The sequence below is a fragment of the Aegilops tauschii genome, chromosome 1 (assembly GCF_002575655.3).
Source record: "Aegilops tauschii subsp. strangulata cultivar AL8/78 chromosome 1, Aet v6.0, whole genome shotgun sequence".
NCBI lineage: Eukaryota > Viridiplantae > Streptophyta > Magnoliopsida > Poales > Poaceae > Aegilops > Aegilops tauschii.
Genome location: NC_053035.3, coordinates 123386971 through 123459059, shown reverse-complemented (window position 1 = coordinate 123459059; position 72089 = coordinate 123386971). Strand labels below are relative to the sequence as shown.

The following is a 72089-nucleotide window of genomic DNA, read 5'->3' as shown; positions in this document are numbered from 1 at the left end:
GTCCAAGTGGAAGCTTCCACCTCACGACAAGGTGAACCAAGAGTTGACATGGAAGCATCCAGGAGTGGGACACACCAAGACGAAGAAAACGAGGACGTACACCAAGATGAACCTCATCAACCTCCTTCCCCACCATGACAAGAGAACGACACCGTCAACAATGAAGAAGGCCAAGAAGAAGAACAAGATGAAGAAGATGTTCCTCCCCGAGCCAAGCAAAAGCTCCCACGAGTTCGAGAAAGAGTCGCCAAAGACCATCCCGTCGAGCAAATCTACAATGATATCCAAACCGGGAGAATCACGCGCTCTAAAACTCGTTTGGCTAACTTTTGTGAACATTATTCATTCATCTCTAGCATTGAACCTATGAAGGTTGAAGAAGCATTGGAAGATCCGATTGGATAAATGCCATGCATGAAGAGCTACACAACTTTGAAAGAAATCAAGTGTGGACATTGGTCGAGAAGCCCGACAACAACCACAACATCATCGGTACCAAATGGGTGTTTCGCAACAAGCAAGATGAAGATGGTCAAGTCGTCCGCAACAAAGCTCGTCTAGTCGCCCAAGCCTACACTCAAGTCGAAGGTATGGACTACGGTGAGACATATGCCCCCGTTGCTAGACTTGAGTCCATTCGCATCTTACTTGCTTATGCTAATCACCATGATATCACCTTATACCAAATGGACATTAAAAGTGCTTTTATAAATGGTGAAATTGAGGAGGAAGTTTATGTTAAACAACCTCCCGGCTTTTTCAATCCTAAGAAACCCAATCATGTTTACAAACTTCACAAAGCTCTTTATGGTCTTAAGCAAGCTCCTAGAGCGTGGTATAAATGCTTGACCAAGTTCCTTATTGAAAAAGGCTTTGAGATTGGAAAGATAGATTCTACTCTTTTCACTAAAAGGGTTAATGGTGAACTATTTGTATGCCAAATTTATGTTGGTGATATCATATTTGGTTCGACTAACCCTCATTTTAGTGAAAAGTTTGGAAAGCTAATGTCGGAGAAGTTTGAGATGTCTATGATGAGTGAACTCAAATTCTTTCTTGGTTTGCAAATCAAGCAAACTAAGGAAGGTACCTTTGTTTCTCAAACAAAGTACACCAAGGACTTATTCCAGAAGTTCAATATGCAAGAATTCAAAGGTATGAATACACCCATGCCTACTAGTGGACATCTTGACTTGACTAAGGACGGTGAACCGGTTGATCAAAAAGTTTACCGCTCTATGATTGGTTCATTGTTATATCTATGTGCCTCTCGTCCCGATATTATGCTAAGTGTGTGCATATGTGCACGATATCAAGCGGCCCCTAAAGAGTGTCATCTTAAGGCTGTGAAAAGGATAGTGAGATACTTAATACATACACCAAATTTTGGCATTTGGTATCCTAAGAGGTCTTCTTTCGATCTTGTCGGCTACTCCGATTCGGACTATGCCGGAGACAAGGTTGATAGAAAGTCCACTTCGGGTACTTGTCAATTTCTTGGTAGATCTCTTGTGTCTTGGTCCCCCAAGAAAGAAAACTCGGTATCCTTACCCACCGCCGAAGCGAAATACATTGCCGCTGGTTCATGTTGTGCTCAATTACTTTGGATGACCCAAACTCTTAAGGATTATGGGATATATGTGAAACATGTTCCATTGCTTTGTGACAATGAAAGTGCTATTAAGATTGCTCATAATCCTGTGCAACATTCTCGAACTAAGCATATTGAAGTTCGTCATCATTTCATTCGAGATCATGTTGCTAAAGGGGACATTGATCTTAAGCATGTTCGCACCGATAAGCAATTGGCGGATATATTACCAAACCGCTTGATGAGAAAGTCTTTTGTCGGTAGAGAGGAGAATTGAACATCATTGATGCTTCAAACTTGGAGTAGGAACTCCATTTGGATACATGCAAGGCATGAGCCTTTGACCAATCCTTGATATTTCTTTCATGATGCTATTTATATGTCTTGGATATACTTGCATCCTTGCATGCTATCTAACCCTTGTAGGTACTTGGATGAATCTAAATCTATGAGATTGCAACTCACTCACATCTTGAGAAATCTCTACATCACCAAGTCTCTACACAATGGTGGTTGAAAACAAGGAAGCATGAAACTCTTCAAACATATCCTTTGACAAATTCTATCTTAAGTTTTATGATTGTCTTTTTGGATACACAAGTGCTCTTCCTTGCAAAACTAACCCATGTAGGTAGATGAACTCAAATTCCAAGTGGTGCTCCCAACTCTTGATGAGCTACATCAACCTTGAGCAACCCACACAAGTTCAACTACATGATCAAGATCAACACCACCACCCAAGGTATGTTATTCCATCTTAGAGAAGCTTTACTCCAAGTCATGGGTCAAAGCAACTCAACAAGATGTGAATACATCAAGATGCTTAAACGAAAATGGTAATCCCATTTTGAGCTTAAACGATGAGTATGACCTATGATCAAGTGCCCTCACTTGACTCCTAAGTCAATATACTCTAACATAGGTCACTTTGTCACCGACCAATTCTAGATGAAGTTCTTTTGTGTTTCTCCGTGCTCTTGCATTTGTCTCATGTATAAAAAAACTTCATCTAGATTTATTTTCTGTTTATTTTTGTTCGGCATTCCCTGCATCCAATTCATTGCAAATCTTTCAGTTAATTCATTGCAAATCTTTCAGTTAATTCCTTGCAAATCTTTGTGAGATCTTACTTGCCTAGTGAGCTGAGGTGACAAGTGTTTTCTCTGTAATGAACTCGATCACACCGGTTTGTTGCCTTTGGTCCAACCGAATTCTTTCGGTGCAACCGAAACACACAACTCGGTGCCACCGATTTCACTGCAGAAAAGACAACTTGCCACTTGATCCTGCATTTTTGCTCCAACTCCACTCAATGGTTCTTATCCTCTACCAGCATCACATTCAACATGCTGCTTTGCTCTGTGACTCAAGGACCAAACGATTTGTAACAAAAATCCAGAAGAGCCCTTCTTGTAAATTGATGTCAAAGGGGGAGAGAGAGATCACATCAAAGTTTAATCATTTCTATAGGGGGAGAGAATACTCAGGGGGAGAGAGTTCTTCAACAGGGAGAATCACAGGCCCCAGATGCTTGGTGTTCAATAGGAGAGAAGTTACATGTCTTAAAGAGGGGAAAGACATGTTTATATTTGGTTGTTTGCATTTTCTCTGATTTTCTTTGCTCTGATTTTCTGTTCCCTATCTTCTCCCAATATCCCATGCAAGATTCAGGGGGAGCAAGTCATCTAAGGGAAGGAAATCTTTGAATTCATTGCATATCTTTACCTTTGGGGACATGTCTATATCCAATAGAGTACTCAGTACTCACTCTCTACATGTCATCCCAGTCTTGGTACTCTTGTGGCTTCTTTTGTTTGCTCTGGCTAGTAGATGTATTTGTGTTATCTAACCTTGTTTACTCAGGTTCATTACTTCCTAAGCCAACTCAAGACCACAAGGTAAGTATATGCATCACAGTCATGTGCATGAGGATTTCTTGCTGATGTACATACTGTTTGCAAGAAGGACTCATGAGCATGAAGGTACATTTCCTATACTCACATCATTTGCTCTGATGCATATAGCCAAGATACATGTAACATATTACTTACTCTGTCATGCTTATGCATTCACATGCTCCTAAATTCCATATTTACATGATTGCATACATGTAGGGGGAGCCTATGCATGTCACATGTCTTTCCAAAGCTTTACTTGTTATTCTCTATATATTTATCTAAAGCTTTGATGTATGTTGTCATCAATTACCAAAAAGGGGGAGATTGAAAGCACAAGTGCTCCCTGGGTGATTTTGGTAATTAATGTCAACATATCTCTTGTTGGACTAATACTTCTACCTAGTATGTTTCAGATAAGTTCAACAATGGAGTGACGTGGACAAGAAGATGTGGAACTCCTTCGAGATGATAAGGACAACGGATTGGCTCAAGCCCAAAGCTCAGGACTCTACATTTTTCTTTTTAGTGATCCAAGATCACATTGAGTCCATAGGAAAGCCAATACTATTAAGAGGGGATGAGGTGTTACTTAATGGCTTGCTTGCTCAAAGTGCTTAGTGATATGCTACAAAGCCCTCAACCACTTTCTCTCATCCACATATGTCCCAAACCAAAAGTCAAACTCGGCCCCACCAAAACTTTCTATCTGGCACCACCGGGATCACTTGACATAGCCACTGCCAGAAACCCTAATCAATTCGGTCTCACCGATGGGATCTCGGTCTCACCGAGATGGGCTTGCAAACTCTCTGTTGCCTATTGCAATAATTTCGGTCTCATCGAGATATGCAATCCGTCCCACCGAGTTTTCTTGGCCAACTCTCTGTTTCGCTTATTACCCAAATGGTCCCACCGAGTTTGTGTAATTAGTCAAACCGAGATGAGGCTTTACCCTAACCCTAGCACATCGGTCCCACCGAGTTGATCATATCGGTCCCACCGAAATGCCCAACGGTCACATTATGAACTGGATCGGTCTGACTGAGTTCTCTGATTCGGTCCCACCGAGTTTGGTAAATTGTGTGTAACGGTTAGATTTTTTGTGGAGGCTATATATACCCATCCACCCACTCTTCATTCATGGAGAGAGCTATCAGAACATGCTTACACTTCCAACATACATTTTCTGAGAGAGAACCACCTACACTTGTGTTGAGGTCAAGATATTCCATTCCAACCACATAAATCTTGATCTCTAGCCTTCCCCAAGTTGCTTTCCACTCAAATCATCTTTCCACCAAATCCAATCCTATGAGAGAGAGTTGAGTGTTGGGGAGACTATCATTTGAAGCACAAGAGCAAGGAGTTCATCATCAACACACCATTTGTTACCACTTGGAGAGTGGTGTCTCCTAGATTGGTTAGGTGTCACTTGGGAGCCTCCGTCAAGATTGTGGAGTTGAACCAAGGAGTTTGTAAGGGCAAGGAGATCGCCTACTTCATGAAGATCTACCCGAGTGAGGCAAGTCCTTCGTGGGCGACAGCCATGGTGGGAAAGACAAGGTTGCTTCTTCGTGGACCCTTCATGGGTGGAGCCCTCCGTGGACTCGCACAACCGTTACCCTTCATGGGTTGAAGTCTCCATCAACGTGGATGTACGATAGCACCACCTATCGGAACCACGGATAAAAAATCTCCGTGTCTCCAAATTGCGTTTGCACACTCCAATCCCATCCCTTTACATTCTTGCAATTTGCATGCTTTACTTTCCGCTGCTCATATACTCTTGTCATGCTTGCTTGATATGTATTGTGAATGTTTAAACTTGTGCCAAAACTCCACTTCAACTTAAAGAAATTAAAAACTGCAACTTTTCTTACTTAGAGTCTATTCACCCCCCCCTCTAGACACCTCTTCTCGATCCTTTCACAAGGGGCCCACAAGCCTGCAGGGCGCGCCCCCATGGCTTGTGGCCTCTAGGTGGCCCCCCTCTGGTAACTTCATGCGCCAGTATTTCTTATATATTCCACAAAAATTCTTTGTAAATTTTTAGGTCAATTCAAGAACTTTGATTTGTGCACAAAAATAACACCATGGCAATTCTGCTGAAAACAGCGTCAGTCCGGGTTAGTTCCATTCAAATCGTGCAAATTAGAGTCCAAAACAAGGGGAAAAGAGTTTCGAAAAGTAGATACGATGGAGATGTATCAACTCCCCCAAGCTTAACCCATTGCTTCTCCTCAAGCAATTCAGTTGACAAACTGAATGTGACAAACAAAAACTTTTACAAACTCTGTTTGATCTTGTTGTTACAAATATGCCTAGCCAGTGTTTAGGTTTTCAGCAAAGATTATGAACTAACCATATTCACAATAACATTTAGGTCTCACATTTACCCATATCAATGGCATAACAAACTAGCGAGTAATAATAATAGATCTCAGATGAGAACACTTTTCAAAACAATCATGATATAATATGACATAATGGTATCTCGCTAGCCCTTTCTGAGACCGCAAAACATAAATGCAGAGCACCCCTGAAGATCAAGGACTGACTAGACATTATAATTCATGGCAAAAGAGATCCAGTCACTCTCATACTCAACGTCAATTAAAAACAAAGCATTTAAATGACAATAGTGCTCTCCAGCTGGTGCTTTTAATAAGAGGATGATGACTCAACAATACAAGTAAATAGATAGGCCCTCCGCAGAGGGAAGCAGGGATTTAAAGAGGTGCCAGAGCTCGAAGCTTTTAAAACAGAGATGAAAATAATTTTGAGCGGCATACTTTCATTGTCAACATAACAACCAAGAGATCTCACTATATTCCATGCTAGACACATTATAGGTGGTTCCCAAACAGAATGGTAAAGTTTTTACTCCCCCTCCACCAACAATCACACTCCACGGCTAGTCGAATCCACGGGTACCGTCCATACCAACAACAGTCCTGGGGGAGTTTTTGTTTCATTATTATATTTTGATTTTGATTTTGAGCATGGAACTGGGCATCCGATTACCAGCCACTCTCTCGTGAATGACAAGTGAATAAACACTCATCGTGAGAATAACCCACCTATCATGGAAGATACTGACAGCCCCCAGTCGCTAAATGAGCGATTCAGGCAAAACAGATTATTATTTGAAGGTTTAGAGTTTGGCACATGCAAATTTAGTTGGAACGACAGGTAAATACCGCATATAGGTAGGTATGGTGGACTCATATGGAATAACTTTGGGTTTAAGGAAGTGGATGCACAAGTAGTATTCCCGCTTAGTACAAGTGAAGGCTAGCAGAAAGATTGAGGAGCGACAAACTAGAGAGCAATAACGGTCATAAACATGCATCGAGGTTAACCAACATTGAGTGCAAGCATGAGTTGGATATAAATCACCATGAACATAAATACCGTGGAGGCTATGTTGTTTTTGTTTCAACTACATGTGTGAACATGTGCCAAGTCAAGCCACTTGAATCATTCAAAAGGAGGATACCATCCTATCACACTACATCATAGCCATTTTAAATGCATGTTGGCACACAAGATAAATCATTATCCACTCCTAGCTAATTAAGCATGGCATGAGTAACTATAATCTCTAATTGTCATTGCAAACATGTTTCATTCATAATGGGCTCAATCAAGAATGATGAGCTAATCATATTTACAAAAACAAAATAGGTCGAGTTCGTACCAGCTTTTCCTCATCTCAATCATTTCATCAAATATCGTCATTATTGCCATTCACTTGGATGACCGAACGGTGTGGATAATAATAAGAGTGCACGTGCATTGGACTAAGTTGGAATCTGCAAACATTTATTCAAAGGAGAAGAAAATGTAGTATGGGCTCTTTGTTAGATCAACAATAATGCATATGAGAGCCACTCAACATTTTCATCGTGGTCTTCTCCTTATGACCCAAAAGAAAAGAAAAGAATTTCAAAGAAACATACTGAAATATTTTTGGAGTTTTTTTTCTGAAGAAAGCAAATCAAAGCAAGAGAAAATAAAAACGAGAAAAACTATTTACACGGGAAAGCTCCCAACAAGCAAAAGAAGAACGAGAAATCGTTTTGGGCTTTCTTTTAATATTACAACTAATTAAACTAGAAAGAAAAACTAAAAAGAAGCGAGAAATATTTTTGGATTTTATCAAAGTTTTTCAAACACACAGAAAAGCAAGAAAAATAAACTAACATGGATTATACAATGAAAAAGTATGAACATCGACAATTGGAATTAAAGTGTGAACATGAATGTAATGTCGGTGAGAGATAGGTACTCCCCCAAGCTTAGGCTTTTGGCCTAAGTTGGTCTATGGCCACGGCTGGCCTGGATAATATCCAAGGTTGTAGTAGGGGTTGTACTCAATTGCAGCTGCCACTGCCTGGCGAGCTGCCTCATGGAGGCGAGCTGTCTCCCTCACTCTCATACTCATCTGCATCCTCCCTAGTTATAAAATATCTTCGTTTTGTTTGAAAATCAAAGAAGGTAGGAGCTGGAAGGGTAACATAGACGACTCGGCGTCTATAAAAAATTAGTCTGTATTGGAGAGGCAACTCGCTCCTCTCAAGAAACTGGTAACGATCCATAACATCATGATCAAGAAAAGCATGTGGTAACTGAGGATCATTTTTTCTTATGGGAACACCAAGATAGTTAGCTAAATGAGTGGCATAAATTCCACCAAAGAAATCTCCATCTTTAGCATTATTATGTAATCGGCGTGCAATGATAGCCCCCAAATTAAATTGTTTATCGCTCATGGCTGCACTCTTAAGAATGCTAAGATCAGGGGCGCAAATGTGGCTATGGTCATGTTTACCATTGATGCATCTACCAATCAAGAGAGCAAAATAGTGTAATGCAGGAAAATGAATGCTCCCTATAGTTGCTTGTGTGATGGTTCCGGTTTCACCCACAGTAACGTTAGCAAGGAGATCAACACAATCAGACCTACGAGGTTCAGTGCATATGCCCCATTGCGGAATCTTGCATGCATCATTAAATTCTTCAAGGTCCATGCTAAACAATTTATCATAAAGATCAAATAAAACAGAGTGTGTATTGCGATGGACCGAATACTCAAATCTCCGCACAAAGGAATCAATAAGGTTGTAGTACTGCAAACACTTATCTAACACGAAGTCCATCAGGTCAGCGTTGCGCACATACATATCAAATTCTTCCTTGAAACCTGCACGAGTCATGAAGTGATCCGACGGCCATTTGCAAGGTTGCACTTGAGCCTCCCACGGTGGTTCAAGGTCTAGCTCCCGTATAGTGAGCCTTGCCGATCTCTTCTTCGAGGAACCACCTTGGAACATTTTCCTTAACATTTTCTTCCGCTGAAAAATTTCTGAAATTTTTAGTGACTCAAAACAAAAGTGAACAAAACTCAACAAGATTGGTAGCTGCTACTTCTTGAGCTTGTGTTGCTTTCTCCCTTGAAGAGGAATGGGTGATGCAACAAAATAGAGTAAGTATTTCCCTCAATTTTGAGAACCAAGGTATCAATCCAGTAGGAGACAACGCACAAGTCACTGAATACCTACACAAACAATCAAACAACTTGCACCCAACGCGATAAAGGGGTTGTCAATCCCTTCACGACTACTTGCAAAAGTGAGATCTGATAGAGATAGATAAACGGTAAAGTAAACATTTTTGGTTTATAGATCGGAAAGTAAAAGATTGCAAAGGAAGTAAATCAGAAACTAAAATTGTAGATCGGAAACTTATATGATGGAAAATAGACGATTATATGATGGAAAATAGACCCGGGGGCCATAGGTTTCACTAGAGGCTTCTCTCAAGATAGAAAATATTACGGTAGGTGAACAAATTACTGTTCAGCAATTGATAGAAAAGCGCAAAGTTATGATGATATCTAAGGCAATGATCATGAATATAGGCGCCACCTCCGTGTCAAGTAGACCGAAACGATTCTGCATCTACTACTATTACTCCACACATGGACCGCTATCCAGCATGCATCTACAGTATTAAGTTCATAAAGAACGGAGTAACGCATTAAGCAAGATGACATGATGTAGAGGAATTAACTCAAGCAATATGATGAAAACCCCATCTTTTTATCCTCGATGGCAACAATACAATACGTGCCTTGCCGCCCCTACTGTCACTGGGAAAGGACACCGCAATATTGAACCCAAAGCTAAGCACTTCTCCCATTGCAAGAAAAACCAATCTAGTTGGCCAAACCAAACCGATAGTTCGAAGAGAATTACAAAGATATCAAATCATGCATATATGAATTCAAAGAAGATTCAAATAATATTCATAGATAAGCTGATCATAAATCCACAATTCATCGGATCTCGGCAAACACACTGCAAAAAGTATTACATCGATTAGATCTCCAAGAACATCGAGGAGAACATCGTATTGAGAATCAAAGAGAGAGAAGAAGCCATCTAGCTACTAGCTATGGACCCGAAGGTCAGTGGTAAACTACTCATGCTTCATCGGAAGGGCAATGGTGTTGATGTAGAAGCCCTTCATGATCGAATCCCCCTCCGGCAGGACACCAGAAAAGGCCCCTAGATGGGATCTCATGGGTACAAAAGGTTGCGACGGTGGAAAAGTGTTTTCGTGGCTCTCCTGGTTGGTTTTGGGATATATGGGAATATATAGGCAAAAGAAATAGGTCGGTGGAGTCACGAGGGGCCCACAAGGGTGGCGGCGCGCCCTACCCCATGGGCGCACCCTCCGTCCTTGTGGCCGCCTCGTGGCTTCTCTGACTTGCACTCCAAGTCCTGTGGATGTCTTCTGGTCCAAGAAAAATCATCGCGAAAGTTTTATTCCGTTTGGTATTCCTTTTCCGCGAAACTCTAAAACAAGAGAAAAAACAAAAACTGGCACTGGGCTCTAGGTTAATAGGTTAGTCCCAAAAATAATATAAAATAGCATATTAATGCATATAAAACATCCAAAACAGATAATATAATAGCTTGGAACAATCAAAAATTATAGATACGTTGGAGACGTATCAAGCATCCCCAAGCTTAATTCCTGCTCGTCCTCGAGTAGGTAAATGATAAAAACAGAATTTTTGATGTGGAATGCTACCTAACATATTTATCCATGTAATTTCTTTATGTTGGATGAATGTTCAGATCTGTATGATTCAAAACAAATGTTTAATATTATCATAAAAACAATAATACTTCAAGCATACAAACAACGTAATTATGTCTTCTCAACATAACATGGCCAAAGAAAGTTTATCCCTACAAAATCATATAGTCTGGCTCTGCTCCATCTTCATCACACAAAATATTCAAATCATGCACAACCCCGATGACAAGCCAAGCAATTGTTACATACTATTGGTGTTCTCAAACGTTTTCAACTTTCACGCAATACATGAGTGTGAGCCATGGACATAACACTATAGGTGGAATAGACGGTGGTTGTGGAGAAGACAAAATGAAGGAGATAGTCTCACATCAACTAGGCGTATCAATGGGCTATGGAGATGCCCATCAATACATGTCAATGTGAGTGAGTAGGGATTGCTATGCAACAGATGCACTAGAGCTATAAGTTTATGAAAGCTCAAAAAGAAAACTAAGTGGGTGTGCATCCAACTTGCTTGCTCATGAAGACCTAGGGCAATTTGAGGAAGCCCATCGTTGGAATATACAAGCCAAGTTCTATAATGAAAAATTCCCACTAGCATATGAAAGTGAAAAAATAGGAGACTCTCTATCATGAAGATCATGGTGCTACTTTGAAGCACAAGTGTGGCAAAAGGATAGTAACATTGCCCCTTCTCTCTTTTTCTCTCATTTTTTTGGGCCTGCTCTTTTTTTGTTAGGCCTTCTCTCTTTTATTTTTATTTCCTCACATGGGACAATGCTCTAATAATGAAGATCATCACACTTTTATTTACTTACAACTCAAAAATTACAACTCGATACTAGAACAAAATATGACTCTATGTAAATGCCTCCGGCGGTATACCGGGATGTGCAATGAATCAAGAGTGACATGTATGAAAGAAAATGATGAAGGGTGGCTTTGCCACAAATACGATGTCAACTACATGATCATGCAAAGAAATATGACAATGATGGAACGTGTCGTAATAAACGGAACGGTGGAAAGTTGCATGGCAATATATCTCGGAATGGCTATGGAAATGCCATAATAGGTAGGTATGGTGGCTGTTTTGAGGAATGTATATGGTGGGTTTATGGTACCGGCGAAGGTTGCGCGGTACTAGACAGGCTAGCAATGGTGGAAGGGTCAGAGTGCGTATAATCCATGGACTCAACATTAGTCATAAAGAACTCACATACTTATTGTAAAAATATGTTAGTTATCGAAAAAAGTACTATGCGCATGCTCCTAGGGGGATAGATTGGTAGGAAAAGACCATCGCTCGTCCCCGACTGCCACTCATAAGGAAGACAATCAAAAAATATCTCATGCTCCAACTTCATTACATAACGGTTCACCATACGTGCATGCTACGGGACTCACCAACCTTAACACAAGTATTTCTCAAATTCACAACTACTCACTAGCATGACTCTAATATCACCATCTTCATATCTCAAAACCATCATAAGGAATCAAACTTCTCATAGTATTCAATGCACTTTATATGAAAGTTTTTATTATATCCCTTTTGGATGCCTATCATATTAGGACTAAATTTATAACCAAATCAAATTACCATGTTGTTTAAAGAGTCTCAAAATAATATAAGTGAAGCATGAGAGTTCATCAATTTCTATAAAATAAAACCACCGTCGTGCTCTAAAAAGATATAAGTGAAGCACTAGAGCAAAATTGCCTAACTCAAAAGATATAAGTGAAGCACATACAATATTCTAATAAATCACGATTCATGCGTGTCTCTCTCAAAAGCTGTGTACAGCAAGGATGATTGTGGAAAACTAAAAATCAAAGACTCAAATCATACAAGACGCTTCAAGCAAAACACATATCATGTGGTGAATAAAAATATAGCCTCAAGTGAAGTTACCGATAGACGAAGACGAAAGAGGGGATGCCTTCCGGGGCATCCCCAAGCTTAGGCTCTTGGTTGTCCTTGAATATTACCTTGGGGTGCCTTGGGCATCCCCAAGCTTAGGCTCTTGCCACTCCTTATTCCATAGTCCATCAAATCCTTACCCAAAACTTGAAAACTTCACAACACAAAAATCAACAGAAAATCTCATAAGCTCTATTAGTATAAGGAAATAAATCACCACTTTTGGTACTGTTGTGAACTCATTATTTATTTATATTGGTGTAATATCTACTGTATTTCAACTTTTCCATGGTTCATACCCCCCGATACTATCCATAGATTCATCAAAATAAGCAAACAACACATAGAAAACAGAATCTGTCAAAAACAGAACAATATGTAGCAATCTGGATATTTAGAATACTTGTGTAACTCTGAAAATTCTAAAAAATTAGGACAACCTAACCAATTTGTTTATTAATCTTATGAAAAAAGAATTAGTATTTTACCGTGCTTCTGTTGAAAATGAAAATTGTTTCCTGGGCACAAAAGTTTCTGTTTTTCAGCAAGATCAAATCAACTATCACCGTAAGCTATCCCAAAGGTCTTACTTGGCACAAACACTAATTAAAACACAAAACCACATCTAACCAAAGGCTAGATGAATTATTTAATGCAAAACAGAACCTAAAAAGCAAAACCAAAAATAAAATTGGGTTGGCTCCCAACAAGTGCTATTGTTTAACGCCCTTAGCTAGGCATACAACACGAATAGATCTAGGTATTCTCATCTTTGGTTTTTGTCCTTTTAATGGAATTATGCTCTAATCCGGGAGGTTCTTTGCGTTTCCCTTCATATTCGGAAATCTTTAGATCTAGAGCATCCAACCGCTTATTGCAAAGAGTGATCAACATATTCATGCGGTGAAGGTTTCCACTAACATTTTTGAGGGGTTCAAGAGATTTTTGCAAAATTTTCGTTACTTCACATAGTTTCTCAAAAACTTGTGTTCCTTCTTGAGTGTGATGTAATCCCTTTTGTGGGGGTAGTATTCCTACCACTCCCTCTATAATCTCATAAGCAATGTTGGGATCAATTTCAACAAAATCCCCCTTAGCCGCGAAATCCAAGAGTTGCCTATGGGACATGTTTAGCCCAACATAAAAATTACGAAGTAAAATCTTAAAATCCCCCTCTATAGTGCAATTACGGTAGGATTCTATCATCCTATACCAAGGATCTTTTAAATTTTATCCTTGTCTCTGTTTGAAGTGAAGAACCTCAAAGTCAGGAGACAAAGGAGGGGAAAAAGGGCTAGCCATGGAGGCAAGAAAAACGGTCCAACACACGAGCACACAAAAAAAAGTGAAGAAGACGAACGGAAGAGGGGCGAAGAAAAGGCTTATCTTTTCGAAAATCGTTTTAAAAGTGGGGGAGAGGAAAACGAGAGGCGAATAATGTAATGCAAGAGATGAGAGTTTATGATGGGTACTTGGTATGGCTTGACTTGGCGTAGATGTCCCCGGCAACGGCGCGAGAAATTCTTCCTGCTACTTCTTGAGCTTGCGTTGGTTTTTCCCTTGAAGAGGAAAGGGTGATGCAGCAAAGTAGAGTAAGTATTTCCCTCAGTTTTGAGAACCAAGGTATCAATCCAGTAGAAGACAACGCACAAGTCACCGAATACCTGCACAAACAATCAAACAACTTGCACCCAACGCGATAAAGGGGTTGTCAATCCCTTCACGGTTACTTGCAAAAGTGAGATCTGATAGAGATAGATAAACGGTAAAGTAAATATTTTTTGGTATTTTTGGTTTATAGATCAGAAAGTAAAAGATTTCAAAGGAAGTAAATCGAAAACTAAAATTGTAGATCGGAAACTTATATGATGGAAAATAGACCCGGGGGCCATAGGTTTCACTAGAGGCTTCTCTCAAGATAAAATATTACAGTGGGTGAACACATTAGTGCCGAGCAATTGATAGAAAAACGCAAAGTTATGACGATATCTAAGGCAATGATCATGAATATAGGCATCACATCCATGTCAAGTAGACCGAAACGATTCTGCATCTACTACTATTAGTCCACACATCGACCGCTATCCAGCATGCATCTAGAGCATTAAGTTCATAAAGAAGAGAGTAACGCATTAAGCAATATGACATGATGTAGAGGAATTAACTCAAGCAATATGATGAAAACCCCACCATTTTATCTTCGATGGCAACAATACAATACGTGCCTTGCTGCCCCTACTGTCACTGGGAAAGGACACCATAAGATTAAACCCAAAGCTAAGAACTTCTCCCATTGCAAGAAAAACCAATCTAGTTGGCCAAACCAAACTGATAGTTCAAAGAGAATTACAAAGATATCAAATCATGCATATAAGAATCGAGAGAAGATTCAAATAATATCATAGATAAGTTGATCATAACTCCACAATTCATTGGATCTCGGCAAACACACCGCAAGAAAGTAGTACATTGAATAGATCTTCAAGAACATTGAGGAGGACATGGTATTGAGAATCAAAGAGAGAGAAGAAGCCATCTAGCTACTAGCTATGGACCCGAAGGTCTGTGGTAAACTACTCACGCTTCATTGGAAGGGCAATGGTGTTGATGTAGAAGCACTCCCTGATCGAATCCCCCTCCGGCAGGACACCGGAAAAGGCCCCTAGATGGGATCTCACGGGCATAGAAGGGTTGTGGCGGTGGAAAAGTGTTTTCGTGGCTCTCCTGGTTGGTTTTGGGATATATAGGAATATATAGGTGGAATAAATAGGTCGGTGGAGTCACGAGGGGCCCACAAGGGTGGGGGGTGCGCCCTACCCCCATTGGCGCACCCTCCGTCCTTGTGGCCGCCTCGTGGCTTCTCTAACTTGCACTCCAAGTCCTGTGGATGTCTTCGGTTCCAAGAAAAATCACCGGGAAAGTTTTATTCCGTCTGGACTCTGTTTGGTATTCCTTTTCTGCGAAACTCTAAAACAAGGGAAAAAACACAAACTAGCACTGGGCTCTAGGTTAATAGGTTATTCCCAAAAATAATATAAAATAGCATAGTAATGCATATAAAACATCCAAAACAGATAATATAATAGCATGGAACAATCAAAAATTATAGATACGTTGGAGACGTATCAGTAGCAACTACTCCCACAAGTGTCTAGAGGCTATATCATGCAACAAAACCACTTTGGACCATATAAATTTGACATGCAAGCTCAAGAACATGGTCACCACAGCAGCAAAAATTTGCAATATCTAAAGCACAAGAACAAAAACTAATTGGACCATTGGAGGAGTCACATATCGAAGAACAATCAACCAAAACAGTTTTGGAAATGAAGTTCCGAGCAAGGAGATAAAAATGGTAGCAAGATGAGCAAGAACATGGGTTTGAGCAATGGTGTGATTTTTTCTGGAGGAAGACGAAGTGGATGGGTGCTGGAATAAGTGAGGGGGACCCACGTGGGACCCACAAGTCCTTTAGGCGTGCACGGGGGGTGGGCGCGCCCTATGGGCTTGTGGCCCAATGGTGCACCCCCCTGAGGTGTGTTCAGTGCCAAAAATTCTTAAATATTATAGAAAAAATCATACTAAATTTTCAGGGCATTTGGAGAACTTTTATTTTTTGGTCATTTTTTATTGCATGGATTATTCAGAAAACAGTAAAATAATAGCATTTCTACTTTATTAATTCTAAATAATAGAAAGTGAAAAGTGGGTACAAAAAGTTGTGTTTACTAAATCCATCCGTCTCATGCCCATCAAAAGGAATCCATTAACAAGGTTGATGAAGTCTTATTAACAAACTTCTTTCGAATGACATGGAATCGGAGAATCTTCGTATAACACTAAGTTACCTCAATAGGGGATATGTATGTTCCCAACAATAAGAATATCATATTTCTTTTTGACAATAGGAATAGGGAATTCAAAACCTCCAATAGTAATTGTTGAATTTTTTTCAATAGAGTTGATGCTATTGACTTGAGGTTGTTTCTTCGGAAAGTGTACCGTGTGCTCATTATCATTAACATGAAAAGTGACATTGCCTTTATTGCAATCAATAACAGCCCCTATAGTATTCAAAAAGGGTCTACCAAGGATGATCGACATATTGTCACCCTCGGGTATATTAAGAATAACAAAGTCCGTTAAGATAATAACATTTGCAACTACGAAAGGCACATCCTCGCAAATACCGATGGGTATAGCAGTTGATTTATCAGCCATTTGCAAAGAGGTTTCAATAGGTGTCAACTTATTCAAATAAAGTCTACGATACGAAGAGATAGGCATAACACTAACACCAGCTCCGAAATCACTTAAAAGCAGTTTTAACATAGTTTCTCTTAATGGAGCATGGTATAGTTAGTATTCCTGGATCACCTAGTTTCTTTGGTAATCCACCTTTAAATGTATAGTTAGCAAGCATGGTGAAAATTTCAGCTTTCAGTATCTTTCTTTTATTTTTAACAATTTCTTTCATATACTTAGCATAAGGAGACATTTTCAAAATATCAGTCCAACACAAGTGCAAAAAGACAGGTCTAAGCATTTCAACAAAGCGCTCAAATTCTTCTTCATCCTTTTTCTTGGATGGTTTAGGAGGACAGGGCATGGGTTTATGAACCCATGGTTCCCTTTCTTTACCATGTTTCCTAGCAACAAAGTCTCTCTTATCATATCTTTTATTCTTAGGTTGTGGGTTATCAAGATCAACAACAGGTTCTATCTCCACATCATTATCATTACTAGGTTGAGCCTCAACATGAGCATCATCATTATCATTATTACTAGGTTCATGTTCATCACCAGATTGTGTTTCAGCATCAGAAATAGAAATATAATTTGGATTCTCAAGTGTGTCTACAATAGGTTCACTAGAAGCATGCAAAGTCCTATCATTTTTATTTTTCTTCTTAGATGGACTAGGTGCGTCAGTATTAACTCTCTGAGAATCTTGCTCAACTCTCTTAGGATGGCCCTTGGGATACAAAGGTTCCTGAGTCATTCTACCACCTCTAGTCACAACTCTATGATGACCCACAAGTATAGGGGATCAATTGTAGCTCTTTTCGATAAGTAAGAGTGTCGAACCCAACGAGGAGCAGAAGGAAATGAAAAGTGGTTTTCAGCAAGGTAATGCCTGCAAGTGCTGAAATTATAAGTAACAGAGTAGTTTGATAGCAAGATGATTTGTAACGAGCAAGAAACGATAATAGTAAAAAAAGTGCAACAAGGTAGCCCAATCCTTTTGAGGCAAAGGACAGGCCAAAACGGTCTCCTATAATAGGCAAAGCGTTCTTGAGGGTACACGGGAATTTCATCTAGTCACTTTCATCATGTTGGTTCAATTCGTGTTCGCTACTTTGATAATTTGATATGTGGGTGGAACGGTGCTTAGGTGTCGTTCTTACTTGAACAACCCTCCTACTTATGATTAACCCTCACGCAAGCATCCGCAACTACAAGAAAAGTATTAAGAATAAATTCTAACCACATCATTAAACTTTTGGATCCAATCGGTCCCTTACGGAATAGCGCATAAACTAGGGTTTAAGCTTCTGTCACTCTTGCAACCCATCATCTAATAACTACTCCACAATGCATTCCCTTCGGCCCAAATATGGTGAAGTGTCATGTAGTCTATGTTCACATGACACCACTAAGGGAATCACAACATACATACTATCAAAATATCGAACACACATCAAGTTCACATGATTACTTGCAACATGATTTCTTCTGTGACCTCAAGAACAAAAGTAACTACTCACAAATGATAATCATGCTCAAGATTAGAGGGGTATTAAATAGCATATTGGATCTGAACATATAATCTTCCACCAAATAAACCATATAGTAATCAACTACAAGATGTAATCAACACTACTAGTCACCCACAAGCACCAATCTATAGTTTCGGTAACAAGATTGAACACAAGAGATGAACTAGGGTTTGAGATGAGATGGTTCTGTTGAAGATGTTGATGGAGATTGCCCTCCCCAAGATGGGAGAGTTGTTGGTGATGATGATGACGATGATTTCCCCCTCTGGGAAGGAAGTTCCCCCGGCGGAATCGCTCCGCCGGAGGGCAAAAGTGCTCCTGCCCAAGTTCCGCCTTGAGATGGCGGCGCTCCGTCCCAAAAGTCCTCCTCTTTTTCTAGGTCAAAATGACTTATATACCAGAACATGGGCACCGGAGGTGGGCCTCGGTGAGCACAACCCACCAGGGCGCGCCTGGGCTCCCTGGCGTGCCCAGGTGGGTTGTGCCCACCTGGTGGGCCCCTCTGGTACTTATTTGCTCCAATATTCTTCATATATTCCATAATAATTCTCTTTGAAGTTTCAGCTTGTTTGGAGTTGTGCAGAATAGGTAGCCTGACATGGCTTTTCCAGGTCCAGATTTCCAGCTACCGGAATTCTCGCCCTTTGTGTGTACCTTACAAGTTTTGAGAGAAAAGGCATTAGAATTACTCCAAAAAGCATTATTATGCATAAAAACATCATAAATAATAGTAGGAAAACATGATGCAAAATGGACGTATCACTCTAACAGCATGATCATTTATCTTATTATTCATCTTATTGGGCAAATCATTTTGTGCCTTAAGAACTTGTTCTACTTGAGTTTTTACCATAGAAGCATGTTTACTAACAATCTTCAGAACATTAACAGTTCTAAACATATAATCATGCAAGCGTTCAAGCATATAAGCATTTCGTTTCAATTGTTTGCTAACATCAGCATTGAAGTTTTCTTCTTTAAGAATAAAGTTATCAAATTCATCCAAGCATTGACTAGCAGATTTATTATGAGGAATATCACCTTCATCAAATCTATAGAGAGAATTTACCTCAACTACATGTGTCGGGGTATTAAGACCATGTATTTCTTTAATAGGTGGTAAATTCTGAACATCTTTAGCTTTAATACCTTTTTATTTCATAGATTTCTTTGCCTCTTGCATATCTTCAGGACTGAGAAGTAGAATACCCCTCTTCTTCGAAGTTGTCTTAGGAGGTGGTTCGGGAAGAGTCCAATCATTATCATTACTCAATATATTATTCAATAGTACTACAACTTGTTCAACAGTTCGTTCCCTGAAAATACAACCAGCACAACTATCTAGGTGGTCCCTAGAAGCCTCGGTTAGTCCATTATAAAAGATATCAATTATTTCATTTTTTTAGAGGATGATCAGGCAAATAATTAAGTAATTGGAGAAGCCTCCCCCAAGCTTGTGGGAGACTCTCTTCTTCAATTTGCACAAAGTTAAATATTTCCTGTAAAGCAGCTTGTTTATTATGAGAAGGAAAATGTTTTTCAGAGAAGTTGTAAATCATATCCTGGGGACTACGCACACAACCAGGAGCAAGAGAATTAAACCATATTTTGGCATCACCCTTTAATGAGAAAGGAAACAACTTAAGAATAGAATAATAGTGAATTTTTTTCCTCATGAGCAAATAGGGTGGCTATATCATTTAGTTTAGTAAGATGTGCCACAACAGTTTCAGATTCATAACCATGGAAAGCATCAGATTCAACCAAAGTAATTAACTCAGGATCGACAAAGAATTCATAATCCTTATTATTAGTAACAAAGATAGGTGAAGTAGCAAACTTAGGATCATATTGTTGGGAAACGTAGCATGCAATTTCAAAAAATCATACGCTCACGCAAGATCTATCTAGGAGATGCATAGCAACGGGAGGGGGAGAGTGTGTCTATGTACCCTCGTAGACCGAAAGCGGAAGCGTTTGACAACGCGGTTGATGTAGTCGAACTTCTTCTCGTTTCGACCGATCAAGCACCAAATGCACGGCACCTCTGAGTTCTGCACACGTTCAGCTCGATGACGTCCCTCGAACTCTTGATCCAGCAGAGTGTCGAGGAAGTAGATGAGTTCCATCAGCACGACGGCGTGGTGACGGTGATGGTGACGTGATCCACGCAGGGCTTCGCCTAAGCACTACGAAGATATGACTGGAGGCGTAAACTGTGGAGGGGGCCGCCGCACATGGCTAACAATTGTGGGTGTGTGTTCTAGGCGACCCCTCCCCACGTATATATATGTGGGAGGGGGAGGGGGATTGCCTTGGGGTGCCCCAAGTATGAGGAATCCTACTTGGGGCCCTAGTCCAATTCGCCCCCTTACCATGTTTTCCGGAGGGGAAAGGAAGGAGGAGGGAGGAGGGAAGGAAGGGGGAGGCCGAATCCCTCCCCTTCCTTCTCTCTTCCCCTGTTTCCTTCCCCTTAGGTGCGGCCCATATGGGGGGCACGGCAGCCCCTGCTGGCTGCTGCGTTTCCCCTCTTGGCGCATGATGTCTACTACGCAACTTTATTCTTGTAGACACGTGTTGGGCCTCCAAGCGCAGAGTTTTGTAGGACAGTAGAAATTTTCCCTCAAGTGGATGGCCTAAGGTTTATCAATCTGTGGGAGGTGTAGGATGAAGATGGTCTCTCTCAAACAACCCTGCAACCAAATAATAAAATGTCTCTTGTGTCCCCAACACACCAAATACAATGGTAATTTGTATAGGTGCACTAGTTCGGCGAAGAGATGGTGGTAAAACTGTAATATTGATGGTAGAAATATATTTTTATAATCTGAATAAATAAAAACAGCAAGGTGGCAAATAGTAAACGGGCACAAAAACGGTATTGCAATGCTTGAAAATGAGGCCTAGGGTCCGTACTTTCGCTAGTGCAATCTCTCAACAGTGCTAATATAATTGGATCATATAACCACCCCTCAAAGTGCGATGAAGAATCACTCCAAAGTTCCTATATAGCGGAGAACATAAGAAGAAATCGTTTGTAGGGTACGAAACCACCTCGAAGCTTTTCTTTCTGATCGATCTATCCAAGAGTTTGTACTAAAATAACACCAAATAATTTCAGATTCATAATACTCAATCCAACACAAAGAACTTCAAATAGTGCCCCAATAATTTTACCGGAGAAACAAAGACAAGAACGTGCATCAACCCCTATGCGTAGATTACCCCAATGTCACCTCGGGAATCCGCGAGTTGAGTGCCGACACATATATCAAGTGAATCAAAATAATACCCCATTGTCACCACGAGTATTCATTTGCAAAACATATATCAAGTGCTCTCAAATCCATAAAAGTATTCAATCTGATAAAACGAAATCTCAAAGCGAAAACTCAATTCATCACAAGATAGATAGGGGAAAACACCATATGATCCGACTATATTAACAAAGCCCGCGATACATCAAGATCGTGACATCTCAAGAACACGAGAGAGGGAGAGAGAGATTAAACACATAGCTACTGGTACAAACCCTCAGCCCCGAGGGTGGACTACTCCCTCCTCATCGTGGTGGCTGTCGGGATGATGAAGATGGCCACCGGAGATGATTCCCCCCTCCGGCAGGGTGCCGGAACAGGGTCTAGATTGGTTTTCGGTGGCTATTGAGGCCTGCGGCGACGGAACTTCTGATCTAGGGTTATTTCTGATGGTTTCTCTATTTATAGGATTTTTGGCGTCGGTTTCACGTGAAGATGGGCCTCGAGGTGAGCACAACCCACCGGGGCGAGCCTGGCCCACCAGGCGCGCCCTGGTGGGTTGTGCCCTCCTCGTGGCTTTTCTGGCCCTCCCACGATGCTTCGGGGGTCTCTTTTGTTCCAAAAAAATCATTAAAAAGTTTCAGCTCATTTGGAGAACTTTCATTTCTACACAAAAAACAACACCATGGTAGTTTTGCTGAAACATCGTCAGTCCGGGTTAGTTCCATGCAAATCATACCAAAACCATATAAAATTGTTGCAAACATGGCAGGAATACTTCATAAATTATAGATACGTTGGAGACGTATCAACATCCCCAAGCCTAATTCCTACTCGTCCTCGAGTAGGTAAATGATAAAAGAAATAGTTTATGAAGTGTGAATGCTAGCAAAGTGCATAAGTTTGATCAATGATTAGTTCAATCACTTTTCCTAGCATCATAACAACAACTCTTTCTTATAAAACAACTCATGTTAAAGTAGCAACCAATTCACATGTTAAGGTTCAAACAATGAATTCTCTTGAAACTCAACAACCTATGTTCTCAGTCACCAAACAATTGCAATTCAACTTATTCAACAGAGACTAAGTAAGAGCTCCACATACTCAACCATCATATAGTCTTCTATGATTGCTAACACGCACCACATACACATGAGCAAAACATTTCAACCGGACACATAGAAAGATGGAGGCTTATAATTTCGCCTCCCAACGTATTCACCTCAAGGGTGATGTCAACAATAATAACTCATGCCACCCATATCCAACTTGACATATGTGCCTAGATCTTTCCTCACCACATGATCCTTGCCAAAGGAGAAAATTAAAAAGGATAGAGAGAAAAACTTTGACTCTTGCATAAAAGAAAATACATAAAAGTAAAAGATAGGCCCTTCGCAGAGGGAAGCAGAGGTTGCCATGCGCTTATTTGTTTGTATGCTCAACCCCTTAGTGCAAAAGAACGTCACGTTATATTGCCCCTTGTGATGGCAACCTATATTATGCAGTCTGTCGCTTTCATTTCTTTACCATCACAAGTTCGTACAATGCTCAATTTTCTCTTACACTAAATGATCTTACACTTTTAGAAGCAATTTTTATTGCCTTATTGCATCGATGACAACTTACTTGAAGAATATTACTCAATCCTTAGGTAGGTATGGTGGACTCTTGAAAATAAGATTTGGGTTTAAGGGTTTTTGGATGCACAAGTAGTATCTCTACTTGGTGCGGAAATTTTGGCTAGCAAAGATGGGGGGCAAGCACCACATGTTGAAGGATCTATGACAATATAACTTCTGTGTGAATATGAACAAACATAAATCATTACGTTGTCTTCCTTGTCCAACGTCAACAATTTTGGCATATAATATTTTGATGGGGGCTCACAATCACAAAAGATTTCCAACATAGTGTATTTGCATGTGAAAATTATCTTCCTTCTACTAATCATTCATGAATTGCTTGTATGACCAATATTGTGATTGTCAAGCCTCAAAAGATTTCACTTTATAAACCCAATGTGAAGCTACCACTAAGCATGATATGAACATATAATTTCAACTTCATGATATTCAATTCATTCAACAATTTACTCATAGGATATAGGTGAAGCACAAGAGTAAATGACAAACTACTCCAAAAAAGATATAAGTGAAGATCAAGCGAGTAGTTATGTAAATGGGTAGCTATTTGAGGACTCTCTTTTATTTAGAACTTTCAGATCTAAGTAATTTATTAAAACAACAAGGACAAAAAAAATGACATTTCAAGGATAGCACACATCATGTGAAGAAGCAAAAACTTACGCTCAACCGATACTAACCAATAATTGTTGAAGAAGAAAGGTGGGATGCCTACCGGGGCATCCCCAAGCTTAGATGCTTGAGACTTCTTGGAATATTAATTTGGGATACCTTGGGCATCCCCAAGCTTGAGCTTTGTGTCTACTTAATTCCTCTCATATCACGGTTTCCCTAAATCTTAAAAACTTCATCCACACAAAACTCAACAAGAACTCGTGAGATAAGTTAGTATAAATCAATGCAAAAACCTTATCATTCTCTACTGTAGAAAATCACTAAAATTATCATTCAAAATTGCATACTAAATGCCTCTTCATATTTAATACTCCTATCCTCAAATAGAATCATTAAACAAGCAAACATATGCAAACAATGCAAACATAACATCAATCCACCAAAACAGTACAGTCTGTAAAGAATGCAAGAGTATCAATACTTCTTTAACTCCAAAATTATGAAAATTTACCACACTGTAGAAAGTTTATCACAGCTTATTGTGCAAAAACTTTCAGGATTTTATCACATTCTGACTTTTCTAGGGAATTTTTGCAACATCGATAACTTTCTGTTTTGAAATAGCAACATGTATACTTGCAAAATAAGCATGGTGAAGGCTATCCTTGACATTTTTATTGAATTAAAAGATGCAAAACATTATTATAGATAGCAGCAAGCAAATCCTAACAAAATAAAATGACACTCCAAGTAAAACTCATATCATGTGACGAATGAAAACATAGCTCCAAGTGAGGTTACCGATAATGTTGAAGACGAAAGAGGGGATGCCTTCCGGGGCATCCCCAAGCTTAGTTGCTTGGATATTTATTGAATATTACCTTGGGAGTGACTTGGGCATCCCCAAGCTTAGGTTCTTGTTACTCCTTATTCTCCTCATATCGACATCTCACTTGAAAACTTAAATCACACAAAACTTAACTGAACTTTCGTGAGATGGGTTAGTATGATAACGAGAAAACCATTTCACTTTGGTACTGTCAAAGACAAGATTCATAATTGGTTCCACACAATGCCTATTGTATCATATCATTTCCTCAATTTATATTGAGCAATATAAGCCATAGAAACTAGAAAAGAAGCAAACTATGCATCGAAAACAGAATCTGTCAAAAACAGAACAGTCTGTAATGATCTGCAGAATAACTATACTTCTGCTACTCCAAAAATTCTGGAAAATTAGGAAAACATAGATAATTTGCATATAAATCATCTGTAAAAATTTCAGAATTTTATCACGTTCCGGTAAATTTAAACAATTCTGTTTCTGGAAGCAAAAGTTTCTGTTTTTGCACAGATTCAAGTCAACTATCATCCACACTATCCCAAAGGCTTTACTTGTCACTTTATTGAAACAAAAGCACTAAAACATGATTACTACAGTAGCATAATCCTGTGAACACATAAAAACAGTAGGTAAAATTGTTGGGTTGTCTCCCAACAAGCGCTTTTCTTTAATGCCATTTAGCTAGGCATGATGATTTCAATGATGCTCACATAAAAGATAAGAATTGAAACATAAATAGAGGATCATGAAACATATGGTAAGCACATTTAAGCCTAACCCAGTTCCTATGCATAGGGATTTTTTGAGCAAACAACTTATGGGAACAAGAATCAACTAGCATAGGAAGGCAAAACATGCATAACTTCAAAACATTCAACATAAAGAGAGGAAACGTGATATTATTGCAATATGTAAAAGCATATGTTCCTCTCTCATAGTAATTTTCAGTAGCATCATGAATGAATTCAACAATATAACCATAACATAAAGCATCATTTTCATGATCCACAAGCATAGAAATTTTCTTACTCTCCACATATGCAAATTTATTCTCATGAATAGTGGTGGGAGCAAACTCAACAAAATAACTATCATGTGATTGAAAATTAAAATCATGATGACAAGTTTCATGGTTATCATTATTAAATATAGCATACATGTCATCACCATAATCATCATAGATAGCAACCTTGTTCTCATAGTCAATTGAAGCCTCATCCAAAACGGTGGATTCATCAGTAAATAAAGTCATGACCTCTCCGAATCTACTTTCATCATTATAATCATCATAAATAGGAGGCATGCAATCATTATAACAAAATTGCACATCAAATCTTGGGGGACTAAAAGTATCATCATCAAATATAGCATCTCCAAGCTTATGGCTTTGCATGTCATTAGCATCATGGATATTCAAAGAATTCATACTAACAACATTGCAATCATGCTCATCATTTATACCAAACATTCTATTGAGTTCTTCTTCTAACAATTGAGCACAATTTTACGATCCATCATTTTCAAGAAAGATATTATAAAGATGATCAATAATATGATGCAACCTCAATTCCATTCTTTCGGAGTTTTCTTTTTGTAAACCAAACTAGTGATAAAACAAGAAACTAAAAGATTCAATTACAAGATCTAAAGATATACCTTCATGCACTCACCTCCCCGGCAACGGCACCAGAAAAGAGCTTCATTGATGGAGAGTGAGTGCCACGTACCTAACCTCCCCGGCAACGTTTCCATAAAAGAGATTGACGTCTACTACGCAACTTTATTCTTGTAGACACATGTTGGGCCTCCAAGCGCAGAGTTTTGTAGGACAGTAGCAATTTTCCCTCAAGTGGATGACCTAAGGTTTATCAATCTGTGGGAGGTGTAGGATGAAGATGGTCTCTCTCAAACAACCCTGCAACCAAATAATAAAAAGTCTCTTGTGTCCCCAACACACCAAATACAATGGTAATTTGTATAGGTGCACTAGTTCGGCGAAGAGATGGTGGTAAAAGTGTAATATTGATGGTAGAAATATATTTTTATAATCTGAATAGATAAAAACAGCAAGGTGGCAAATAGTAAACGGGCACAAAAACGGTATTGCAATGCTTGTAAATGAGGCCTAGGGTCCGTACTTTCGCAAGTGCAATCTCTCAATAGTGCTAATATAATTGGATCATATAACCACCCCTCAAAGTGTGACGAAGAATCACTCCAAAGTTCCTATCTAGCGGAGAACATAAGAAGAAATCGTTTGTAGGGTACGAAACCACCTCGAAGCTATTCTTTTCGATCGATCTATCCAAGAGTTCGTACTAAAATAACACCAAATAATTTCATATTCATAATACTCAATCCAACACAAAGAACTTCAAAGAGTGCCCCAATATTTCTACCGGAGAAACAAAGACAAGAATGTGCATCAACCCCTATGCGTAGATTACCCCAATGTCACCTCGGGAATCCGCGAGTTGAGTGCCCAAACATATATCAAGTGAATCAAAATAATACCCCATTTTCACCATGAGTATTCATTTGCAAGACATATATCAAGTGCTCCCAAATCTATAAAAGTATTCAATCCGATAAAAGGAAATCTGAAAGGGAAACTCAATTCAGCACAAGATAGAGAGGGGAAAACACCATATGATCCGACTATATTAACAAAGCCCGCGATACATCAAGATCGTGACATCTCAAGAACACGAGAGAGAGAGAGAGAGAGAGATTAAACACATAGCTACTGGTACAAACCTCAGCCCCGAGGGTGGACTACTCCCTCCTCATCGTGGTGGCAGTCGGGATGATGAAGATGGCCACCGGAGATGATTCCCCCCTCTGGTAGGTTGTCGGAACAGGGTCTAGATTGGTTTTTGGTGGCTATAGAGGCCTGGGGCGGCAGAACTTCTGATCTAGGGTTATTTCTGAGGGTTTTTCTATTTATAGGATTTTTTGGCGTCGGTTTCACGCAAAGATGGGCCTCAAGGTGAGCACAACCCACCGGGGCGAGCCTGGCCCACCAGGCACGCCCTGGTGGGTTGTGCCCTCCTCGTGGCTCTTCTGGACCTCCCAGGAAGCTCCGGGGGTCTCTTTTGTTCCAAAAAAAAATCGTTAAAAAGTTTCAGCTCATTTGGAGAACTTTCATTTCTGCACAAAAAACAACACCACGGTAGTTCTGCTGAAAACAGCGTCATTCCGGGTTAGTTCCATGCAAATCATACCAAAACCATATAAATTTGTTGCAAACATGGCATGAATACTTCATAAATTATAGATACGTTGGAGACGTATCAGCTCATTAGGCCCATATCTTTGCCGGGGGGTGCCTGGAACCCCTTCCGGTGACCCGATATGTACCCGATACCCTCTGAAACACTTCCGGTGTCCGAATACTATCGTCCTATATATCAATCTTTACCTCTTGACCATTTCGAGACTCCTCGTCATGTCCGTGATCTCATCCGAACTCCGAACAACATTCAGTCACCAAATCACATAACTCATATAATACAAAATCGTCATCGAACGTTAAGCGTGCGGACCCTACGGGTTCGAGAACTATGTAGACATGACCGAGACACCTCTCCGGTCAATAACCAATAGCGGAACCTGGATGCTCATATTGTCTCCTACATATTCTATGAAGATCTTTATCGGTCGAACTATTTTTTTGACCTGGAAGACTGCAGGGCTTACACCCCACAGCATTTTATTAATAAAGAACAAAGAATAAGTACAAAGTTCCTCGAGAGGGGGAACAAAAAGAAAGAAAGTCTATACAAGAAAAGCTATAGTACTCTAAGAAATTAAAGAATGCACTAAAAACTACAACTAGGAAAGAAAGAAGTTACAAAATAGATGGTCTTCAAGGAGGCAGGAAATCAATCCATTTGAGCAGAGCCTCCTTGTATCTGGTCTTGATCTGATGTGAAAGAAGAGTAATATCATGAATAAACCCATTTCTCCACTGCATAAAAGTTGGGTTGACATGCCTAAAAGCCCTGTCATTCCTAACTTTCCAAATATTCCACCATGCAAGAAAAACCACCTCTGAGAAAAAAGGCTTATTAAACTCCTTCCTGGCATGTAAGGCAATTTGCACCATATCATTGCTATCTAACCAGGAAACTTGCAGGTAGTTCCAGATTCTCATACTGAAGTTACATTGGAAGAATAGATGATTCCTATCCTCAATTACTCCAGTCGGGCATAGGACACAACTAGGTCCATCATTAATTCTCCAATGGCGTCGATGAATCATATCCTTGGTGTTAACTCTGTCCATAATTACCAGCCAAGCAAACATTTTAATTGTCATGGTACAGCAGCTTTTCCAGACCCAACTTAGTATAGGATTGGCAATAACAGGCTGGTGGACAAAATCATAGTACTTCTTTGCCGAGTACTCCGCCTTTTTCCCATGTCTCCAAGCCCAGATATCATTACAACCATTGTCTAAGGAAGTCCCAGATAACAAGCTTGAAAGCTGATTGAACTCCCTAAAAGCCAGTTCAGACAGTGGCAATGAAAACATTTGCTGCAAATTTCCTGCCTATATCACTTCCATGGCAGAAAGATTCTTCTGCAGGCAAAAAGAGAAAAGCCTTGGAAACCTTTCTTGTAGAGGAATGCAAGACTGGTCAATCTCCCAATGATCAGACCAAAATAGAACAGAATCTCCTTTGCCAACAGTGACAGAGGTAACAGCCCGATACTTGTCCATTAATTTACAAATGTCCCTCCACCATAATGAGCCACAAAGAATAGTGTCATGAGGAATTCTCTTAAAGTAATATGAGTCCCACACCAAACGGACCCATGGCACATCTGCTTTATTATAGAATTTATTCATGTACTTAAGGAGCAGAGCATCATTCTGTAGTCCCAAATTCAGAATTCCAAGCCCACCCTTCATCTTGGGCCTGCAGACAAGGGGCCAAGCAGCCAAAGAGTGTCCCTTCTCCTGACCATATTTCCTTTAGAGGCACTCTCTTTGAATCCTTTCTAACTGCTTTAGAATACCTTGTCGCAAAGATAGACTGCAAAGGAAGAATATGGGCAGTGAAGATATCACTGAATTTACCCACTGCAACCTATTGCCTTGTGGTAAAAACCAGGAACTAGTAGTTAGCCTTCTTTCCATGCAGTCCACCAAAGGTAGCAAATCAACAATTTTGGGCCGAGTGGTTCCAACAGGAAGTCCCAAATAAGTGAAAGGCATAGAACCAAGCTGACAGCCAAATAGGGCAGCAAGTGCAGAAGCAACAGAGGCTTCCACATTGATGGGGTACATTGAAGACTTATGGAAGTTGATTTGCAGTCCAGTTGCCAAGGAAAAGGAGTTGAGCACTGATTTGAGGGCCTCCAACTGAGCTGGGTCAGCATTCACAAACAGCAAAGTATCATCTGCATACTGAACTACTGGATAATCAGGATCATGTGTTGGCAATGGCAAGGCAAGCAGGCCCCTATACAAAAGATCATTGATCATGGTTTGCAGAAGGTCAGCAGCTATCACAAAAAGCAAAGGAGAGATAGGATCTCCTTGCTTAACACCACATTTGCACTTGAAATGATTTCCAGGCACACCATTTAATAAGATAGAGGAGGTTGCAGAAGATAATAGCTGTTGAACCCATTTGATCCATTTGCTATCAAAACCTTTTGCCACAAGAATTTTCAAGATTGCCTCATGCTGAATAGAGTCAAAAGCTTTTTCAAAGTCAAGCTTGAGCAATATAATTGGCTTGTTGGAATGGTTGCATTGATGAATATACTCAAAAGTCCAAGCAATACAATCCTGAATTATTCTTGATTTAATGAAGCCATATTGATTCTTATGAACACAATTGGTGATTTCCTCCTGAAACCTATTAGCTGCCAGTTTAGTCAGAAACTTCAGTCCCACACTTGTCAAAGAGATTGGCCTAAAATCTCCTACACCCTCAGGTGATTGCTTTTTTGGGATTAAAGTGATGAAAGCTTTATTGAGGTTTTCCAAAAGAGCAGTTCCTGCATGAAACTCATGAACCAACCGAATAAAATCACTGGAAATAATTGACCAGCATCTCTTCATAAAAAGGCCATTAAAACCATCTGGCCCTGGTGCCTTATCAATGGGCATTTCTCTTATGACCTTTTCAATCTCTTGCAGCTCAAAAGGTTTTGTGAGCACCTCAAGGCCTTGCACTTTTGGGATTAATGAGAGGATTTCATTACCTAATAAAATTGGTTTAAGAGTTCCCATTCTGCCCTTGAAGGCAACCAAAAATTCCTTAGCTATTTCCCCATGATCTGAAGAAACTGTTCCATCAGACAGTTGCAGACTAGCAATAGAAATCTTTCTATACCTCTCTGTTGCCATGGCCTGGAAGAATTTTGAATTTTCTTCTCCCACCTTGATATATCTGATAGTACACCTTTTCCTCTAGTATAAAAACTGCAAATGTAAAAGGTGTTCATGATGCATCTTACATATCTTCCTGAAATTGTGCTCAGGTATGGAAAGAGGCCTCCAATCCTCCAAATCATCCAGCCACAGAATTACCCAATTGCACTTTTCAATCAAAGATTTAATGTGTGAGAGCCCCTTCTGCCATTTCTTGAGTGCATACCTCAAGGATTTCAATTTGTCCATAATAACTGCAGTTATATGAGCCTTATGTGACGGTTTGTTCCAAACCTCCCTCACACAGTCCATGAAACCAGGTTGATGCACCCAATAGTTTTCAAATCTAAAGATATGAGCTTTAGGAATTGTGGTGCAGATAGAAATTACACAAGGAACATGATCAGACGTAGTTCTAGCAAGAGGTGCAACTTGTGTCATGGGATATTAATTTATCCAACTAGCAGAAGTAAAAAACCAGTCCAATTGCTCAAGAAGTGGAACATCCTGCATGTTTGACCATGTAAACCTTCTACCTTTTAAAGGAAGTTCCAGCAGTCCTAAATGACCAATGATCTCACTAAAGATAAAAATATCATTAACATCCCCTCCCGGAAGATTACGATTGTCCATGGACCTGATGAAATTAAAATCTCCCACTAACAACCATTTTTGTTCGTGTTCCACCTGAAGATTATATAGCCAGCTAACAAACTCATCCCTCATAACACCCTGACAAGGCCGATAAACATTTACTAAAAACCATTGGTCATTATTATGCACCGAGGTGAAACTGATGAAAATTCCAAAAGGCTTTACTTCAATTAAGACACTCTTAAAAACATTTGAACGCCACACTGTCAGAATACCACCCGAGGCTCCTCTCGAGGGTGATTCAATAAACTGATCAAAGCCCATAGGACAAATTCTCTTAATTAACGAACGAGGACAATCTGATAACTTAGTTTCTTGCAAACAAGCAACCGCACATTGGCTTTCAGAAATTTTCTCTCTAACAGAACGCTGTCGTGGTTCAGAATTTAGACCACGAACATTCCAACAAAGCACCTTCCAATTACGCATAGATCTTTGATTCATGAGAGAACCAAAAATCGAGGTATCAACCACTGCATGACATACAATGCCATACACCCCACGCCATAAGAAACAAAAGGCATCCGGTTCTGACCGCATAGCATAAAGTTTAGAACCACATAAACGACAGCGAATTTAACAGGCTCGCTACACCTAGCTAAAGTTTTAAACTGCAACATTTAAACACCACTGGAGGAGGAATCATCCTTGGGATTAGCCATAAGCTTCTCCTTGGACAGCAGGTTGGGGTCGATCTCCAGCTCCGCTCCAATTGCTTGTAGCACATTGAGAGGCGTGGGTGGAGGAGCATCTTCAGACTTGCCATTATCGCCAGCGTCGTCAGGATTGGGTTGGGCCTTCACTTGAATGGGCTTGGACCGCGGACGCCTCTTGGTGGGCAGGAGGGAAAGCTGCTCAAAACTCATAGGTTTAAACCCATCTAGTTTTGCCGCGCTTCTTGTACATCTCCGTACAGAAGTATCCACTAAAGGAGCCACGGTTTTCCTTCTTCTTGTCTGCTTCTTGTCATTGACCTGCGCAGAAGAAAAGACCACATAAGAGGAGGAGTTGTCCTCCAGGCTGCCAGACACAACCTCTTGAGGGTGCATCTCTCCAGACCCATCAAAATCAGACATTACATTATCATTAGCACTGAGAACCTCTTCAGATGAACTTCCAAAAAGAGCTATGGCAACTGGGCGTTTAGCCAAAATTGGCTTCCTTATAACAAGGCTGCTGGGAAAGCTTGGCACCAAAGAAGACATCCTCTGTGAATCATCAAAGGCAATGGTCCATGTGCGCTTGGAGTATGTCACTGTCCCAAGTGGCTTGAAGAAGATAGGTCTAGGCACCTCCTTGACAACAAATTCAGGCAGCAGATTTTCAAAAGATCTCTTCCAGATCATCTCTGGAGGAAGTGGTGGCCCAGCCACAATCCTTGTCATGCCAATGAATATCTGATGCTGCTGAATGACAGGAGGTTGGTATGGAACAATTGCCAAAGGATTTTCCTCAACAGCCGGCTGCACATTGTCCTGTAACTGCTGATCCTGCTGCAACTCATTTTGCTCCTCAAACTGAATCTCCACATGCTGTTCCACAGATCCAGAGCCCTCCGGCTGATCAATGACAATAGAGACCTGGTCCTGCTCTGGCACCACAGGTTGAGGCAGCTGTTGATGCTCATCCTCATTATCCCCCCAGTTTGCATTTCCCCATCCAGCATCACCATTGTTATTGTCCTGAGGCACTGGAGGTGCTATGGGCGCATCGTTCCACCCCAGCATCGGGTACGGCGGAAGAACAAACATCAAATTATCTTGCAGTAGATTTCCAGGCAATGGGTGCGGATTTCCATCCAGCGGCATTGGATCCTCATCATTTGGCATCTGATCAGCGAAGTCAACGCCCAACACATAGCAAGCAGCAGTCCACGAAACCTGAGCTCCTCCCCATTCTGCATAATCTCCAAAGACCACATCACGTGGCACCAATGGCGTGTCAGGGAAACTTGCCTCCACTAGAGTCCGAACCAAATATGGATCTTCACTATCCCATGACTGAAATTTCCCAAAAGTGCCAACCGCCTGTGATATGAACTCCGTATTGCGATAATCAAGAGGAATCCCAATGAACATAAGCCAACCCTTGCGGAACCCATGACTCCCCTTAAAATTCTCTCCCTCATCATGTTTCATAAATCTAACAAAACGATCATTACCCAGAGGAAAAGGGGCATGCTGAATCAACGTATATCTGACAGATGGATCCCTGACTTGGAATAACCCTACCCCATGAAACCAAGGCTGAGCGGAGCGAACCAGAATACCTCTGTTTTGAAGGAACTAAACTATCTCTTCCCTGACCGGTCCAAGCGGTCCCTCCGGAGCAGGCATGACCTCAGCGACCATGTAATCCACATGGCGGCGAGGAGGACGAGCCGCAGGCGTGATGAAGGTGCGAGGAAGCCGCCTATCTCCACCATCAATGATGTGATGGCCTGCTGGAACGAAACGCTGTGGATCAAGCTCATAGTTCGCCATAGCCGGCCGCTTCGAGGAGGGGATGGGGTTTTCGTCGGAAGGAGGAGTGGGGGATTGGTGCAATGTGGGCGGCGACGATGTGACTGGGCAAGCTATCCCAATAACTCCGGCACCGTTCCCCTGACCGGCAGGGTTTTCCGAAATACTCGTGCTTTGTTGCAGAGAAATTGGTCTCCAAGCCAATCCATTGGTGCATGCGAAATCATTACAATCCCTGCTAAAGTGACCCGTGCGCGAGCAAGCCGAGCAGACCGCTCGCATTCCACAAGAGGCTGCAAGGTGGCCCCTGAGAGAACAGACGGTACAAGTTAAAACCCGGTCCACCATGTCATTGACCATGGCATCAAACTGTTGTGCTGCTTCTTGCATGGTTGGTATTTCCTGTAGAGGGATTGGTGGGCTTGGGGTAGTAGATGCATCCAACATCTCAGAAAGTGGGGTATTCTGCGACGGGGCAGGCCCATTAACCACAGGACCAGAGATTGGCCCAGGAGATACTTCTGGGGACACTGGGCCAGAAAGGTGTGCTTCCAAAGATGATGGGCTAATTCGAAGCTACCATTTTGAACTGGAGAAATTCCCGCTTCCGCAAATTGTGCAGAAAGATTACCAGAAACCACGGGCCGCGGATCCATAGTTACCAGATCAAGTGTGGGCGACGTGGTCGACCGGTGCAACTCCGGCAATGGTTGAACAGTACCAAACATGATAGGTGGCCGAGCCACCGTCCAATGCAAGTCAAGGGGGGCGCTTGTCTAATAACAACACGCTCATGAGCAGATAGATCATAACCCCCATCCATAATAGTATCAATGCAATTTTGAGAAGCAGGATATCTATAACCTTTGCAGGCAGAATACTGTTCAAACGTGGCAAAAGACAATTTCTTCCGAACATCGGTAGCTGACTTAAGAGAAGATCTAACCGGAGGCTTATGCATCGCCAAAAGACCCAAAGAAGATCTACGTTTAGTAGGACTAATTAGAATCCACTCAGCATCACATTCCTTACGCCAGATCTTAAGTTCCCGAACCCAATTAGGCCCTCCATTGCCCCAAAGATTGAAATAACATTTGAACAGATTGCAAGCAAATGAACGCAGATCCATAATAATAAAACCAACTTGCTTGCATGATACTTGGAAAGAGAAAACCTTGTCTTTGACGTGAAGAACCCGTAGATCGATTGCCGATCCACTAATTGCAGCCTCCAAAGCTGTCGCCACCGAATCCTCCGACAACCGGAACGCATGGCGGCTAAAGGACACAATCAATGTGAAAGCCCTCCTTCATCCCATTGGATGGATCGTTTGACCAGTGGATCGGTCGAACTGTTATGACAACATACGTTATTCCCTTTGTCATCGGTATGTTACTTGCCCGAGATTCGATCGTTGGTATCTTCATACCTACTTCAATCTCGTTACCGACAAGTCTCTTTACTCGTTTCATAATACATCATGCCGCAACTAACTCATTAGTCACTTTGCTTGCAAGGCTTCTTATGATGTGCATTACCGAGAGGGCTCCGAGATACCTCTCCGATACTCGGAGTGACAAATCCTAATCTCGATCTATGCCAACCCAACAAACACCTTCGGAGATACCTGTAGAGCATCTTTATAATCACCCATTTACGTTGTGACGTTTGATAGCACACAAGGTATTCCTCCGGTATCTGGGAGTTGCATAATCTCATAGTCAAAGGAATATGTATTTGACATGAAGAAAGCAATAGAAATAAAACTGAACGATCAATATGCTAATCTAACGGATGGGTCTTGTCTATCACATCATTCTCCTAATGATGTGATCCCGTTCATCAAATGGCAACACATGTCTATGGTTAGGAAACTTAACCATCTTTGATTAACGAGCTAATCTAGTAGAGGCTTACTAGGGACACGGTGTTTTGTCTACGTATCCACACATGTATCAAGTTTTCGGTTAATACAAATCTAGCATGAATAATAAACATTTATCATGATATAAGGAAATATAAAATAACAACTTTATTATTGCCTCTAGGGCATATTTCCTTCAGTCTCCCACTTGCACTAGAGTCAACAATATGTCATCCACATATAATATTAGAAATGCTACAGAGCTCCCACTCACTTTCTTCTAAATACAGGCTTCTCCGAAAGTCTGTATAAAACCATATGCTTTGATCACCTCATCAAAGCGTATATTCCAACTCCAAGATGCTTGCACTAGTCCATAAATGGATCGCTGGAGCTTGCACACTTTGTTAGCACCTTTAGGATCAACAAAACCTTCTGGTTGCATCATATACGACTCTTCTCTAAGAAATCCATTAAGGAATGCAATTTTGACGTCCATTACGGGTGAGAAAGTCTCATCGTAGTCAACTCCTTGAACTTTTTGAAAACCTTTTGCCACAATTCGAGCTTTGTAGACAGTAACATTACCATCAGCGTTAGTCTTCTTCTTGAAGATCCATTTATTCTCTATGGCTCGCCGATCATCGGGCAAGTTAACCAAAGTCCACACTTTGTTCTCATACATGGATCCTATCTCAGATTTCATAGCCTCAAGCCATTTATCGGAATCTGGGCTCATCATCGCTTCTTTATAGTTCGTAGGTTCGTCCTGTTCTAGTAACATGACTTCCAGAACAAGATTACCGTACCACTCTTGTGAGGAACATGCTTTGGTTAACCAACATGTTTTGGTGGTAACTTGATCTGAAGTTTCATGATCATTATCATTAGCTTCCTCTCTAGTTGGTGTAGGCATCACGGGAACGGTTTTCTGTGATGAGCTACTTTCCAATTCGAGAGAAGGTACAATTACCTCATCAAGTTCTATTTTCCTCCCACTCACTTCTTTCGAGAGAAACTCCTTCTCTAGAAAGGATCCATTCTTTGCAACAAAGATCTTGCCTTCGGATCTGTGGTAGAAGGTGTACCCAACAATTTCTTTTGGGTATCCTATGAAGACGCACTTCTCCAATTTGGGTTCGAGCTTATCAGGCTGAAGCTTTTTCATATAAGCATCACAACCCCAAATTTAAGAAACCACAGCTTAGGTTTCTTGCCAAACCACAATTCATACGGTGTCGTCTCAACGGATTTAGACGGTGCCCTATTTAACATGAATGCAGCTGTCTCTAATGCATAACCCTAAAACGATAGTGGTAAATCGGTAAGAGACATCATAGATCGCACCATATCTAATAAAGTACGGTTACGACGTTCGCACACACCATTACGTTGTGGTGTTCTAGGTGGCGTGAGTTGTGAAACTATTCCACATTGTTTTAAATGAAGGCCAAACTCGTAACTCAAATACTCGCCTCCGCGATCAGATCGTAGAAACTTTATTTTCTTGTTACGATGATTTTCCACTTCACTCTGAAATTCTTTGAACTTTTCAAATGTTTCAGACTTGTGTTTCATCAAGTAGATATACCCATATCTGGTCAAATCATCTGTGAAGGTCAGAAAATAACGATACCCGCCGCGAGCTTCAACACTTATCGGACCGCATACATCGGTATGTATTATTTCCAATAAGTCATTAGCTCGCTCCATTGTTCCGAAGAACGGGCTTTTAGTCATCTTGCCCATGAGGCATGGTTCGCAAGTATCAAATGATTCATAATCAAGTGATTCCAAAAGTCCATCCACATGGAGTTTCTTCATGCGCTTTACACCAATATGACCTAAAAGGCAGTGCCACAAATATGTTGCACTATCATTATCAAATTTGCATCTTTTGGCATCAATACTATGAATATGTGTATCACCACAATTGAGATTCAACAAAAATAGACCACTCTTCAAGGGTGCATGACCATAAAAGATATTACTCACATAAATAGAACAACCATCTCGTGTCAAACAAGATCCAGATATAATGTTCATGCTCAACGCTGGCACCAAATAACAATTATTCAGGTCTAAAACTAATCCCGAAGGTAGATGTAGAGGTAGCGTGCCGATGGCGATCACATTAACATTGGAACCATTCCCGATGCGCATCGTCACCTCGTCCTTAGCCAATCTTCGTTTAATCTGTAGCCCTTGTTTCGAGATACAAATATGAGCAACCGAACCAGTATCAAATACCGAGGCGCTACTACGAGCATTAGTAAGGTACACATCAATAACATGTATATCAAATATACCTTTGTTCAGTTTTCCATCCTTCTTATCCGCCAAATACTTGGGGCAGTTCCGCTTCAAGTGGCCAGTCCCTTTGGAGTAGAAGCACTCAGTTTCAGGCTTAGGTCCAGATTTCGGCTTCTTCCCGGGAGTGGCAACTAGCTTGCCATTCTTCTTGAAGTTCCCCTTCTTTCCTTCGCCCTTCTTCTTGAAACTAGTGGTCTTGTTAACCATCAACACTTGATGCTCCTTCTTGATTTCTACCTCCGCGGCTTTGAGCATTGCAAAGAGCTTGGTAATTGTCTTATCCATCCCTTGCATATTATAGTTCATCATGAAGCCTTTGTAGCTTTGTGGCAGTGATTGGAGAACTCTGTCAATAACACTATCATTTGGAAACTTCCAACTGAGTCAAGTGATTATGATACCCAGACATTTTCAGTATGTGTTCACTAACATAACTATTCTCCTCCGTCTTGCAGCTATAGAACTTTTTGGAGACTTCATATCTCTCAACTCGGGCATTTGCTTGAAATATTAACTTCAATTCCTAGAACATCTCATATGGTCCATGACGTTCAAAACGTTTTTGAAGTCCCGATTCTAAGCCGTAATGCATGGCACACTGAACTATCGAGTAGTCATCAGCACGCGACTGCCGGACGTTCACAATGTCTGTAGTTGCTGGGGGTGGCACACCTAGTGGTGCATCAGGGACATAATTCTTGTGTGCGGCAATGAGGATAAGCCTCAAGTTACGGACCCAGGCCGTGTAGTTGCTACCATCATCTTTCAACTTAGCTTTCTCTAGGAACACATTAAAATTCAAGGGAACGTTAGCACGGGCCATTGATCTACAACATAGATTTGCAAAAACTATCAGGACTAAGTTCATGATAAATTAATTCAATTAATCATATTACTTAAGAACTCCCACTTAGATCGACATCCCTCAAGTCATCTAAATGATACGCAATCCAAATTAACTAAACCATGTCTGATCATCACGTGAGATGGAGTAGTCTTCAATGGTGAACATCTCTATGTTGATCATATGTACTATATGATTCACGTTCGACCTTTTGGTCTCCAGTGTTCTGAGGCCATGTCTTTAAATGCTAGGCTCATCAAGTTTAACCCGAGTATTCTGCATGTGCAAAACTGTCTTGCACCCGTTGTATGTGAACGTAGAGCCTATCACACCCGATCATCACGTGGTGTCTCAGCACGATGAACTGTCACAACGGTGCATACTCAGGGAGAACATGTATACCTTGAAATTTTAGTAAGGGATCATCTTATAATGCTACCGTCGTACTAAGCAAAATAAGATGCATAAAAAGATAAACATCACATGCAATCAAAATATGTGACATGATATGGCCATCATCATCTTGTGCTTTTGATCTCCATCTCTAAAGCATTGTCATGATCTCCATCATCACTGGATTGACACCTTGATCTCCATCGTAGCGTCGTGGTCATCTCACCAACTATTGCTTCTACAACTATCGCTAACGCATAGTGATAAAGTAAAACAATTACATGGAGTTTGCATTTCATACAATAAATAGACAACCATAAGGCTCCTGCCGGTTGCCAGTAACTTTACAAAACATGATCATCTCATACAATAACGTATATCACATCATGTCTTTACCATATCACATCACAACATGCCCTGCAAAAACAAGTTAGACATCCTCTACTTTGTTGTTGCAAGTTTTACGTGGCTGATACGGGCTTCTAGCAAGAACTGTTCTTACCTACGCATCAAAACCACAATGGTGATTTATCAAGTTTGTTGTTTTAACCTTCAACAAGGACCGGCTATCGGTGTCAAAACCAGCGGATCTCGGGTAGGGGGTCCCGAACTGTGCGTCTAAGGATGATGGTAACAGGAGATGGTGGACACAATGTTTACCCAAGTCCAGGCCCTCTCTATGGAGGTAATACCATACTTCCCGCTTGATTGATCTCGATGAATATGAGTATTACAAGACTTGATCTACCACGAGATCGTAATGGCTAAACCCTAGAAGTCTAGCCTGTATGACTATAATTGTATGTCTACAGACCTACCCTCCGGTTTATATAGACACCGGAGGGATCTAGGGTTACATAAGGTCGGTTACAGGGAAAGGAATCTTCATATTTAGGCACCAAGCTTGCCTTCCACGCCAAGGAGAGTCCCATCCAGACACGAGTAGAATCTTCGGTCTTCGTATCTTCACAACCAAACAGTCCGGCCCATGGCTAGCAGGCCGAACGCCCGAGGACCCCCTAGTCCAGGACTCCCTCAGTAGCCCCTGAACCAGGCTTTAATGACGAGGTGTCCGGCGCGCAGATTGTCTTCGGCATTGCAAGGCGGGTTCCCTTCAAAAATAGTCTTCAGACGCAAAGAATGTATCCGGACATGTAACATAAACACCACACACCACCGCAGAGATTATAATATTTCACGAGTCCAATCCGCTGACAACTTTTTTGTAATGTGACATCACATCTACCCGGTCATTATTTCGAACCGTTTTCATCTGCCGTTCCGCGTTTCGAGATGCGGTTTCCATTGGCACATCTTGTCGAAGCAGAGATCGTGCCCGCTCATTGCGGGATTCTCATCAATACGGGCATGGGTAATCCAACCGTGCTGTTTGCACAGCCCTTGGGAATAGGCGAGCTTTAAGGCGAGTGGGGAGGCATTCGATATTCACTGCCTTTACAAAGAGAAAGGATTCCCTTTCTTCACTCACGCCTGCTCTCTCTCCCTGCCCTTCCATTCTTGAGCTCTAGCGCCCAAATTCTCATCACCTCCATCTCAGGGAAGTACTCAACCATGTCCGGATCCGGAGGTCAAGGCAAGTGGATGGTCTCCTCCGTCATGGAGAAGGACATCACCTAGCTTCGGGCGGCCAGGTATCTGGCGAAAGGAATCGCCCACCGTCTGCCAACCAAGGGGCAAATCATCCCCACCCCAAAGCCTACTGAGAGGGTGGTTTTCCTCCCTCACTTCGTCCGCGGGTTAGGGTTTCCACTTCACCCTTTCGTCCGCGGACTGATGTTCTATTATGGGCTAGATTTCCATGATCTGGCCCCAAACTCCTTCCTCAACATCTCGGCATTCATTGTCGTGTGCGAGGCTTTTCTCCGCATCCAACCCCACTTTGGATTATGGCTCAAGGTCTTCAACGTGAAGCCGAAGGTGGTGGATGGTCAGCACGCGGAGTGTGGAGGCGCCGTGGTGAGCAAGATGCCCAATGTCACATGGCCTAAGGGAACTTTTGGGGAGACTGTCAAAGAGTGGCAGAAGCAGTGGTTCTACATCACAGAGCCACGCGGCGCCACTTGGGCGGCGGCTCCCGAATTCAAATCTGGTGCTCCAATGCGGCTCATCTCCTGGATAGAGAAGGGCCCCAACTGGTCTTCGTCGGACGAACTGATAGCGCTGCGAACGCGCATTCAAAGCATGGTGGATAAAAACATCAAGCTTGTCGACGTGATCCAGGTGATGCTGGTTCGCCGGATTCTCCCCTGCCAAAGCCGAAGCTTCCCTTTATGGGAGTTCGATCCGGAGAAGCACCAGACCCTGGAGAGGCTCTTCGGAACTACTCACGAAGATGCCTGGAAGTTGCTCTTCAAGGGCAACGAGAAGCCACCGGTCATAGATTCAGACCGCGCGCACGATCATACCCATCCTGCCAATGCGGTAAGTCAATCCCCTCTCGAGGCGTACCTTCAACTTGTTTGTGCAAGGAAGATGCCTAATCTTTACTATATATTTTTCAGGTATGGACGGAGAGAGCAGAGCGGATCCAGTGTTTGGCCCCACTCCCCGAAGAGCCAGCCATCCCGCTCCTGGCGAAGATGCTGGTTCCGGCGCCCTATCCGCCGCCAGAGAAGAAGGCAGAGAAGAAGGCCAAGGGGGCCAAAGGTGGCCCCTGTTGCAAGGGTGCTTCGGACGTTACGTCCGAAGACGAAGAGACCCATTCCTCCGCTGCTGAGGACGACGACGAGGACGAGGAGGAGGAGGAAAACAACCCTCCCCCTGATGGGGGAAAGAAGAAGAGGGCGGCCTCCACAAGTCTGGAGGCGGGGACGTCCAAGAAGGGGAAGGGCTCCCTTGTGGATACCTCCGCGTGGGATGTCGACAGCAGTCCGGAGCGACGCCCCCGGACCAAGCCCCTGGCCGCATCGTAAGTACTAAAAGATTTGTACATGTCCCCATACCCAGCGCTTCTTCTTTAATCATGTCAATTCATGCTATTGCAGTCCGGCCCACGACAGCTCCCAGCGATCCTCAACAGGAGGTTCGTTGGATTCAAAGGCGATGGCCAGCGAGTCACCGCCGGTCGCTCACTCTCCCAAGGCCAAGGGTGACGCCGAGGTGCTTTCCCGAAGGACTTTCCCAGGCCGGGGAGAGGTTCAGAAGGTGCCAGAAGGCGAAACCTCCGTCGTCGGACACCAGGGGGAGCAAGTCCCCATGGAGACTGGCGTTGAGGGCCACATTCAATTCGGCCCTCAGCCGGATATGATTTCGGAGACCAATACGGCTCCGGAATCCGGTGTGCAGCCTCCTTCGAGAGAAGGGGGCATGCCCATTCCGCCGGTGACCTCTATCCAGCCAGAGGCACCGGACCATCTGCTGGAAGCGCTACGAGGCGCTTCCATTGTGGATGTACACCGTATCCTTATGGGTACAGTGATTGAGAAGGTTCAGTCCGTCAAAAGAGGACTGACCGAAGCCTGTAGCGGCCTGCTAACAGGTTTTGTGGTAAGCGACGCAAAAAAGAGAAGTCCCAATATAGACAGTAGCCCTTGAGACACTGTCCAGTGTTCGGAAAGAAAAGCTGCACAGGGGATCAATTAATTTTCGCAGGGAACTAACTAAATGTGTCTTATATGAATAAGCAGGCGTCGTTGCTGGCCGCGACCTCACACGCTGCCGAAGTCTCCGGACTAAAGCAGAGGCTGGAGCTGGCCGAGGGAGAGCTCGGCCAAGCGAGGAAGCAGTTGGAAGAGCAGCAAGGTATACAATGACTCGCTACATATTCGGAAAGAATAAATGATGTGTATTGACTATAATGTCATGATTTGTCTAGGAGCGACGACCGAGGTTGAGGCCCTTAAAAAGGTCCTGGACGAAGCCGAGGAGAAAGCTGCCAAGGAGCAAGCCGCCCGCAAAAAGCTCAAGGCCAGGCTCAACGATGTCCAGCAAGAGCTCCATGACGCGGAGAAAAAGTGCGATGCCTTGGAGGGCGATGTATCGGCTCGAGAGACCGAAATTGCCAAGGCTCGCCAAAGTGTGGAAGAGGCCCGGGTTGAAGCCCAGGGCACCCTCCAGGAGATCTAGGAGGCCAAGAAGATCGCGGCGGGTAAGGCGTTTAGTATGCAAAGCAAGTATGTGAAGAAGAAGTATTTCTTACTAACCCGAATTCGGAGTTCTCCAGGGCGTTTGCGGACCTGCCGTGCAGCGTGTCAGACGCTGCGGAGTTCTTCCGAGCCGAAGAAGGGAGCTCGGCGGAGAAGCTGTTTTGGTCGCAGTACCTTGCGCCAGAACATCCAGTGCCCTTCACCGATCAGCTCAAACAGCTGGTCGAGCTGCATAGGGTGGCTGAACTGGCCATAAAGGATTTGATAATCCGGCTGTGGCCTGCCGAAGCTATACCCAGCAGCTACTTCGGCCTCGTGAAGCGGCTGGTGAATGCCTGTCCTCGGTTGGACGTCGTCAAGCGGTCGGTCTGCATCGAGGGCGCACACCTGGCCTTCGCCTATGTGATGGTGTGGTGGGCGAAGATGGACGCCGTCAAGCTAGCGACCGAGGGGCCGCCTGAGGGCAAGGAGCACCGCACACCCGAGCGATATTTTGGAGACGTCCTAGAGGGGTCTCGCATTGTGGAGACGCAATGTGCGCAAGACATTATCTTTGACTGAGTATATTCATGTTGTCTCTGGTTTGTATGATGAAACAAAGTTTGTTATGTAAAAATATAATTTTTGGTATTAAAAGTTTCACCTCCTGTGCGGCCGTATCTCTACTCATGTCTCAGTTGGTAGTCTCCGTTCCGGGTTTATTTTCGTCCCACCTATCATGTTTTTTTTGTCACGGTTTTTTTCGCTGGTTTTATTTCATCCCACCTTGCACCCCGCTCCCCCTGGTTTATTTCCCACCGGTTTTCTGCTCTCCCTCCCGAAACCCCCCCGAGCCGCTCCCGTCTCTCCCATCGCGCAAACAACTCTAGGGTTCCTTGAGCCGCCGCCGCACCGGAGCTCCTCGACCAGCCCCATCGCATGCCACTCCACCCACTGCTTCTCCCTCCGCCCGCGCCGCTCTCTTCCCCGCCGGCGCTGCCCACCACGAGTGGGGAGGCCCCAGATCGTCTCGAGCAAGTCAGCGGGGCGGTGGCCAGATCCACCACGGCAACATCTCGTCCAGATGGGTCGAGCCGGGAGAGGTAGATCGAGGCGGCGGGCACCGTGTGCGTCTTGTCTCTTGGGACGCCGCTCCGACCCGATCCGGCGAGGAGGCAGCCTCCGTCTGCGGCAACGAGGGCGGCGGCCGGCTGCGCGAGAGATCGATCTGATTGTGCCTCCATGACGGCATCGTGATGCCCACCGCCGACGGCGCTGCGTCGCGACCAAAGGGGCACCCGGCCACGGCCGGGGACTCACTGCAGTTGAAGCACGCCATCTCGCCACCATGTATGTTGTGTGTTCTTGTGCTGCAGGTCCTTGGGGTTGGGTGTTCTTGTCGCCACCATGTTCATGCAGGCACGAATTGGACTGAGAAATGCTAACAGAGGAGGAGAAGACCATGCAAGTACGTATGTGCCAAAATTGATAGATTTAACTCTAGGTATTGCATTATTTTGCTGCGGTGTAGTAGTACTCTTTAAAGAATTTGTAGGAGATAGCAAAAGGACTAGATGAAGGATCCATTGATTTAAAAACACGTGGAAAGCATTCAGTTTAGTAAATATTGTATATACCCTTCCCCTGAAAAGTTTGACGTTGTTACTTGGGAAAAAGGAAAATGCCCACAGATTACTTTTTAGTTATGCAAAGTTTAAACTTCAGTCATGCTTTATTGGTCGTTTTCCCCAATAAATATCTACCAACTGCAGGTCCTTGGGGTTGGGTGCGGCAACTCGCGGCTCGAAGACAATCTTTTGTGGTGGGGCGTCGCTGCCGCCGGCGGCACCTGCATAGACCGTCTCGCTGGGAATGAAGAGATGCTCCCCTGATTTGGAGCTGTAGAAAGGAGGTGGTTGCAGACACAAAGTGGGGACACACAACTCCCAGTCATAATATTCTTTATCTTGGCTCGTTGTTTGGGGATGGAAACATCAATCTGATCACGCTCTCCTCCATGCCAAACGGATCCTTGGTTCGGAGGTGCGCGATGCCGACGATGACAACCTTTCTATCGACGCAAGGGCAGCAGGAGCTCATGACGCTGTTGATGGCACCACCATGCACAGGGTTGATGCAAGGTGGGACAAGTATGTATACCAGGCAAAGTACTCAATCGGTTTGGCATTTAGCTTTTTGATTCTGTTTTTAGTGAGCTTTTTGATTCAGATAATTTGTTTACCTGATGCCTTCACTCCAGGTAATCTGTCTGTCTGACATTTTGCTTTTTGATTCAGTGCGATCACTAATGGGGAGAACATAAAACTTCAATTGAGGGCACTGTGATTCTCTAGCTACATGTATCATGTAAGTGACGTCTTTCCATGAATCTTCTATTCATTATATAACCTCTCAGGCCCTTAGAAAAGTATCTTTGTTAACTCGATTTCTTTCTGCTGATTCTTATAGAGCTTCTGCAGGAGGGCGTCACCTGCGGCATCACTTGCATCGACCTCTCACCGATCACCGTCCCGAGGATGCACGACAGACTAGCAGAGCAGGGCACCAGTGATTGTTTCACCAATTTGCTCGACTCATTGTTCCCTTCCTCTGTCCATGCAACGTTGCCCATTGTTGCTAAGTTGTTAATTCATCAGGCCCATTATTGTGGCTACATAGTCTGTTCATCTTGCCTGCCTTCTTAGGAGAAACCAATTTACTGAAGGTAACTATTCTTTATTTACATTTTATTTGTTTCTTCCCGCTACTTGTACAATTTGCGTCGGAAATATTCTGACTACTTGCATGAATTTAGACCCTACTTGCACAGTTGCTTGCATTTTGTGTTGAGAAACATCTGCTACTTCAATGTACATAATACTTGCAAGTTTTATTTGTTGACTATGCCATGATAGCTTTAGGCCTTTAGTTGTACAAAACTGCCAAAGTAGGTGACAACCACCTGCAGCTCAATCCTTGTTTAACTCGACAGACAAGCTAAAGTAAATGCGGAGCCAAGATAAATTGTTGTAAGCCTTTTACTGACTAGGAACGAGGGGTTGTAGGAAGGAACACTGCACTATGAGTATGCCCTTTGTTAGCTCTTTACCCTTTTCTGTAACACTAGCCTATAGAAGGATGAATGGTGTCAAGCTCCGGGCAACAAGTAGGATTATCTCAGTAGTACAGTCAGCACCACTATCTGAGATTGCACATTTACGACCATGGTGGCACATAGAAAAGGAAGCTTGGTCTGAAACAAATTGCCAAATGCTAGGATCAACATTTCTTTTCTAGAGCATCTCCTTTTCGGGAAAGTTGTTGTCGAGAACTCAGTTGCGTGTTCCTTTATTTTCAAGAAACTCTATATAGACCTTGATAGCTTGAATATAATGTTTTAGTATGGTGTATTTGTAAGGTACAATCCATTCATAATTATTGGTAGTAACATGTGTGTATGTGTATATTTAAACGTACTGTCGCTAGATCAAAATTTGGACATACATAGATAGCTCCAGATGTAGCCTAAATGTTTTTTTACTCCCCATATAATCACTGTTGTGAATCCTTGTGCGGTTGTGCCTAGATATATCTAAATGCATCTGCTGCTATATCTCTCAATACTCAATAGCACGGTTTCATGGTGAATCAGTGCCACTGTTATGTGTGTTGATGTTTGAACCGAACCAGCGATTTGTTAGAACTTATATTGTTTCTTGTATAGGATGTCAGCTTTCTAAATCATAAGAATATTTGCTTTGCTTTGTTTTTTATATTTGCAGGTTGGCAATTCCGAAGTTATTGCCTTTCTACTTCAAACTGAAATAATTCCTCTTTGTCTTTAATATGGAGATGGGTACTGAACTTTAAAAAACAGTATGAACTCAACCCCTTCTGTAAATCAAATATTTCATTTGTGGGGACGATGTGGGGCTCATGTCGAGCACTTCACCTGCAATGGGTGTGGCCTTCTCCGTCTGCCAAACATGCTACAAGTACGAGCACCATGAGGGAACTGCCTGGAGTGCAAGACCTGCCACAAGCTCCTCAAGGGTCAGTCAGCCTCCACCCACGACCGAAGGCACTTGCAGATGTGAAGAATATCCATGTCCGATTACATCGCCAGAAAGCAAAAACCATGAGGGCCCACCCTAATCATCAAGGTAAAAATTGTCCTGTAGACTTTTCTAATACTTCATTTGTATGTTGGTTTGGTAAACTTAGCATGCTGCGAGCTATTTTTAAGAAAGTTCAGTCATACCTGATGCTGCTATGAAAAATACATGTTAGGACTATTTACATGCCTATAATTAGGCCCACCAGTTTGGATGGCAAACAATTGCAGCTGCGAAGAATAGGATATCTTCTCGATCTCAGGGATCATCCCATCTGATCTTTTGTTTGATTGGGGTTGCGGTTTTGTTGGGCATATAAGTTTGTGCTGGGTATATGATCATATTTTTGCTGGCACTGATGTATGGCCTTCCTTATGGTTATTTTTTATAAAAATAAATTGTGTCAGTTTTGCCGTCGATGATAGTAATAGTATCAAGTTCATATTGTAAAATAACTGATATGAAATACTACCCTCGGTTTAGATCTATTTCATGAAGGTCTCATATTAACACCTATGAGTGGGAGTTTCATGATATAGAGTTACTTATAAGATTGGATACTATTCTTTGATCTGAAAATATCTATTGCCGATAAGAACGTATTTCACATAATAAATTGCTGGTTCATGCTGGAGCTTGAAATGTATTCCTTTTTTTCTGTAGGGATTTTTGAAACGAGCAGAAGATTAGTAACTTCTACGACATCAAAGATCTGACCTTTTAGAGTATGCACCATATTGATTTACTTATTAATTTATTCACACTATATCAGATTTGTCTTGAACGTGATACATTATTGACTGTACTGGACAAGGGAAGTTAACTGTTTTAATTATATAGGATTAGTATGCACCAATTGCTGCATAAGTTCTCCTTGATACCAATTTACATACTTGTGCTACTAGGCCTTTGGTCAGTTTGCAACTGGTATTTTAGACATGTACGAGTATTCTCATGGTATTTCTATATATTTTAATTAGTACCAGATGGAATTTGCGAATTAGTCTTACAAAGAGAAGAGAAAAGGAAACATTATTCACGAGTTTGCAGGAATATGGAAACTCAAGGTAGTCTGTTAGCATAAGTAAAAAATGTTTTTCATTTTATTTCTTGGTTCGACCAAATTATATTTTATCCGAACGTATGGATGATCGACACAATGGACGTACGTAGTTTCTAGTTAGCACTACTCGGATAACAATTATGCCTACTATTACCATTTTTGTGCATTGTTTGGTCTTATGCATTTTAGTTAAATACATCCTTTGTGGCGAATAATGATTTTTGAGCATACTATCTTCTTTTCATGTGGGGAAATCGCTGATAGAAAAGAAAATTGTGTTTCTGATATGTTATGCTTATTTCTAAGTGCTTCCAATTTCGAACTACTAGGTATGCAGCCTTAGATGAACAACTACCTCTTTATTTGCTTGAGGATGATTTGATTGTGCAATTAAGACTACATAATTTCACTTTTCATTTATATTTATTGGTGAGGGCGAGCTGGCGGCGACATGGCGCGCTGGTGGCGTGACCGCGGGTTCGGCCAGGGTGCAAGCCAATCTGGCATGTGCGCTGGCGAAGTAAGGCGTAGAGGTGCTCCGGCCGGCTGGGTGCGTTGGTCCGTGGCGGAGGTGCGAGGTGGGCGTGGATCTGGCGCCTAGCATGCGCGAGGGAGGACATATGGGCGTTGTGCGTTTCTTCGCGGCGGGAGGTGTGACTGTGCTGCTCTGCAGATTGATGACGTTGTTCTCCTGGTTTCGTGGATCTGCAGCGGGGTAGCCGGTGGTTGCGGCGCCAGAGAATGCTGGGGCAGCGGCCTCGGGCTGATGGCTGCTATGGCAGGGGCTGCTGCACCGGCTCAGGATGGTGGATTTGGAGCGATGCACTCAGATCTGACCCTGGCAACCGCGTTGGTTCTATGTCGCATGAGTTGCTGCAGCTAGTCCTCGCGTGAGGGCTATGCCGGCTGACGGCAGGGGGGTGCCCTACACAATGTGCTTGGCTCTGATGGTCTGGGTATCGTTGCGTGACCAGATTTGCAAGCAAGCTCACTGATAGGAGATCAGGGGCTCAGGCGAAAGCTCCGTGACCTTCTTAGAGGCATAGTCATAGACATCTTCCTATCCTTTCATGTGCTTGGGTTCTCCGGGTGAGAACCTAAACTCCAGTTTTCTGGAGTGGGTGGCGGCGGCGTTTACGTCGTAACCATCTTCAGAGGCGTTGCCTTGGAGGGCCAGCCTTTGGATGTCGTGTGGGGCTCTTTCGTTTTCAAGGGCGGTGTATGTCGGGGCTGCGGCTCCGGGATCTTCTATTAAGTGTCGAGGCTGCGGCCTCGGGCAGTACTGCGACGACAGCTCCAAGAGGTAGGGCTGCTTGTTGGCATGGCTTGGGTGAGGACCTTGAAGTGCGGAAGCAGCAAGGTTGTCAGCTCCGTCAATGCGCCCCAGTCGGGACTGTTGGACGACATGTTGGGGCAGCGGCCCAGGATGTGGTGCAGCGTTCGTGGTCTATGTGCGGTTGGCCTGAGCAGCGTGAGCTGCGGGTAGCTGTATCGTTCGGCGTAGTGCCGGCCAGGTTGTCGCTCATCCAGGTTGCCGACCGGGAAGAGGTGTAGTGCCGGCCAAGACGAGAACAAGGGGAAGCTGCTTGGTTGTCTGTGTTCATCAAAGGTGCTCTCTCTTTTCCATCTTTCTTTTTATTTACTTAATCCTAGATGGGTGACTACTAATTTCCATGTCTACTGGGAGGAAGAAGGTTGGCGGACGTATCTTTGTGACTATGTCATTCACGTGCTTTGTTTCAACTCATAAAGTGGATCCTTTTTAAGCTATATCAAATCATAAGACATAATTTTCAGTTGATTTTTTTCTTCTAATTCCCAGTTTATTGCTTCACATAGACTATTACATATTTATGCTAGCCAATTCGAAGCTTTGTCCCAAGGGCAAGCATACCGTTGAAAAAATAAATACATGTACGACAGATCAGCCAGCAACTTGTTGATCTGTGATTCTTTGAAATTTGATGCTTATAACTGTTTATAAGTCAGTATTGTTCAGAGCCAAAGATAAGTAACAATCTATTTGGTTAAGTTGAACACTTTTAGATCAGGAGTAGTAGAAATTCTTAAGGGCATTGGGATATTGAACTGCAGGTACTAATGCGTGTGTAGTTCATGTCAATCCATCCTATTATTTCATCCTTGTAGGCATACTGCTCTCCTTTTAATACTAATTCTCTTAATTCTTTCTGATTTTTGTGGAGTTGTGCAGATAGCTTCGGCAGGTTTGTTAGGCTAATATAAAGTAGGGACCTTTGCTACATAATGATACAAAGATGATACCGAAGGTTGTTTTGCAACTAGCAAGGTATTTTGTTTACAAGCTGATTGTCAACTTTCTTAGAAAGATACATGGCTGTTGTGTCCTATCAGACAATATTAAACTTTCACTATGATATTTCCTTATGCAGTTTCAAGGTCACATGGATGCTGACAGCTCTCAGGTGTATGGCCTATTTGTTGCTGGGTATTGTTGCCTTTCTTCCTGGTATGCCAATGTATATTGCTTCAGTTTTCATATTGAGATTGATACAAAATCTAGGCTCCGAAGTGCAGATTGAGAAGAGGTATGCTTATTGTTGCCTTTCTTCGTGATACCAGGTTTATACAGCGGAGGATCCTGAGTTGATGCATATATTGGCTCAAAAAGTAACTAGGCTCTGAAGTGCAGATTGACAAGAGGTATGCTTACTGTTGTCTGTGTCAGTCTATCTACTCGATCACCTTCATATCAACAAGTACATTGGAGTTGTTTATCTCAGTGCATCAGAATTGTTTCTTTCATGCAGAGTTTCTGCTGCTATTTGTTAAATCTTAAAGAAACGTCTGTTCCTGAGGTTTACAAGTCCCCTTGTTCAAATATGAAAATGATTTATTTGCAAACTTCAATGCAAAATGGTTAGTCAGTCTTGAACAACTGCATATATATATACTTTCTAGCTATGCTATTGATGCCACATCCAGATTACACTTTTCTTCTCTTCTTCTTTTCTTGGGAGTAGAAAGGTCTCACTCAAGGATCGAGCAAATGCAGTTCTAATGCTTGTGTCGTCTAATTCAAAGCATGATGACTTTAAATGTTCATGAAATATTTCTCCTCTTAAATCTAAAAAACTAATATACATAGAAGAATGAAAATTAGATTTACTGGATTTATTGGATTCTATTTGTTGCATAATTTATTGCATATTAGACATAACGATGCCAATCTATTATATACAGTATCTTTGAACTAGGTTAGAAGTTGGCATTTCTATCATGCGAGCTTCAGAGAAGGATTAATCTGATTGTCCTTTGATGTTCTAGAGTTTAGTTTGTTGGTTGCTTCAGTTACGGTGGTGTTATTTGGAATAATAATGTCTTCAGGTGCTTGTAACATCGGTTGAATGGTGGAATTCTAGCAGTCATTAGTTTCAGTTTGTGTATAAGAAATACCATCAACCTATTATTAGTGAGCTTTGTATTGTTTTTCTCCGTGTTTACACCTCTCTTGCTCCAAGCCTGGTGATTCAATTCTAACAGAGGAGCTTGCTCCAGCCATCCAGGGGGCCAGGGCGATTAGATGCCCATCACTCACGGCGGCAAGAAGTTCCGTGTCGAGTTGATGAACCAGCACCAGCTGGGAGCCCGGATGAAGAAGGTTGTCCCCGCGGAGAAAAAGGAGAAGTGATGAGATGTTTTTGACAGCTAATGGATGATGTTATCTTAGTCTGTGAATTTTTGTTTTGGTCGATTTAGAAACCTTGTTTGATGTCTGAAGATCCCTTTTTGCCCACTGTTCAAACCATCTCTTCATTTTTGTGTAAATGGTAACAATACACTTCAAACAATTAAGTTGTCACCCCAAAAAGTATTTTGTAAAAGGATGTACTTATCGCCTCAATAATCCTTAATCGTCACGTAGATTTCATTTTCATTTAATTATTTTTGAGAATAGCGTAGATAGTTTTCTTTAAAATTACAAATATTTGATATAGTGTATGTTAATTGAGACATGCGTTGCACGTGTTCTTTAATGCATCAATCATTTTCAATTAGGACGGGAGTCTGAAAAATGTTGTAAGGTTATTGCCATTGTTTTTTAACTACAGAAGTCTGAAGATTAGAAGCATGATCTTTTGTTTTTCATGTTGCTCTACCTTTGTAGTGTCAAATCGTAGGAACTTTTATCACATATGCTAATTTATCCTTGATGGCAAATAATCCGAACAAAATATTTGGAAGTAATGGAGGCCTAGCCAGAGTAAGGGGGAAATTGTGGGAGTGGACGCACATCATGTAGGTGAGACGGCAGAGTTTGTGGTCGTACTGGCCATGAGTGGGCATAAACGAGTTTACACTAATTTCTTTACATTAATGTTGTTTGCAGACTTGAAAGGAGAAAATATTGGCAAAAAGTCCCTCAAAATTCATAGTGTGGGTGTAGAAGGTTTGGGGATTTTGAGCCGGATGGGCCATTGATGGTTGCGGTTAGCTTGGATAGGAAAGGTAGAGATAGTAAGTGAAGAGGAGCAGGAGAACGAAGACGAAGAAGGATAGTGGTTTATAGGCAGAAAAAAAGTAAGAATGTTGCTTAATGTGCATGAGGATCCAAACAATGTAAATTTGACACGATTAAAGTTGACTCATGTCGAGCCTCAGGGTGGTGGTGGAGCGGTCATGGTGGATGGTTGGCTGCGGCCGCCGTGTAGTTGTGGAGCAGGTCCTGGGAGAGGTGGTCGGTGAGCCCGTGCCGGAAGAAAAGTGCCGCCGGTAGGCATGGTAGGGTGGATGGTGACCATCACGCTGTTTTCGAGTGAGCAAGGCGTCCGCCATCACGTAGGCAAAGAAGTCGAAGCCTGGATCAAGGTTGGCCACTGTGGTTGGCGTGAAAGTTGACGGACCCGAAGGCCGGTGGGGAAGACATTTTTATTATAATTTCTCAAATATCGTGCGAATGAAACTAAAGACAACATTTCTGATATTGTGCAAGAATTTGTTGAACGCATCAAGTAGATATTAATTTGTAACAAATTTTTAGTTCGATCATCGCTCTATATGTATGCATTGTCAAATTGCCTTTTGTTAACAATTTACAATGTAAGTGAAGTGGACTTAAATTATTACTCGATTATACCTGTGCTATCTTTTTTTACATGTGAAATATAACATGCATTATGTTTACATAATTTCAGCAAAATATTTCAAAAGCCCGTGGCAACGCACGAGCATTATACTAGTGTTATAAAATCTGAGAGTTGGCCAGTCATCGGCTTCTGCCCCCTCGTAGGTAGTACGGGGGTGTTTGGGATTTAATCTAAACACTCTTGATCCAATTATTTGGTCCTTGAAGGAGGTGTTTAGCGCAACAAACCAGGCAATCGGACTATACGTCTTTAGCACCCTCACTTAGCCATAGGAGTTTGACAATAGAAAGGGTAGGCACAGCCCCTAGTATCCGAACTAGGATGTTGTAGGCGCCTGATCGGGTATGTACCGATCCTTCGCATAATGCGGAAAAAATCTCTAACGATTTGGAACCTTTGAAGAGCTGACCGGCTCTCACCGCATCATGACAGTCAGTTTTTGGCTTTCTCTACTGAGGTGCTCATCCAGATAAACCAGGGCACAATCGCAGTAGTTCTCCCTTTACTACCTTAGCTGATATAGCGGAACATAAGGTAGCAAGCACAGGAGCCGGGCAACCCAACTATTGACCAAAGACATGATTCGGAACCGATGCATATAGTGCTAAATTCGGGGTGCCGAACTGTACTGTAAATAAGTGTTCGGGTTTTGTTGCCGTATTGCGGGGCGGTATGAAGCCCCTGGCGAATGGAAACATACCAAAGTGTACGGCTGCTACTTAATAAGGTTATCAATAGAAAATAAAGGAAAACATAAAAGGAGCAAAGGTCATGAGCTAGGGCCGCAGAATTTGGGTCGCGAACTGTTTTCATTGCCATTTTATTAATACGTCAAAGCGCATTGATACAAATAGTGCGATAAGAAACGGGCTATTTGACATGCCACGACCAAGGGAGAGCTGCGTGTGGGTCCTGGAAATAGGTAGGGTGATCGTTAAAGAAAACACCTAGAAATTCCCCTATACGCTTGTGCTTCTTGCCATCTTGGTGTGTTTATCCTTTGACAGGACCGGTGATCAGGCCATTAGGGAAAGCCTGTGGAAAAGAGACCTGAAAAGGGGAAAGAGAAACAGCGAAAGTATGTGTGTCCGGGAGCGGTCGAGCCGTATTGCGGATCACAAGCTAGTTATTCCTCCGTCGATGCCCATGGTATTTTGAGTGCGTAGTTATGTATGCGCGGTACAAATGCTGCCACTTGAGTGGGACTGGGGTGGAGGCAAAACTTCTAGTCGAGCTCTTGACGAGCCGAGCTATCCTGCTGTAGAATAGTCCGGATCCTCTTGACAGTGTCCGGGAGCTTGGCCGCCGAATTAAGATTCTGCTTGAAAAGGCCGCTCTGTACTTCTGCTGCTAAGGCAGCGGTGTGTTCCTCGGTACGGAGGGAACGTTCCATGTTTCCATTGACTGTTATGATGTCGCGTGGCCCGGGCATCTTGAGCTTGAGGTAAGCATAATGAGGCACCGCATTGAAGCGAGCAAATGCGGTTCGTCCGAGCAGTGCGTGATAGCCGTTGTGAAAAGGGATGATATGAAAGATTAACTCTTCTCTTCGGAAGTTGTCCGGAGATCCGAAGACAACCTCTAGTGTGATTGAGCCTGTGCAGCGGGCCTCTACACCTGGTATGACTCCTTTAAAGTTAGTCTTTGTGGGCTTGATCCGTGATGGGTCAATGCCCATTTTGCGCACTGTGTCCTGATAGAGCAGATTGAGGCCGCTGCCACCGTCCATGAGGACTCGCGTCAGGTGGAATCCATCAATGATTGGGCCGAGGACCAGTGCGGTTGAACCGCCATGACGGATACTGGTCGGGTGATCCCGGCGATCAAAGGTGATCGGGCATGACGACCATGGATTGAATTTTGGGGTGACTGGCTCTATCGCATAGATGTCCCAGAGCGTGCACTTGCGCTCCCTCTTAGGGATGTGTGTGGCATATATCATGTTCACCATTTTGAACTGAGGGGGAAACTTCTTCTGCCCCCCTATGTTCGGTTGCCAGGGGTCCTCGTCATCGTCCTTGCTTTGCGATCCCTTTTCCTTGTTCTCTGCATTTAACTTGTCGGCCCGTTTAAAAACAAAACAATCTCTGTTGGTATGATTGGCTGTTTTTTCCGGGGTGCCATGTATCTGGCACGGACGATCAAGTATGCGGTCCAAGCTGGATGGTACCTGACTGTTTTTTTATATGGCTTCTTCCGCTGACCGGACTTGGAGCCGCTAAATCTGGCGTTGACTGTAGTGTCATCGGTATTATCGCCATTGCTCCGGCGTTTGTGTCTGTTACGTCGGAGCTTGCCGTTGTTGTTTTTGACCTCGGAGGGGCCTGTATCGCTGGCTGTGTTTTTGCTACGGGCCAGCCAACTATCCTCACCTGCACAGAAGCGGGTCATGAGTGCCGTGAGGGCTGCCATGGACTTCGGCTTTTCCTGGCTGAGGTGGCGGGCGAGCCATTCGTCACAGATGCTATGTTTAAAGGCCGCTAGGGCTTCAGCATCCGGACAGTCGATGATCTATTTATTTTTTGTTAGGAACCTAGTCCAGAATTTCCTGGCTCACACTCCAGGCTGTTGGACTATGTGACTTAAGTCATCGGCATCTGGTGGCCGGACATATGTACCTTGGAATTTGTCAAGGAAAGCCTCTTCCAAGTCCTCCCAGCTGCCAATAGAATTTTCAGGTAGACTGTTTAGCCAGTGCCGAGCTGGCCCTTTGAGTTTTAGTGGGAGGTATTTGATGGCGTGAAGGTCATCCCCGCGGGCCATGTGGATGTGGAGAATAAAATCCTCAATCCATACCGCGGGATCGATTGTTCCATCGTATGATTCGATGTTTACGGGTTTAAACCCTTCTGGGAATTCATGGTCCATTACTTCGTCAGTGAAGCAAAGAGGGTGTGCGGCGCCTCTATATCGGGCCGCATCATGACGTAGCTCTGATGGAGTCCATCTGCGGTTTTCGGCCCGGGCGTGACTAGGCTTGTCACGTCCGAATAGATAGCCGTCCTCGCGTGTCAAGGCACGTCCTCGTGATCCGTAGATCGATCTTGTATGTCCTGCTCTACTGTCCAGGTCTTGACGAAGGTCGTATGTATAGCCCCGAGCTGTCTTATCCCTACCTTTACAGCGAGGTGGGGCAGTCTGGTGTTCGGCTTGAGTTGCTGTTTTATCCCGACCGCGTGGTGGTCGGTCAGCCGCATTGCACGATGCTGGTGCGGGCTCTAGCGCCTCGTCATCAAACCGAGGTAGCAATTTGCGCTTCGGATAACTTTTGGCTAGACGTTTAAGGCCGTATTCCTCGGCCGCCAGGACATCGGTCCATCTGTCATTGAGCAGGTCTTGGTCAGCTTGAAGCTGCTGCTGCTTCTTTTTCAGGCTCCTCGCAGTGGCTATTAGCTGAAGCTTAAAGCGCTCCTACTCGAGAGGTTCCTCAGGCACGATGAAATCCTCGTTGCCGAGGCTCACCTCCTCCTCGGAGAGCGGATGATAACTACCGTCCTCCGAGTCTTCTTCTATGGCCTGTTCATTAGGGCTAACTTGCCCATCTTCCCGATTGTCTTGTTCGGCAGTTTGTTCGTCGGGGTCTTCTGTGTCTTCGGCACCATCCGGAGTGTTATCGTCTCCTGTGCCGGTGTTGCTGTCCTTGCTGCACCGCGATTTAGAGCGGCTCCGCCGACGACGGCACTTTGGTTGTGAGGAGGGTCATCCTTCGCTGGGTTCTCCTTGTCATCGCTGCTATTATCTTTTGGCGCATCCACCATGTATACGTCATATGAGGAAGTGGCCGTCCATCGTCCGGTGAACGGCATGTTTTGGGCCTCCTCTTCTCCGGCATCGTCGTCCATACCATCGATGTCTTCGGAGTCATAGTCAAGCATGTCGGTTAGGTCTTCGAAAGTGGCTATGAAGTGGGCGGTGGGTGGGAGACGAAATTCTCCCTCATCAGCCTCCAGTTCAAACCGGACATAATTTGGCTGAGAGTCCTCCGCTAGGGATAGATTCTTTAACGAGTTCAACATGTCTCCTAAAGGTGAGTGCCGAAATATGTCTGCGGTGCTGAATTCGGTGATAGATGACCGATCCTGCTCGACATATGCGGACGTACATGGCTCGGAACTTATAGCCGGAAACGAGTCCGAGGTTCCGGTGACACAGACATCACCCGAAGTTAGGTCTCTGTGTGGCTCCAACGCCGCGGGGTCTGCGGCCTCCGTGGCAGGGTTGAGCTTCCCGTCCTCGGATGGTGCGATTTGCTCCGGATTTAAGGCCAGAGCGGTCATAGGTACAATTTCCTGAGTATGGTCTGATGACATATTTAAGTCATGTTCATCGTAGCGACGGGGAGCGACTGCCGCGGTCTCAAATCCGTCGAAGATCAGGTCTCCGCAGATATCCGCAACATAGTTCAAGCTCCCGAATCTGACCTGATGGCTAGGGGCATAGCTGTCGATCTGCTCCAGATGGCCAAGCGAGTTGGCCCGCAGTGAAGCCACCGAACACGAAGATCTATCCGTGGGGAAGGCCTCCCCTTGGACAACATCGTTGTTTACGATTGAAGGAGCCATCGACCTTTTGAGGACAGCACAGTGGAACTCTCAATGAAAGCACCAATGTCAGTGTCAAAACTGGCAGATCTCGGGTAGGGGGTCCCGAACTGTGCGTCTAAGGATGATGGTAACAGGAGATGGGGGACACAATGTTTACCCAGCTTCGGGCCCTCTCTATGGAGGTAATACCCTACTACCTGCTTGATTGATCTTGAAGAATATGAGTATTACAAGAGTTGATCTACCATGAGATCGTAATGGCTAAACCCTAGAAGTCTAGCCTGTATGACTATAATTGTATGTCTACAGACCTAGCCCTCTGGTTTATATAGACACCGGAGGGATCTGGGGTTACATAAGGTCGGTTACAGGGAAAGGAATCTTCATATTTAGCCGCCAAGCTTGCCTTCCACGCCAAGGAGAGTCCCATCCGGACACGAGTAGAATCTTCGGTCTTCGTATCTTCACAGCCCAACAGTCCGACCCATGGCTAGCAGGCCGGACACCCGAGGACCCCCTAGTCCAGGACTCCCTCACCGGCCGTAGTCAAATTTGATTCAACTAAAGTTGGAGAAACAGACACCTGCCAGCCACCTTTATGCAAAAATAGTTGCATGTCTGTCGGTGGAACTGGTCTCATGAATGTGGTCATGTAAGGTTGGTCCGGGCCGCTTCATCGAACAATACCACAGAATCAAAATAAGACATTGGTGTTAAGCAGTATGACGATCACCGCCCACTACTCTTTGTGTTCTACTCATGCATATCATCTATGCATAGACCTGGTTCGGATGCCACTGTTGGGAAACGTAGCATGCAATTTCAGAAAAAAAAATCCTATGCTCACGCAAGATCTATCTAGGAGATGCATAGCAACGAGAGGGGGAGAGTGTGTCTATGTACCCTCGTAGACTAAAAGTGGAAGTGTTTGACAACATGGTTGATGTAGTTGAACTTCTTCTCGTTCCGACCGATCAAGCACCAAACGTTCGGCACCTCCGAGTTCTGCACACGTTCAGCTCGATGACGTCCCTCGAACTCTTGATCCAGATGAGTGTCGAGGAAGTAGATGAGTTCCGTCAGCACGACGGCGTGGTGATGGTGATGGTGAAGTGATCCGCGCAGGGCTTCGCCTAAGCACTACGAAGATATGACTGGAGGCGTAAACTGTGGAGGGGGCTGCCGCACACGGCTAACAATTATTGGTGTGTGTTCTAGGTTCCCCCTCCCGACATATATATAGGTGGGAGGGGGAGGGGGACAGCCTTGGGGTGCCCCAAGTAGGAGGAATCCTACTTGGGGCCCTAGTCCAATTCACCCCCTTACCATGTTTTCCGGAGGGGAAAGGAAGGAGGAGGGAGGAGGGAAGGAAGGGGGAGGCCGAATCCCTCCCCTTCCTTCTCTCTTCCTCTATTTCCTTCCCCTCAGGTGTGGCCCATATGGGGGGCGCGGTAGCCCCTGCTGACTACTGCGTTTCCCCTCTTGGCCCATAAGGCCCATATCTTTGCCGGGGGGTGCCCGGAACCCCTTCCATTGACCCGATATGTACCCGATACCCTCCGGAACACTTCCGGTGTCCGAATACTATCGTCCTATATATATCTATATTTACCTCTCGACCATTTCGAGACTCCTCGTCATGTCTGTGATCTCATCCAGGACTCCGAACAACATTCGGTCACCAAATCACATAACTCATATAATACAAAATCGTCATCAAAGTTAAGCGTGCGGACCCTATGGGTTCGAGAACAGTGTAGACATGACCGAGACACCTCTCCGGTCAATAACCAATAGCGGAACCTGGATGCTCATATTGGCTCCTACATATTCTACGAAGATCTTTATCAGTTGAACCGTTATGACAACATACATTATTCCCTTTGTCATCGGTATGTTACTTGCCCGAGATTCGATCGTCGGTATCTTCATACCTAGTTAAATCTCTTTACCGACAAGTATCTTTACTCGTTTTGTAATACAACATCCCGCAACTAACTCATTAGTCACTTTGCTTGCAAGGCTTCTTATGATGTGCATTACCGAGAGGGCCCAGAGATACCTCTTCGATACTCGGAGTGACAAATCCTAATCTCGATCTATGCGAACCCAACAAACACCTTCAGAGATACCTGTAGAGCATCTTTATAATCATCCAGTTACGTTGTGAAGTTTGATAGCATACAAGGTATTCCTCCAGTATCCGGGAGTTGCATAATCTCATAGTCAAAGGAATATGTATTTGACATGAAGAAAGCAATAGCAATAAAATTGAACGATCAATATGCTAAGCTAACGGATGGGTCTTGTCCATCACATCATTCTCCTAATGATGTGATCCCATTCATCAAATGAAAACACATGTCTATGGTTAGGAAACTTAACCATCTTTGATTAATGAGCTAATCTAGTAGAGGCTTACTAGGGACACGGTGTTTTGTCTATTTATCTACAGATGTATCAAGTTTCCGGTTAATACAATACTAGCATGAATAATAAACATTTATCATGATATAAGGAAATATAAAATAACAACTTTATTATTGCCTCTAGGGCATATTTCCTTCACATATTGCATTCTAGCATTCAAAGATTTTTCTTTCAACTTGACTAGTAGTTTCTTAAGATGCTCTCTATATTTACAAGCAAGAAAGTCCCTAGCTACCTATCCATCCATAACATAACCCTCAGGTATAACAAGAAATTCATATCTAGGAGAGTTAGGTCTAACAGGTGTTTCAAGGTGTTCAGTTTCAATAATTTCATCAATTTCAGAAATATCATCAGTTTTAGCATTCTCAATATCTGTAGCTCTAGCAAGTTGTTCATCAAGAAATTCACCCAATGCCACAGTCTTATCAAGCAAAGTAGTAGTATCATCATATGCATCATGTGCATAGCAGAAGTAGCATCATCAATTAATTGCGACATATCAAAATTAATAGCAGGTGTAGGTGTCGCAAGCTTACTCAAAACACAAGGTGAATCAAATGCAGAGCTAGATGGCAGTTCCTTACCTCCCCTTCAGATTCCTCATAGTGATCAACGGATATAAATCCTAAGTGACTCGGCAAATAGAGCTATGCTCCCCAGCAGTGGCACCAGAAAAAGGTCTTGATTACCCACAAGTATGGGGATCGCAACAGTTTCCGAGGGTAGAGTATTCAACCCAAATTTTTTGATTCGACACAAGGGGAGTCAAAGAATATTCGCGAGTATTAGCAGTTGAGTTTTCAATTAAACCACACCTGAAATACTTAATATCTGCAGCAAAGTATTTAGTAGCAAAGTAGTATGGAAGTAATGGTAACAGTAGCAGTTTTGTAGTGATTGTAACAACAGCAAAGCGAAAGTAACTTAGCAAAGATCGTATGTGAAAAGCTCGTAGGCAATGGATCGGCAATGATAATTGTGTTGGATGATATTCATCATGTAGCAGTCATAACCTAGGGGACACAGAACTAGCACCAATTCATCAATATAATGTAGGCATGTATTCCGTATATAGTCATATGTGCTTATGGAAAAGAACTTGCATGACATCTTTTGTCCTACCCGCCCGTGGCAGCGGGGTCCTAATGGAAACTAAGGGATATTAAGGCCTTTTTTTAATAGAGAACCAGAACAAAGCATTAGCACTTAGTGAATACATGAACTCCTCAAACTACGGTAATCACCGGAAAGAATCCCAATTATTGTCACCTTGGGTATGCGTATCATAGCTCATAATAGGTGTTTACAACTTGCAAGATAGGATCAAGAACACACATATATTTATAAAAACATAATAGGTTCATATCTGAAATCATGGCACTCGGGCCCTAGTGACAAGCATTAAGCATAGCAAAGTCATAGCAACAGCAATCTCAGAACATAGTGGATACTAGGTATCAAACCGTAACAAAACTAACTCAATTATATGATAAATTGCATCCAACCCATCACCGTCTAGCAAGCCTATGATGGAATTACTCACGCATGGCGGTGAGCATCATGAAATTGGTGATGGAGGAAGGTTGGTGATGATGATGGCGACAAATCCCCCTCTCCGGAGCCCCGAACGGACTCCAGACCAGCCCTCCCGATGAAGAACAGGAGGCGGCGGCGGCTCCGTATCGTAACATGATGAATCCTTCTCTCTGATTTTTCTCCGCGAATAGGTATATATCGAGTTGGAATTAGGGTCGAAGGCGGTCTAGGGGGCCCACAAGACTGTAGGGTGCGCCCTAGGGGGGTGGGCGTCCTCCCAGGGCTTGTGGCCTCTGGGTGGCCCCCCTGTGGTAACTTCTTGCGCCAATATTTTTTATATATTCCACAAAAATTCTCCGTAAATTTTTAGGTCAATCCGAGAACTTTGATTTGTGCACAAAAATAACACCATGGCAATTCTGCTGAAAACAACTTCAGTCTGGGTTAGTTCCATTCAAATCATGCAAATTAGAGTCGAAAACAAGGGCAAAAGAGTTTGGAAAAGTATATACGATGGAGAAGTATCAAGGCTCCAAGGGGTAGCACACACAAAGGACCAAGTGTTGGGAAGTGGTTCCCCCATTGGGGGACAACCCTCCTCCTTTTGTGGGATGTGTTGGAGGGGCGCCCCCTTTTAAGGTGAGCCCCACTTTGTGTGGAAATTTTTGGGAAGGGGGGCCTTTGGGGCAACCCCCTCCATGTGGTGTGGCTAGAGGGGAGGCCTTGGGCAGCAACCACCTTTTTTATGCGACAATGTTTGGTAGGGGTCCCCTTCTGGGGACAACCCCTCCCCTTTTTGCGGGACATTGTTGGTGAGGGGGCCTTTGGGATGCCTCCTTCAATCCCACCCTCACCTCTCTATCTATAAATAGAGGAGGTCAGCCACAATTCACACACAAGTTGAGAACTTGAGCTCTCAAACAATGGCATGCAATGATCTGCCTTCTCTCTCTCACACACTCTCTAACTACCTCACGAAATATTTTTGTTGTGATGCAAGGCTACCTAGTCCCTGGTGGCGATTAGTTCTGGGCGCCAACTGTTGTTGGATCGGTGACACCGTATGTGTGCAACTTGGTGGAGAGATCGTACTTCCGATCTTCGGTGGAGGAAGAAAATTCTCGCGGTTGGAAGATTTTGAATCCTAGTGGCAGGAATCTACACCAACGATCTTCGCCACCTCTTCTTTCGCTACGCTCCGAGTTGGTAACGATCAGATCTAACCTTGTATGCATCTTTATAGTAGCCCTGTGAGTGTACGTAGTACGAATTTTTTTTGTTTCCTCTTGCATTCCCAACAGTGGCATCATGAGTCGTGCTATGCGTAGATCCAGGTTACGATTTAGAATGCTTGAGATGTATGGGTATTGAACAAAACTTATTTTTGTAGTAGAATAGATCAATTGCTTATTTTTTAATAGATGAAATTTATTACTTAATATATTTTGTGCGAGTAGTAGATAAGATCTATTGTCTGTAGATGCAATATATTACTTGATGTTCTCCTTGCTTCCCTTAAATTTGCATTTTTTTGATCTTGATGGCATGGTGGAATTTTGCTACAAAGTTCTGGCTATCGGCGATCCTTCCATGTTACTCTTAGTATGCTGGTTGACAGATCAATGATGTGCTATCTTGGTTCTTTGGGTTCAAACTAAAGAGCATGTAGATATGATGTACACGGGGGTCACGCGTATGACGAATTTTAATATGGGGGCTAGAGACTTTTCATTAAATCTCTTTCTTCATACACCCCGCAAAGTTAATCTAGCGACTTGAATAATCATACCTGATGATGAATGTTGGTAGCTACGGTTTGTTTTGAAATCTTAGAAGCCACATAAAATAAAAAATATTCATAAACCGATTAGAGGCATCTAACTTGGTTTTGCAGGATGCATGTGATGTGGTATAACCTTCTTCATATTAGTGAGATTATGTATGATATGTGTATATGTAATAATTATTTAAACATGTCTTGTGTGTCATGATTCGACATGATGGCTTGATATGATCGTCGGTTTAATGACCTGCGTTTCGACCTTGTTTTAATGCATTATTTTTATTAGCTATTGAGATAGAAATATTACTCAGTGCATCGACATGGTGGTGACAAGTTTTGCGGAGTTCGACAACGGTGCAAAAGCCGTACACAAAGACGGAGAAGAAGAAGCTGGAAAAATGGGCTTTGACAGAAAAACTGCCACGGCAATGTTTTTGGCTGAAATTTCACGAAGACACTGAGTACTTCTCCAACAGAAGGGGCTATGCCATATAATGCTATTACGATTAGCGTGAGATGTTTATCCCTTTTATTTTGCACCCTTTTGATTACGCCGTAGTCACTTTTATTAGGGTGATCTATACTTAAAAATATCAAGTAGTTAGTGTTCTCCCGAGAGTGGCATCATTTAAAAAACATATCTTTTTGGGGTGCGCCATGTAACATGGGTACGAACAATTAGATAAGTGTAAGGCGGGTGAGGGTCGGACTTCACATCAATATCACTTGGTTGTGACGTTCATGGCAGGGACATCCTGAGCTCAGAACACGCCCATCAGAAGATGAACAAGAGTCGCATAGAGATGTGATTGGCAAGTTGTCCTACCGGTTAAGATGTTCATCATCGATGATGTAACATTAATGACAAACAATTAATACATGGGTCTTGAATCACTCACAATCAATTATGAGGGATATGGGCTTGAGTGGGAGCGCACTTTAGATTAAATTGTTTAATCACTAGTGTGATTAATTATGAACCTTGTCCAAGTATAATTTGTATTATAGTTGTAGAACAATGGCTCATGTTTCCACCTTCCCTATTGAAATTGAATAGTTGTTATTTATCTGGTTAAACCTTTATGATTGGTAACATAACGTGAGGATTGTCCTCAAGAGTGCGGAGAAGGACTTTGTCCTATTGCATTCTTCCGGTATTCTCACGCTAATGTTGTGGATGATCTGACTCGCGTCATTCGATCCAAAAACTAGAATTCCGTCATGGTCAAGTGCATTATGCTTGCTTCCATAGGACCTGAACTTTAAAACGTTTGGAATAGTTATGTGATATTCATGAAACTGAAAACTGTTTTCAAATAGAAATAAAGCTAAAAGATATGAGATATACAAAGCAATGTTTGTTTGCAAGTATTAGTGAAGTGTTTTCTTTGCATTGGACCGATGAAAGAGGAATCCATCAAACCGCCAGTCATAAGATGATGGTGAATAAAATAAAAACTTAAAAAGGAAGGACAAGTCCAAAGGGTGTTTGCGTGGGAAACCACGGCCACCTATGGGACCAAGGGTCCCTTGCTGGTTTGGCGGGGGGATGGCACGTTGCACAAAGAGCAGAGGAGCGTCGAGCAGCACGACAGAGATCACACAAGAAATTTTACCCAGGTTCGGGCCACCGTGAGGCATAAAACCCTACTCCTACTTTGGTGGATGTGATGGTGGAAAAATGGTGATATGCGCAACCCGCTTGCCCGACAAGATTGCCTCGGGGTGCAGTGGCTACGTGCGTATGAATATGCGTGGGGGTGGATTCGCCAACTGAGGGTCTAACCCTTTCTACGGTTGCCTCGGGCCTCCTTTTGTAAATGAAGGTGTCGGATTTCGGGTTCCACAGACCCTTGAGAGGCTCGAACTCTGGGGTGCGTGCGAAGAACTCGTCCTCCCCAGTCTGCCTCCTCGCTAATCTCACGGCCTAGCTCGACGAACCGAATGGAAAAGAGACACGGCAGTTTACCTAGGTTCGGGCCACCTTGCCGTGTAAAACCCTACTCCTGCTTTGTGGTGGATTGCCCTCGAGGGGCTGAGGATGAACTAGTAGTGGGAGAACAACCTCAGGAGGAGAGGTGTTCTTGGGCTCGGATGAGCTGGTGAGGGAGAGGATGATCTAAATGATCTGTCCCTTCTACGGTGGTGGCTAGGTCCTATTTATAGTGGCCTTGGTCCTCTTCCCAAATGTAGGCGGGAAGGGATCCCACAATGGCCAAATTCGAAAGGGGACATCTAGTACATGCTATCCTTACAAAAGTAGTCTTCGCCTGCAAAAGCCTCTGGTCGTGACGCCATGGTGGGCTCGGCGATGACCTCCGTCCTGCCGTCTTGGCGATCTTGGTCTTGTTGCACCGGAATGGAAACCTTTGGCTGATTCCTCGGGACTCCGCGCCTACGCTTGCCTCCTTAGCACCAAAGAGGAAACGGGTACACCGCGCCCACTGGCACCCGCCTGGCCTTGGTCGACATGGCTCACGTCACCTGGACCTCGCGAGGCGAGCCTTGCATAGAAATCTCCGCTCCTCGGGAGCCAGCCTGAGGAGGCCACCCCCTGGGGAGGTCTTGGTGTCGTCCGCCTCGTGAGGCTTGGCCCCTCGCGAGGGTCTTGATTCGTTGATGTTGAAGCTGGGTCGTACCAGGCCGTCGACGGAGCCACGCCGTGGGCCGCAAGCAGGCAAGTCTGGGTACCCCCGTTCCTAGAACACCGACAGTAGCCCCCGGGCCCAAGGCGCGGTCGAACTTGGCTTCGCAGCGAAGCCAAAGGGCAGGTGCAGAGCGCCACGGGCCCTAACCGCTCGCGGCCTCGGTCGGCGCGTGGCGATTGATGGGACGTGGGCGTCTCCGCTTCCCCACGCTGCCTCGGCAACCATTCAACTTGACGAGACCCTACTGCAAGCAGAGAAAAACCATCATTGTGTGGGATCGTGGAGGCCGGCGGTTGGCCTCCTTCCGGCTATAAATGAGGGAAGGGGCGGAGCCCCCATTGCTCATCTTCATCTTCTTGCCGCCCGGCCACTCCTTCTTCTTCTTCCTTGTCCCATCGTCTTGCTGGAGCTCTCATGGCGCCGACGAGGAAGTTCTCTGCCGCCGAGAAGGGGAAGGCCCCCAAGGAAGGGCCTGGCTCGCCACCGCCCAAGAGAGGGCATGGCCGCCGCCGCAAGCATGCTGCAACCCCGATGGTGGCTCCTCGAGGGCGCGGGCGCACTTCATCAGGGGCCGGCATCGCCTTGGGTGGCCATGGCGGCGCTTCTTCTCGAGGTGGGAGCCGCCAAGAGCGAGGCAACCCTTGTGATGAGGGAAGGCGCGTCATCATTGCCCAAACTCCTCGGTCGTGCTTCCACTCGGCGAATGTGCTCCCGGAGTTCGTCGTGTGGGCGGAGAGGCCTGCCGGCACCTGGCTCCAGCTTCCGCGCTTCTTTGCCCGCGAGCTGCCGGCCACGGGGCTTGACGGCCTCTGGCTGCAGGCTGATGGCTGCTGCAGTAAGGCCTTGTGGGCCAAGGTCGAGGTCACCGCCGCAGGTAACGTGGCCCTGACCCGCGGCTGGCAGGCATTCGCCCACGCACGAGGCTTGGGTGGAAGGTGCACCCTCCACTTCAAGTACGACGGCCTCACGACCCTTTACGTGAGGGTGTTCAGGGTGGACGACCGCCGTGCAGGGTGCTGCCCCGAAGATCGCAGCAGCGGCGATGAGCTTGGCCTTGGCGATAGCCGCGACGACACCGAGGTTAAGCTTGCCCTTGGCGACGGCCGCGCCTCCCCCTAGTGGCGGCGGCTCCTCCTCCGGCGAGAGCTCCAGCAGTGGCGGCTATGATCAGTCGCCCCACCGCCGAGCTCGGGTCGGGGAAGGCGAGGGTCGTCTCGCCGCCGTGCTCTGGTGAAACGAGAGGAGGACTCTGGCTGAGTCCGGGGCTGCTGGAGCCTGGCTCCAGGAGCTGCTATGGCCGTGTGGGCCACTTTTCTTTAACCTTTCCTTCCTCCTGCATTTTGAAAAAACTAGATGGCCCCACTGGGGTGTGTAATGAACTATGGCACTTACGCCACTATGCTATGCTTATTATTATGATGTTATGCTGTGATATCCATGTTCTGAGTAGGTGCGGTAGGATTAATTAGCTTGATATGCTCGCGGTAGGTTCCCACCTCGCGAGGGCGCACCCTTCGGCATCTGGCGAAGCCCCCTTGTTGCCGACTCGGGAGCCGTTGGCCTCAGGAGACATCGTAAAGCTGCAGAGTAGTTAGAAAATTTGATGGGAGCCTTGCTCTTCCTTGCGCGAGCCTTCGGGCATGGGCTAGTCCTAGCTTAGTGCACTGCATCGCGCTACCCGGGGTGCACGGACTTAAGGGGGGGCGCATTTCACGAGCTCATTCAAGGGCGCCTCGCGAAGATCAAGGAAGCCGAAGCTCTGGGGCGACATGGCTTTGGCGAGGTGTGTTCATGGTGCGAGCGAGCCCAACACACGCATACACCTGCCCAGCCCACGCGCGAGGCGCGTGAGAAGGAGCGATGGGCAACTGCCGCTCCCCCTGAGCCAGGACAAAAAGGCGAGCAAAGAGAAAAAGAGGAAATCCAACTTGGTGAATCGAGAAACGCTAGAACTCCAAATTCCATTAATAAGGGGGCAAACCAACTACAGAAAGGAAGCAAATGAACAGCCGCGTCCGGCACCTAGTCTAGTCTTCTCACCAGCGCGGAGCTAAGTGGTACCACTAGGACGTGGGAGGGAGCCCCCGAGGCCCGAGGGCGGCACTCCAGAGACTCCGGGGCGTGTAGAGCCCCACTCATTATTACATGAGAGTGTCACGAGCGGAGACCTTCACAGGCACTAGGCCTTGCTTCATGGGTAGAACTTCCGGAGGTGCTGGATGTTCCAGGCGTTCTCGACGGGGACCCTGTCCTGTGCCTCCAGGCGCGCGGCGCCAGGCCTGGAGACACGGGTGATCCTGAACGGGCCCTCCCACATGGGTGAGAGCTTATGCAACCCCTCCCTGGAGAGCACCCGCCTCAGGACGAGATCACCCACCTCGAGCGTCCTGGAGCGGATGCTAGGATAGTGGTACCGCCGTAGCGCTTGCTGGTACCTTGCCGCACGGAGCGAGGCTTGATGGCGGCGTTCCTCCCCAGGACGAGGTCTATCCCCTGCGTGGCGTCCTGGCGTGCCTCGTCAAATGCCAAGACCCGCGTGGAGCGATGCTTGACCTCATGAGGGAGAACCGCTTCGGCTCCGTAGACGAGGAAGAATGGAGTCTGACCCGTCGGCTTGGTCGCGGTGGTGCGGATGGACCACAGCACGTACTGGAGCTCATCGAGCCAGCCCCTGCCGCAGGCCTCGAGCTTCTTCTTGAAGGTTCTCATCTTGGGGCCTCTCAGGACCTCCGCGTTGGCTCGCTCGGCTTGGCCGTTGCTCCTGGGGTGTGCCACTGAGGCGTAGCATATCTGTGTTCCAAGGTTAGCACTATATGTTTTGAAGAGGTTGCTAGTGAACTGCAAGCCGTTGTCGGTGATGATATGATTAGGGACCCCAAACCGGCTCACGAGGCCCTTGATGAACTTGACTGCCGAGCCGGCTGGGATGGTGCAGACAGCCTCCACCTCCGCCCACTTGGTGAACTTGTCTATGGCAACGTAGAGGTAGCGGTAGCCCCCGGGCGCTCTAGGGAATGAGCCCAAGATGTCCAGCCCCCAGACTATGAACGTCCATGAGAGTGGGATGGTCTGGGGACCCTGAGCAGGCTGGTGGATTTGCTTGGCATGGTACTGGCAGGCTTCACAGGACCTCACCAGCTCGGTGGCATTGTTGAGCGCCGTGGGCCAATAGAACCCGCTGCGGAACACCTTGCCCACGAGGGTGCGTGATGACGAGTGATGCCTGCAGTCCCCGCCGAGTATGTCGGCCAATAGCTCGGATCCCTGATCCCTAGAGATGCATCACAGAGAAACATCGTTTGGCCGTTTCCGATAAAGCTCACCGTCCCGAATGCAGTAGGCAGTGGCCTGTCGAGCCACGCGCTCCGCATCTTCCTCTTTCTCCGACAGGGTCCCCTGAAGCAGGTACGCCTTGAACTCTTCGGCCCAGCACCCCTCCTGAGGCTCAAGTGCAAGGAGTAGACGCGCTCCCGAGGTCGGGCCACAAGCGGGGGCTCCCGAGAGGGGTGCTAGGGGGAGCTCCTCCTGAGGCGGTGTTGGCTCCGCAGCAGGAGGGGCTGCTGAAGGCTTGAGGAGCCACTCCTCGAAGACGTCGGGCTCCTGAGGCAGGCGCCTGGATGCCCTCTTGGCGATGTCGTCGGCTTCCTTGTTCGTGTCGCGAGGCACATGCTGCAGTTCCAGGCCCAGGAATTGTTTCTCAATTTTGCGTACCTCCGCGAGGTATGCCTCCATGTCCTCGTCCTTTGGCTCGTATACTTTGTTGGAGAAGTTGACGAGGAGCTGGGAGTCACCACTGATGGTGAGGTGCTTCACTCCAAAGGCTCCCTCAACCTTGAGACCGGCGATCAAGCCTTCGTACTCCGCAATGTTGTTGGAGACCTTCTCGCCCTGCCGGAAGCATAGCTGCATGGCGTAGTAGAGCTTGTCCTGGGTGTTTGAGATGAGCACGGCTCCAGCCCCCGCGCCCTGACGCGTGAAGGCGCTGTCGAAGTACATGACCCAGCCGTCTGGTGCCTCGCTTCCTGGCGAGAGGGGTCGGTCCTCGCCTGCTTCGGGGCTGGGAATGTCGGTCCATTCCACCACAAAGTCAGCGAGCGCCGCACCGTTGATGACCCTGGTAGTGCTGAACTCTGATTGGAATGCCTGCAACTCGATGTTCCACCTATCGACTCTCCCCCCAGTATTGGGACTCCGGAGCACTCTATCCAGTGGGTAAGTTGAGACAACTTTGATGGGCTGGCCTTGGAAGTAGTGGCGCAACTTTCGGGAGGCGACGAGGAGCGCGAGCAGGAGATTTTGCGGCATATGGTAGCATGCCCGTGCGTGATGTAGTACCGTGCTGACGAAGTACACCGGATGCTCGACGAGGGCAGAAGTGTTGGCGGGGCCTTGCACCTCCTGAGGCTGGAGGGCCTCAGGAGCTTTGTCGTTTGTTGGGGCAGCCAGGGCCTCAGGAGCGCCATCCTGAGGAGCCTGGTCATTTGTTGCTGCCGCCGAGGCCTCAAGAGCGTCGTCCTAAAGTTGTGCCGCTTTGACCAGGTGCACGGCGTCGTGTGGGGGCCCTTGTCTTGGTGCTCCTCCCGGACGGCCACCAGCGTTGCGCTGGTAGAGTGAGGCCTGGCGGCCAGGTAAAGCACCAGGGGCTCAAGAGGATGCGGCGCCACCATCACCGGTGGGCTGGTGAGGTATCTCTTGAGGTCTTGGAATGCCGCGTCAGCCTGCGGAGTCCACTTGAACGACCCCTTCTTTTTCGTCAGCTTGAAGAACGGGAGGGCGTGCTCCCCCAGCTTGGAGATGAAGTGCCCTAGCGAGGTCACACGGCCCGCCAGCCTTTGCATTTCCTTGAGAGTCTGTGGCAGGCTCCTCTCTTCTATTGCCTTGACCTTCTCTGGGTTTGCCTCGATCCCCCTATGTGAAACCAGAAAGCCCAGCAGTTTACCAGAGGGAACGCCAAACACACATTTCTCCGGGTTGAGCCGCATGTCGACCTTGCACAGACTGGCGAATGTTTCTTCCAGGTCCTCGATGAGGGTCCTTGCCTCCTGAGACTTCACCACTATGTCGTTGACATAGGCCTCGGCGTTCCTTTCGAGCTGCCGGCCCAGAGCGATGTGCATTACCCGCTGGAAAGTCGCTCTGGCGTTGCGCAGCCCAAACG

General features: G+C 44.4%; 1 long non-coding RNA gene across 8 annotated transcripts; it reads left to right on the top strand.

Annotated features, from left to right (window-relative positions):
- The first annotated feature begins 44554 nt into the window (after positions 1-44554).
- On the top strand, positions 44555-52724 carry LOC109763311 (uncharacterized). 8 transcript variants are annotated; one of them, XR_006670582.2, is made up of 11 exons: positions 44555-45151; positions 45456-45612; positions 45727-45824; positions 45981-46050; positions 46153-46408; positions 47466-47846; positions 48462-50470; positions 51074-51169; positions 51273-51349; positions 51463-51543; positions 52399-52724. It is a non-coding gene; the product is annotated as an uncharacterized lncRNA (long non-coding RNA). The 8 variants fall into 8 exon arrangements; XR_005769559.3 differs by lacking the exons at positions 44555-45151; positions 45456-45612; positions 45727-45824; ... (1 more) ...; positions 46153-46408; positions 47466-47846 and adding exons at positions 50908-50955; positions 51651-51759 and having other exon boundaries at positions 50192-50470; XR_006670580.2 differs by lacking the exons at positions 44555-45151; positions 45456-45612; positions 45727-45824; ... (1 more) ...; positions 46153-46408; positions 47466-47846 and adding an exon at positions 50908-50955 and having other exon boundaries at positions 48613-50470.
- Positions 52725-72089: the final 19365 nt, after the last annotated feature.